This window comes from Globicephala melas, chromosome 3, assembly GCF_963455315.2.
Source record: "Globicephala melas chromosome 3, mGloMel1.2, whole genome shotgun sequence".
Classification (NCBI taxonomy): domain Eukaryota; kingdom Metazoa; phylum Chordata; class Mammalia; order Artiodactyla; family Delphinidae; genus Globicephala; species Globicephala melas.
Genome location: NC_083316.1, coordinates 100,187,543 through 100,259,206, shown reverse-complemented (window position 1 = coordinate 100,259,206; position 71,664 = coordinate 100,187,543). Strand labels below are relative to the sequence as shown.

At 39.4% G+C, this 71,664-nt stretch overlaps 1 protein-coding gene across 1 annotated transcript; it reads right to left on the bottom strand.

Annotated features, from left to right (window-relative positions):
* Positions 1-11,041: 11,041 nt before the first annotated feature.
* On the bottom strand, positions 11,042-46,027 carry LOC115860209 (zinc finger protein 474-like). The gene is made up of 3 exons (XM_030869796.2): positions 45,008-46,027; positions 14,392-14,572; positions 11,042-11,193 (listed from the first exon to the last, which is right to left on the bottom strand). Exons 1-3 carry the CDS (start codon positions 46,025-46,027, stop codon positions 11,042-11,044), a joined length of 1,353 nt encoding a protein of 450 aa, XP_030725656.1.
* Positions 46,028-71,664: the final 25,637 nt, after the last annotated feature.

The window sequence follows — 71,664 nt, the reverse complement described above, 5'->3', positions numbered from 1 at the left end:
TGAAACTTAAAAGCTTTTGCACAGCGAAGGAAACCATAAAGGCGAAGGTGAAAAGATAACCTTCAGGAAGGGAAGAAATATTTCCAAATGAAGCAAGTGACAAAGGATTAATCTCCATAATTTACAAGCAGCTCATGCAGCTCAATATCAAAAAAACACAATCCAAAAATGTGCAGAAGACCTAAGTAGATATTTCTCCAGAGAAGATATACAGATTGCCAACAAACACGTGAAAGGATGCTCAACATCACTAATAATTAGAGAAATGTAAATCAAAACTATAATGAGGTATCACCTCACACCAGTCAGAATGGCCATCATCAAAAATTCTACAAATAAACACTGGAGAGGGTGTAGAGAAAAGGGAACCCTCTTGCACAGATAGTGGAAATGAAAATTGATACAGCCACTATGGAGAACAGTATGGAGGTTCATTAAAAAACTAAAACTAGAACTACTGTATGACCCAGCAATCCCACTACTGTGCACATACACTGAGAAAACTATAATTCAAAAAGCGTCATGTACCACAATGTTCTTTGCAGCTCTATTTACAATAGCCAGGACACAGAAGCAACTACGTGTCCAGCAACAGACAAATGGATAAAGAAGATGTGGCACATATATACAATGGAATATTACTCAGCCATAAAAGGAAACGAAATTGAGTTATTTGTAGTGAGGTGGATGGGCCTAGAGTCTGTCATACAGAGTGAAATAAGTCAGAAAGAGGAAAACAAATACCGTATGCTCACACATATGTATGGAATCTGAAAAAAAAAATGGTTCTGAAGAACCTAGGGGCAGGGCAGGAATAAAGAGGCAGATGTAGAGAATGGACTTGAGGACACAGGGAGGGGGAAGGGTAAGCTGGGATGAAGTGAGAGAGTGGCATGCACATATATACACTACCAAATGTAAAATCGGTAGCTAGTGGGAAGCAGCCAAATAGTAGAGGGAGATCAGCTCAGTGCTTTGTAACCACCTAGAGGGATGGAATAGGGAGGTGGGAGGGAGACACAAGAGGGAGGAGATATGGGGGTATATGTATTTGTATGGCTGATTCACTTTGTTATAAAGCAGAAACTAACACACCATTGTAGAGCAATTATACTCCAATAAATATGTTAAAAATTAATAAATAAAAGACCATCAGTATTTATATCATTGGGAATTACACCCTTGTGTGCTTCCAACACCAACAGAAATTCCAGCTTCCCAGAGCATCAGGGAAACTCTTATCCACAGACAGATCTGGAAATTCCCTAGTCTTGTTTTATCCAAACTTCCACATAACCCCCACCTTCAGGTACACAAATTACAGAGCCTAATGTAAAATGTAAATGGGGATCTCCTGTTCAAAAATTAGTAAGAATTTCCTGCTTGTAAAATCAAGACATTAAATCAAGCATGGGGACTTCTAAGTGTGGTGCTCCATGTGATACCCCGATTATACACTTATGAGGCCGCCTATGTTTCCTACCTCAAACCCTTTCTTTATTCCTTAATACTGTTATCAGCAGTTTATCTGTAATTTACCTCTAGCCCCAATTTCTTAATATTCAAAAAAATTCTTCTTACTCTAACTAAGTCTATTCTGTCCCCCATGGACACTGTCAGATCCCCATATCCCATATAACATAATGCCTGGGGATGGGGCAGGTGTCATCTGTACTCACCATTGCTTTCCCTTTTTAGAACTTTCTTTTCCTTCTTCAAAAATCCAGTTTCTTTCAATCCCACATCATCCATCTATACCACCTGGTTGTTTACATACCTCCCCCTTGTCCAGGCAACCCATGACACCTCACAGGTGCTCAAGAAATATGTGTTGAGAAAGTTAATAAGTGACTTGTGCAATCATTAAAAAAACAACAACAACAAAAAACGGTAGAATACAAATTCAACCTGCCAACTGCATAATAAGAGCCAGCATACTTTAAACAAAGTGCCTCTTTGGCCTGAATTACTCACAATATCTAGATATTTGCATTCAATATTCTATGTAAGTTTTGTCAGAAAACTGGCTGAAACATCGCCTGTTATGAAGCCAAGTTGGTATCTATACCCTGAGTATTTATGATTATTCCTTTAAGAAGCTGGGAGCGGGGGAGATGAAGGAGTCACTTGATACGACTTCAAGGATAAATTCATGTTTATTTCAGAGTTTGCTGCTAGAATAAACAGAAAACCAGACCCTGTCTCTGCCTGGCGGGACTTGTGCCTGCACAGTGAGGATGCCTCTGCTCATTGCTTCCCAATGCTGTCCTCTTCTGGCAGAGCGTGCTCATTGCTAGAGCTGTGCGAAATGAGCCTGCTTGGAAAGAGAAAGGGAACTGGGGGCCAGAGACAGTGATACTATGAGAGGATGAAAATGAGGAAAAGGCAAATGTGGGAACAAAATGGGAAAAGCAGATTTATACCCCTCCTACCCTTTGTGTTCACTCACCCTCATTTTTCCTTTAGATGTCATCTTGTCCAGTGCCCTCCTGAACAAAAACAGAAAATTGTACACCTCTTCAGATTTTCTTTGCACCTACCTCAAGTTGCAGGGTTGGAAGAATAAATCCATGACCACCCTGGCCTCTGCCTTGTCATTGCCCCTTATCTTCCTTGCACACAAATCCTGCACATGCCCTTTGTCCTTGCTCAGCTGTTCCTCTCACTTGCTGTCCACTGTTGCTCTCCTAGATAATTTCCACACACAACAGGGCTGCTCTTGAGCCCCTCCCAAGCCTGCCTGTTTGCCCAGCTATATATGGGGACTGCTTCTAACCCTCTGTGCTAATGCTTTACCGCCTTCTGGATCTGGGTTCTTCATTTCTGGAAAATACCACATTGGTGACAGAAGTTGGGCAGGAAGCATGTTTAAAAAGAGAAAGAGAAATACCTTTATCCAGAACAAGTAACTCAGCTGTTAACTTTGAAAACTTCTTGTATGAATTGATCTCATAGTCTAAAGGCTCTGTACTTGTCTTTCCTGTGGTCAAGTCACCCATCAACATAAAGAATATAACATTGTAAATCAGCTATACTCTAATATAAAATAAAAATTAAATTTAGAAACACCCATAAAGGATATAGAGCTTCCCGCTGTGCTTCACCTGGAAAATGCTGATACTGGTATTATACAGAGTGTTCATCCCTGAGGCTGCTTACAGGGATATGGAGTAGATCACAGTTTCTGTAAGCTTCTTCCCTCGTGTGTCCTTTAGTATCCCTGCTGCCTCTACCTGTTCATCGTTTCAGGGCCAGCTCCGAACTCCCTCTGCCTTGAGGTCTTCATAAAGATGTCATTTCCCCCATCTGCTTTGGCTGCAGGAGTCAGAACCTGTGTACCACCACTTGTCAGTTACATGCAGTGCTGTGTTGTTCACTGATGCTTTACTGAAGCACATTTAACCATATACCTACGGTCTCTGGCATTCCAGGGTTTGCTAGCTGAAAAACCAGGATCTAAGTTGCTCATAGATGATGTCAGGAATCCCAGTCCTCTCCTCAGGTGCTTCTGAGGATTCCTGGAGACTCTGCACCTGCCTTGGCTGTTGCTTGCCATCTGTTGCTCCTGACTGCTGCTTGGGGGCTCCTTGTAGTCTGGTTGTCCATGTGTAGACATTGGCTCCTCTCTTATTTCACAGCTCCACCCCACACCCCAGCACAGCTAACAATAAGGCAAAGTGAAGGCTCGAAGATAACGTACAACATTAGAGTGCAGGAAAGGGACATTTAAAATTCGGCAGCAGTGACTGCTGCTCCTAAGTCCACCAGACTTGTCCCAATGTAGGGCGCCCCCTACCTGCTGTCTTGCTGAGGTGCTGCTGTGGTTTCAGTCCCTCGTCACATAGGTGGGAGTTCCCCTTGACCTAGTTCTGAGCCCCAAACTCCAATTTCTTTTTTGTCAGTCTCTAACAAGAGGATGAAAAACCAGTGTACTCAATAATACTTCCTCAAAGTTGGAGCTTTGTCCACTGTAAAGGTGGCCATTCACATTCTTTTGCAAAACTGTTCTTCTTTGCCCCAGCTACCTTGTGAGACTAAACTCAGGACTAAACTTTGCATATCAAAAATGCCTTTTAAAGTGTTTCCTCAAATAATAAAAAGAAAAAGCACAATTTTTCCTTCAAATATTGAATGCTGCTATTTCTGATATGTGAAAATGGCTATAATTTTTTAAAGTTTTATCTTTTGGGGGGCCTAATTTACCAAACTTGCCTGCCTTGATGGCAAGAATAATTTCTCGTCCTCTGAGGTTTATGCCCAAATATTGTCAATTTCCCACAAAAGGGAAAGTGGTCCCCTAACAAGAAGCCAGGAAGAGATTTGAGCTCATGCCAGAAAATCCTAATTATTCCCCCAAATCCCTGGTCACCTCTTCCTCCTGCTGTGGCAGTGAGAACACAATGTCCAGACCTCCTTGCACTCAGGTACAGTCATGTGGCTGAGATTTAGCCCATGAATGTGAGTGGAATGATGAGCATTTCTTCTAGGCCGAATAGGTAACTCCATGCTCTTTTCTCCTCGTGGATGAGCTGAAAGGAGAGGACCTACCAGGGCAACTTGTGTGTCACATGTTGAAAGTGGCAGAGATTTCATGAGCCTGGGGCCCTGAATGATGTCACAAAGGAGGGACGCCTCACTATACTGCTCACTTGCCCAGGGCAAGAAATAAAATTCTGTCTTATTCAAGCCCTTAGAATATTTTGGTCTATTTGTTACAGCACTTAGCCTACCTTAATACAAGCTGTCCGTAGAAACCCTGTCAGAGGTGTCTCTACTCAGGTGTGGAGTTAACAGAGGTCTATGTGGTGTGATGAGGGTCACTAACGGTCAAGGAGAGACCTGCTTCCCATGCCCATTGACTTCCATCCCAACATTTTGTCTAAAATTCCACCACATGGACTTCATTACTTTGGATATAGACATAATACTTCTAAGAAACTTTTTTAAAAATAACCATACCATCTGAGAGAGACAGAGCATCAAACCATCAACTTCCATGAACCCCTTAGCATGGATGACTTTCTCAAATTTCTTTCTAATGAAATGGCTAGTGAAAAGTCCAGAAAGGGACACAGGAAGAGAAATGTGGATGGGCAGACTAGGAGAGATGGAGGGATATCTAGAAGGTGGAGCACCTGAGTTTCTTCTCCAACAGAAACAGACGTCTGGACAGTCGTAGATAGAAGACAGGGCAGCAGGATCCTGGAGAAACCTTCATGGGGGTTGGGAGGAAAGAGTACAGAAGGTTCAAAGATGGGAGATGAAGGCATTGAAGGGAAACTTCTTGCTTGATAATTCAGCTGAATGACGGTCCTCAAATCAGGTGCTTTTTCTACCCTTCCCCTACACTTTGAGCACGTTTCTTTGATGGTCCAGCCTACTTTTTAGATCCACACATGGCCCCTCAGAAAAGTCCTGCTAAAGATCATAAGAGAACGATGAGATTTGTTTAAGCCATATCTGCATTTTCAGTGCTCGGATATTTTCACTGTTTTTCAGCTAGTACCTTATTTAGAGATTCCCATAACAATAACCTTCTACCATTTCAGATTATACAGTTATTTTCTTTCTGCAGCTCGTGGAAAAGACAGACAGGTGGGTAGGACAAGGTCATGGGGTCATTGGCATGCAAAGTCAACTGCCAAGTAATTCAACTGCATTTGTCCACTCATTAGTTTTTAAACAAGTGTGTACATGTAACAGAATCCATTTTATGATTAAAAATATTAACAAAACATTAAAAATTTGCATCCATATTTTGTGCATATTGTAAAATAGCTGGGTATTTTGTGGGTAGCAAATCTTGGAGCCAGTTTTTGTTGGGCTATCTGGCCCTACTGAATTTGATTATGGTGCCTTTTCACTAATGCAAGCAGTGGAGGTGGCCGGTGTCCCACATGGAGTTGAGGACTCTATCTCTCTGATCAGTAGAAGGTTTGGGGGTCCTACCCTATGCCACATACAGGTAACACCTTATTTTATTGTGCTTTGCTTTACTGTACTTTGCAGATGAGTTTTTGTTTTGTTTTGTTTGACAAAAGTTTGTGGCAACACTGCATCAAGTAAATCTATCAGCACCATTTTTCCAACAACACTTGCTCATTTCATGTCTCTCTGTCACATTTTGATAATTCTTTCAATATTTCAAATTTTTAAAATTATTATTATATTTGTTATAGTGATCTGCATTCAATGATCTTTGATGTTGCCATTGCAATTGTTTTGGCATTTTTTAGCAATAAAGCATTTTTTAAATTAAGGTATGTGTATTGCTTTTTTAGATATAATGCTACTGTCCACTTATAGACTACAGTGTAAACATAACTTTTCTATGCATGAGGAAACCAAAAAATTTCTGTGATTTGCTTTATTGTGATATTCACTTTATTGAGGTCATCTGGAAATGAACTCACAGTACCTCTGAGGTCTGCCTGTGGATGCTTCTTCTATTTGTTGTCTGTTGCTGCCACAACAAATTATTATAAACAATGGGTTAAACAACACACATTTATTTTCTTACAGTTTTGTAGGTCAGAAGTTCAACCCTGGACTCACCAGATAAAAACAAGTTGTTGGCAGGCTGTGATTCTTTCTGGAGGTTCCAGGGGAGAATGTTTCCTTGCTCATTCAGGTTGTTGGCAGAATCCAGTTCCTGTGGTTATAGGACTGAGGTTCCAGTTTCTTTGCTGGCTGTCTGCTGGGGATGCCCTTAACTTGGAGAGGTTTTTCTCTGGTCATTGCACATAGTTTCCTACATCTCAGAGCAAGCAACAGACTGTTGAATCCTTCTTATGCTGCCATCTCTCTCAAGCACCCTTTTTTCTTCTTATTCCACTATTAAGGACTCATGATTATACTGGGCCCACCTAGATAATCCGAGATACTCTCCCCATTACAAGGCCCAAAACCTTAACCACAATCTGCAAAGGTAGCATAACATGCAAGGTAACATATTCATAAGTTTGGAGAACTAGGGTATCAACATCTTTGGGGACATTATTTTGCCAAACACACACTCAATTAAGTATTATCTGAAAACATTGGTCTATAGGTGATCAATATGAATCAATGATAGGACTTAGCCCCCATGATGCCTAGGCCAGGTTTCACTTTCTTACTTGCAGTTGGTTTATATCCATGCTGGCTTAATCTCAAGTTTCCAGAAGTAGAAATAAAAGGAATTATCAGACATACTCTGTAATCTTGTGCTCCCAGCACCTCTCCCCACATCCTTCATCCTCTTATACCCAAAAGAATAGTAGTTGAAATTTAGACCATTCAGATTCAACCTTAGTGGGGTTTCAACTAAGTTTGTCTGGGTGTGGAGGACATAAGACTTCATTATCCTTTACCCTACAGGTGTTATCTATTGAATATTTTTATAACAAAAATTTAAAAGAACTAAGCACAAAGTGTACCATCCTATGCTAAATTAACAGTGTTTTTCCTGGTGTAATTCTCTCTACACCATCCAATTTGGTCCCCACCGGAAACTCAACTGCCTCTCATGTGTGCTGTTTCTTCCAAGTGCAGGAAAACCTCATTTCCATCTCTGGCCACAGTGCTCACAGAGAGTGGGCAGGGCCAGCTGAAACAGGCACGGCCGTTTATGTGCACCAGACAGAGAGTCAGGAGGGAAGTAATAAATGATAAAGGAAGGTTGTCCATTGCCAGAGCAGGGAAAGGTTCCCACAGGGTTAGGGAAGGAAAGGGCTGAACTTCCTGACCTGACCTGGTATGGGATTAAAGCCATATGAGTTGGTTTAGATGAGGGTGTAAAGAAGAGATGCTGCTAATGTCAGAAGTACAGAGAGACCAAGGGCTGTTTTCAGGTTTTCAGGAGATGGAAGGCTTTGGATATCTGCCCTCTTTCTCTTCCCTGCTCGCAAATGGGTCTGCTTGTCAGTAGAAGCTTCTTTTTCTGTGAAGAGACTCAGGCCAATATCCCCCAAGCTGAAGCAGTGTCATCTGGGAGCCATCCTTGGAAATACTGGGACCCTACTTGGAAATACATCCAAGGCTGCCAGATGAGGAGAAGGTCCCACAACCTGAGGAGCTAGCTCCCACAACAGAGCTCGAACAGATCTCCATGCTTACTCACCAGAGGAGAGTCTCCCCATCCACATCCCTTAGTAGGACAGGCTTGTTCTGTCTCCAGTGTTCCCTTCTGATAAGACATGCCCCACAACTTTGATGTGAATTTAATGTGTAAATGAGCATCAAGAAATCCTGGAATTCTTCCCATAACCTCAACTAAAGGGGAATTCAATAAAAGATTGTGCAGCACCAGTTGCCAGAGCAGAGAGGGAATTGTATTGTTGCCGATGCCTCTAATAACATCGCATCCCAAGTCAATACCTACCTGAGCCAGTATAAGAGCTCCAAGTACCTTCATCTAGTATCTGCTCTTCATCACCTAGGAGACTATCTATGGGAACCATTACAAGATTCAGATTCAAAGCTCATGGATGTGCCAACCATTGTTAAAAAAATCATTTTCCTTTTTAGAGTAAAAAATCTGCACAGATGTGAACAAATTGGGGGGAGGGCAGTCGGCAGAGAGCAGGTGAGCTCTGTCCTATTAATGGTGAGACTTCAGTGACTTGCCTTGATGAAAGATAGGAGCCCTTGGATTGATGTCATTGTGACTGAACTTGCTTCAGATTTGATCCCCTGTAACGTTTCCAGGCCAGCTCGGATGGAGCTGGAGCTGGAGCCAGAAGTGGAAGTCCCACGGTCGGCACCTTGACATTCCTCAAGCTGTTCCCTGTGGAAGCACAGTTCTTACAAGAGCTCATCTTTTTCAACCGCTTCAAGAACTCAGATTTAATAATTCCTACAGATAAAACAGTTTTGTTTTGTTTTTCTCAGGCTTTGAAAGCAAAGGCCCACGAATCTCTCTTTATGACCCCAAATGGCCACTCATTTCAAAGTTGAGGCCAGAACTCTTGCTTTATTTCCCTGGCTGTCTGGCTTCTGAACATTAGCAGAATACAGAAGTGGCTTTTAAAACACAACACAGGGCCTCCCTGGTGGTGCAGTGGTTGAGAGTCCGCCTGCCGATGCAGGGGACACGGGTTCGTGACCCCGTCCGGGATGATCCCACATGCCGCGGAGCGGCTGGGCCCGTGAGCCATGGCCTCTGAGCCTGTGTCCGGAGCCTGTGCTCCGCAACAGGAGAGGCCACAACAGTGAGAAGCCCGCATACCGCAAAAAAATAAATAAATAAAAAACACACAATGCAGTTCAAACTTTTGTTATCACCTCGGTTTAAGATAAACCCAGACCAGCAGCCAAACTGCAAGCATGCTAAAATTCCCATTTGCCTTAGTTACTAAACATTGTACAAAATTGACATTTGTCAGATCATTTGTGTTGGAGTTAATCTTATTAATGGTGGTATCTAGCACACAAATGGCAATGGATAAGACTATGGGCTTGGAAGTCCAACAGTCCTGAGTTTGCTTCCTGACTCCAACCCTTAACTCAAGTCCAGTGTGACCTTGAATTTGCTACTTTAGTCTAAGTATTAGTTTCCTCACGTATAAAAGAAGGATACTATCTACTTGTAGGGTTGATGTGAGATTTATATAAACTGATATATAGGAAGCACTAGGCACAGTGCCTGACCCACAGTACACTCACTACACATTAGATGTTGTTGTCATTTTTTTAACAAAATAAAAGAACAAACCATCAGGTATGAGTCATTAAAGGCTATCCTTTACAAGATGCTAATCTTATTTGGGGATATCTAAAAGACTTTTTAAGAAGTTCATCTCTTGCTTCCTTTGGAACAGGCAGGAAAACCCAAATAATTAGCACCGTGATCCTAACCTAAACTTTTATAACCTGCAGATTATGACCAAATTATTAGGTCTAATAAATTTGCTTGTATAATTTGGAGTTAACTGTGCTGTGTAAGGTCATGAATGCAAGGTTTGCAGGAACCTACCTGGTGGATCCAAAATGGCGCTGAAAGTCAGCCATAAAATGAACAAAGATCTCAAGTAAAACCGCTGGGAGTCCAGGCAAAGCAGCGCTGCCCCGGGGTGGGGGGTGCAGAATTTCCTGGGCAGAGCACCTCCCTGGCCCTGGCCTCCTCCCAGGAGTCCCGACTCTCTGAATACACATTCAAGGACTCAAATCCAGAGCAGCTTCACAACCCATGTACTGTGCGTGGCCCTTGGGTAGGGAGGCACAGGACTTCCAGGCAGGCTTTTAGAGCTCCACAATAAAACACCTATAAGCCCCTAGGAGGGCAGAGAGAACTCTTGCTGGACCTCTTCTATAGGAGGAGGGAGCTAGCTTCCACCCATGTGATGAATCACATCACAGCAATCTCCCAACATATGAGGCTGGCACTGATGCTGAATTTTCCTTGTAGCATTTTTCACTATTAGTAAGGGAGCATGAGTTCTGTGTGCTTCTAGTACTTTAAGTCCTTAGCTCTTCTTTTGTATGTGTCTCCTGTTGAACAATTTTATAGAGAAAAGAAGATTCCCGGTCACTAACTCAATTAAAAACATTTCCCTGGATCAGAAATAGCAGGGAGTGGCACATTATTTCAGAAAGCACAGGGATGGGAGGGAATCCAGTTTTTCTCAGGAACTAAAGAGTTGCCTGAAGTCACCACCCAAAGTCTCTGTTCACTGAATAATAGTCCTAAGTGTGAGGTTCAGAATCTTGTTCAGGAAATCAGACCAGAAGAAAAACAGCAACAACTGGCTCTGAAATTTCCTGGAGATAAAAATGCCAGCTCTGATGAGGGGCGGCCACGTGTAATTCTGCCTGACAACCGTGTGACATGCGAGGCCCTGGCATGCCAAGGCACACACACGCAGCTGCACGCTAAAAGCAGTGACACAGTGGTCGCACCAGGCCCCCAAAGCACTGAGCTGGGCGTCTCGTGCTCGATGGCCTTTGGTCAATTCCACTATTCCTTGTTTCCTCTCCTCCCCTCCTTTTCCTCCTCCCCGTCATATCCCAGCTCTTTCCAAAGGATTTAATTCCTGCAACTATTTCGTAGGGAGAAAGAGCTTTACTTGGCGACTTTTGGTTTACAGGATCGTTGGTGAACAATCAGTCTGTCTGGCAGGAAGGTACGCCCACAAATATTACAGGGAACCAACTGGCTCTGGGCACTTTTCCAAGCAGCTTCGTTTAAGGCATCAAGATCATAGAAACCCTTGGCTGAAAAGTTAAAGAAAAACAGAGGAGAAAAAAAAAGAAGAACAAAAAATAAAAGAAAAAGAAAATGGGAAAATGGATCAGTTTTCATTCTGGAGAACCATGCTCTACTTTTTATGGAAAGTATTTTCAGGAAATACCTGTTGACTGAGGCTTTTAAACAAATCGTATTACTTTTGCCAAAAAAAAAAAAAGTGCTGCTCGGTCTTTTAAGGGTTGAGAACCGTTAGCTCGGAACTAGAGGTTTTTCAGTCCTCAGATTTTAAAAAGGGGAAGACATTGTTTTATGTGTTGTGATATGCATTCTTCACTAATTATTAACATCTTTGCTTACACATTATTATCTTGCAAATATAACTTTTGGCTTTCTTTCAGTTGACTCTAAATATAAGCTTACAAAAGGAAAAGAACATTTATTTGAATTTTCTTCTCCTGTAATCCTTCAGTGGAATGTTTTTAGAGGACATAACTGACAGTTGAGAGTGAATTTGAGATGAATTGTATCCTAAAACTTTATCATCTCTTTATGGCCGTAAACTCAGAGATTCTTTAAGTAATTAAAGTGAAGAATGCAAACAGAATAGTTCATCTGATGAAAAAAAGCGTCCTTAAGAAAACAACAAAAGCAGCTGAGAGATATATAATCTCCATTGGCAGAGCACAGGAAAAAAGGCATATGGGTTTATTTTAGAGAAACAGTGTGGGATTTAACTTTAATAAACCTTATTTAAATAGAATGGCTTTAGTACATTAAATTGACTATGTCTTAGAATTGCCCAAAATAGGCCCCCCAAAATGTAGCCAGGCATGCAAAAATATATCACATAGTTTTTAAAAAATTATTTTCACAGCATATATTTCTTCACTAAAGCCCAGGCAATACCCATATGACTTCTGTCTAGTGGTTCACACAAACATAGCAAACCTTAGATTCTTTAACAAGCTTACTCATGTTCTTTTTCTTTTATTTTTTTCTCCGTGGGAAATTAAACTCCAGCACAACAGGACAACCTAGTATTTCTCCGTTGGATAAAGGAAGTGTCACTTTCCATGCAGGATATGAATGTGTGTGTATATATATATATATATATATATATATATATATATATATATATAATTTTTTTTTTTTGGCGGTACACGGGCCTCTCACTGTCGTGGCCTCTCCCATTGTGGAGCACAGGCTCCGGACGCGCAGGCTCAACGGCCATGGCTCACGGGCCCAGCCGCTCCACGGCATGTGGGATCTTCCCAGACCGGGGCACGAACCCGTGTCCCCTGCATCGGCAGGCGGACTCTCAACCACTGTGCCACCAGGGAAGCCCTGAATGTATATTTTGAGTGCTTTAAAAGCAGTTTAAAAAGGAATGGCACTGACTTTCTCCTTACTCATATGAGTTTTAATATGGACTCAAAAATTCCAGAGTATTCACTGATTCTCAGTTGAAGATGATTCATCACATTTCTAAAAGTTTTAGGGCTTGTACTTTGGATCTGGAGGAAGGGCTATTTGAATCCTATGACTACAGTAAGTCCACGGGATGGAAATGTTCATGAGAATTCTCTTTGCCTAGAGAGGAAGGGCAACTTCGGAAATAACAAAAGCATAGAGCCAAGAGAAAAATTGCAGAAAGTGCAATTATAAGGATCTGCCTTTTCCATCTGTAGCCAATAACAGAATGGCGAACACTCCAGGGCTTCCAAACCAGTCGTTTCTCTCACCTCTTCTAGAATTGTGATAAGCATGCTCAAGCAGAGAAAGTGATAAAGATCAGAAGTGAAGGAAATAGATTTTTGACACCAAATGAGAAATGATGGGAAGCCAGTCTCAAAGAGGTGAACAATTTCTTTGTGAGCAAATATTCTAATTTCAGTAGATGGATATTTTCATCTTGAGCTCTTTTCCCACCTTTTTCATGCAGAGTCTTCCTTTAGGCAAGGACTGTGAATAGTTGGGTTCTAGCAGCCTTTAGAACTTTATCATGACAATCTAGATTCCACTCTGTGGGTTGTTAAAAAAAAGTCTCTTTGGGTCACATCTCTAGCAAGAGTACTTTGGGCTAACTGATACTAAATGACCTCCAAGGTACCTATGGTTACATAAAGAAAATCAATTAATTGAATGATTCTCTTAAAACCAAGAATAGTTTTCCTTTGAGGGGAATCAGGAGATCAACTGAGAAAATGACAATGGCAGATGATGAGCAAGTCTGAGCTTGTATGGCAAACACACTCTCTGAACTACTTCTTTCTCACCCTAAATGAGTCAGTATAAGGCTCTGTAATGCGACCACACATGGCAGTTTATGAAGTTCCAGTGTCAGCCTGTGCAGTGTTTTACAAAGTATTCATTGCAAAATTTTTAAAATCTGGACATTTCATATAGAAGTCTAGATTTCCAGTTTCTTTTGTATTATTGAAAGGTACATCACAGTAAATTTAAGGCTAAATTTCTTAAGTGTAACACCAGCTGGAACTGGATAGCAGCTGTCTCCTTTAGAAAGGCAGTGTTGGGCTTCCCTGGTGGCGCAATGGTTGAGAGTCCGCCTGCTGATGCAGGGGACACGGGTTCGTGCCCCAGTCTGGGAGGATGCCACATGCCGCGGAGCGGTTGGGCCCGTGAGCCATGGCCGCCGAGCCTGTGCGTCCGGAGCCTGTGCTCCGCAACGGGAGAGGCCACAACAGTGAGAGGTCCGCAAAAAAAAAAAAAAGAAAGGCAGTGCTCTCCCACTCATAGTCTCCACCTTCCCTTTTTCCACACACGGACAAATTTATTCAATTGTGTATCCTGACTAGCAGACCCTATAAGCATTTCACTTTGGTACCCCCACTCTTTGAACACTAAAACACATTCATATTTGAAAACATGTTTCCAGATGTCCCCAAAGGTTTTTTAAGCTACAAAGTTTTAAAGATTTGTGTTTGATAATATATGAAAGCAACTTTTGGGAAATATAGCAAATACCAGTGAGTCCCTCTCCTTGTACAGTTTGCCAGGATATAGTATCTTTATGTCTCAGCATCTGAAGACAACACTTTGGTCAGGTATTCTGGAACTGTTTTTTCTATTTGGCTGTAGCCAAGACAGTAAATGTTGCTGATTTCAGTTACCTGAACAAGTAATAAAAGAATACCTCTACTCTTTTAAGTTTACAGGGAAAAGTCTTCCCTTATACACTCAAGTCTTTTTTTCCAAAAACTTACCAGTAATGGTCCCGACTTCTGGCTTTTTCGGTTCTGGTCTCCTTAGCTCTTTAGGCAACAAGTTGTTTTCATTATGCCATTTTTTCAGACATTGTGGCTCATGGATGACAATTGATTTTGTTCCATATTCACGACCACAAATGTAGCAAACAACTGTTGGTGGATGCCTTATCATTGTTGGCTGCAAGTAATACAAAATATCTGTTAGATAAAGTTCAGGTTTGGAAATTATACTTTTAAATTATAATACATTTAAATTAGCTAGAAAAATCAGTAAATTTTTAAAAGAGTCTAACCATTCTGGTGAGTTTAACCTTTCTGGCAGTTAAGAGAATAAACTATACTACCTGGGTGATTGAGGTGGGGGGTAAGGATGTTGGTTTGGGAGGAGGACAGGAAATGAAGAAGAGCTAACCAGAATTTTACATATTGGTACTTTATAAAAGTTATTTTCTCATTGAATAAATAGTGATTGATTGTCTTCTGACTTTTCTCCATGCTGGGAGAATACAAAGATAAATCAGGTATGAATCATCCTCTCAGTACATCAATATGACTGAGGAATAAAGTAATTAATGTCCTAACTGGCACAGAGAGAGTTTTTAACAGACACTGTTGTGCTCTCTCGCATTCCTTCATGTATAAAATTTCTGCTGCACCTGCGAGTCTCTGCCTTTTTTGATCTGCAGTAGACTCCGCTTATAGGCAGGACAACTAATCAATTACACTTGGGAGTTGGTGGATAAAGACCCAGCTTGCTCACTTAGGCTGTTTCCATACAGTGCTCCAGAAGTCCCCAGTGGGACTGTATCACAGTTACTCATTAACACACTATGTAGACTTCCTTCTTTTCCCTGTCTCTCCTCCCACTACTTTTATTGGGGTTCCTGAGATCACCTCCCCCCAGACTACTTGAACTCAAATCCTTTTCTTAACGTTTGTTTCTGGGAGAACCAAATCTAAGGAAGAGTTAAGGATATAACCCTTCTGTCTAGGATATAGAACATTACAAGAAACATTTTTCCCACCTAAACAATGAGAACAAATCAGATAGCCTGCAGAAACATAATTTTTGAGCCTATTAGATACTCAAAGTTGCAAGGTAAACTAATGAACTAAAAGGACTGCCTCAGTTTGAGGGTGGATCAGCAGAAACAAGAGAACAACTCCCACCCTCCAACTTTACATGAATTAGAAACAACATTTGTCTGCCACAGAGATAAGGGCAGGACAGCTGAGTGTGAACCATTCAGAGGTGCAGCATACAGGTCCTGTCTATAGAAACTTTCCCACCCACTGGGTCTTGCACCTAGTAATAGAGGGTGACAGTCCAACACTGGAGAGAGTCAGGAGCATTGAGATCAACGCTTACCAATTCAGGAACATAGGGCTTGTCTAAATGTGACGGTAAAGCTGGAGAATTAGGCCATGTGCTAGTCCCAGATAAGAGCAGTATACTGCTGGGGAGGCTTGGGAGCACTAAGAGGGAACCCCCCTCTGTTGCAGGCATGTAGAGTCCACAGGAGTCTAAAGGTGTAGTAGAAGAACCAGGAGGAGAGCTTTGGCTCCAGGCCTTACACTAAGTACAAAGCACGGGCAGTTTACCATGGAGGAATTTAAAGCCTATAATGCATTGAACATAACTAAAAATGACATATCTGAGAAGCTCAGAGAAATCCGAGCAAGATGAACAAAAAAACAGAACTAGATATGTACTAGTAAAACTGCTAAGAACCAAAGATAAGCTTGAAAGCTCTCAAACAGAAACAACACATACAAGGGAATAAGGAAACGATAAGAATTTCAGGTGACTTCTCATCAGAAAAAAAAAAAAATGAAGAACAGGAAACAAGAGAATGACATTTTAAAAATGCTTAAAGGGAAAAATTATCCAGTCATTTCAAAATTCCATAGTCAGTAAGAATACCTTTCAAAAATGAAGGTGAAATAAAGACTTTTTTTTTTTTTTGGCTGCACCGTGTGGCATGCATGCAGAACTTCCCTGACCAGGGATCCAACCCATGCCCCTTGCAGTGGAAGCACAGAGTCTTAACCACTGGACCACCAGGGAAGTCCTAAAGATGTCTTTATCTAGACAAAAGGTGAAAGAATTTCCTCAGCAGAGTTGATTTACAAGAAATGTTAAAAGACATTATAAATGCTGTAGGAAAATATCAGCTGGAAATCTGGTTCTGCAAGAAGGAATGGAAAAACACTATAAAATGCAAATAGGTCAATAAATTAAAACACTCTTTTAAAAAATGTTTCTAATTTTTGTACATATATATGACAAAATCACTTTAGACCATGGGCTCTTTAAAGAAAAATAATAACAAAAGAAAATGGAGTTTATATTCTCTAATGTGTAAAGTTATAGTAAACAAGAGCATAAATTGTAGGGACGAAAAACTGGAAATAGATTGTCATAGAATTCTTATATTTTTCTTGAAGTAATTTTTAAACATAGAATGTGATATGCTATGTTTTAGCCTCTATAATAACCACTAAAGTACAAAGTCATGCCAAGAGGAATAACTAAAAAGTCAATGAGAAGAGAGAATAATTTTTAAAAATTGATGAGTTAACCGTCCCCCAAAGAAATATAGGAAAAGAAGAACAGAGGATTAAAAGAAAAGGCAAGGAGAGGACCTTCAAGATGGTGGAGGAGTATGACGTGGAGAACACCTTCCTCCCCACAAATACATCAAAAATACATCTACATGTGGAACAACTCCTACAGAACACCTACTGAATGCTGGCAGAAGAAATCAGACTTCCCAAAAGGCAAGAAGCTCCCTACGTATATGGCTGTGTGGCTGACAGGGTCTTGGTACTCTGGCCAGGTGTCAGGCCTGAGCCTCTGAGGTGGGGAAGCCAAGTTCAGGACATTGTTCCACCAGAGACCTCCCAACCCCAAGTAATATCAAAGGGCAAAAACTCTTCCAGAGATCTCCATCTCAACACTAAGACCCAGCTCCACTCAACGACCAGCAAGCTACAGTGCTAGACAGTCTATGCCAGACAACTAGCAAGACAGGAACACAAACCCACCCATTAGCAGAGAGGCTGCCTAAAATCATAATAAGTTCACAGACAGCCTAAAACACACCACCGGACGTGGTCTTGCCCACTAGAAAGACAAGATCCAGCCTCATCCACCAGAACACATGCACCAGTTCCCACCACCAGGAAGCCTACAAAACCCACTGAACCAACCTTATCCCCTGAGAGCAGACACCAAAAACAACAGGAACTACGAACCTGTAGCATGTGAAAATGAGACCCCGAACACAGTAAGCTAAGCAAAAAGAGAAGACAGAGAAACACAGAGCAGATGAAGGAGCAAGATAAAAACCCACCAGACCTAACAAATGAAGAGGAAATAGGCAGTTTACCTGAAAAAGAATTCAGAGTAATGATAGTAAGGATGAGCCAAAATCTTGGAAATAGAATAGAGAAAATGAACGTTTAACAAGGACCTAGAGGAACTAAAGAGCAAACAAACAATGATGAACAACACAATAAATGGAATTTAAAATTCTCTAGAAGGAATCAATAGCAGAATAACTGAGGCAGAAGAACGGATAAGTGACCTGGAAGATAAAATAGTGGAAATAACTACAACAGAGCAGAATAAAGAAAAAAGAATGAAAAGAATTGAGGACAGTTTCAGTGACATCTGGGACAACATTAAACACACCAGCATTTGAATTATAGGGGTCCCAGAAGGAGAGAAAAAGAAAGGGATGAGAAAATATTTGAAGAGACTATAGTTGAAAACTTCCCTAATAGGGGAAAGGAAATAGTCAGTCAAGTCCAGGAAGCACAGAGTGTCCCATCCAGGATAAATCCAAGGAGAAACACACCAAGACACATATTAATCAAGGTATCAAAAATTAAATACAAAGAAAAAATATTAAAAACAGCAAGGGAAAAACAACAAATAACATACAAGGGAATCCCCATAAGGTTAACAGCTGATCTTTCAGCAGAAACTCTGTAAGCCAGAAGGGAGTGGCAGGATATATTTAAAGTGATGAAAGGGAAAAATTTACAACCAAGGTGACTCTACCAAGCAAGGAGCTCATTCAGATTCGACGGAGAAATTAAAACCTTTACAGAGAAGCAAAAGTTAAGAGAATTCAGCACCACCAAACCAGCTTTACAACAAGTGCTAAAGGATCTTCTCTAGGCAGGAAACACAAGAGAAGGAAAAGACCTACAAAAACAAACCCAAAACAATTAAGAAAACGGTAACAGGAACATACATTTGGATAATTACCTTAAGTGCAAATGAATTAAATGCTCCAACCAAAAGACACAGACTGGATGAATGGATACAAGAAGAAGACCAGTATATATGCTGTCTACAAGAGACCCACTTCAGACCTAGGGACACATACAGACTGAAAGTGAGGGGATAGAAAAAGATATTCCATGCAAATGGAAATCAAAGGAAAGCTGAAGTAGCAATTCTCTTATCAGACAAAATAGACTTTAAAATAAAGACTATTACAAGAGACAAAGAAGGACACTACATAATGATCAAGGGATCAATCCAAGAAGATATAACAATTGTAAATATTTATGCACCCAACATAGGAGCACCTCCATACGTAAGGCAAATGCTAATGGCCACAAAAGGGGAAATCAACAATAACACAATCATAGTAGGGGACTTTTAACACCCCACTTTCACCAATGGACAGATCATCCAAAATGAAAATAAATAAGGAAACACAAGCTTCAAATGATATATTAACAAGATGGGTTTAATTGATAGTTATAGGACATTCCATTAAAAAACAACAGAATACACTTTCTTCTCAAGTTGTCATGGAACATTCTCTAGGATAGATCATACCTTGGGTCACAAATCAAGCCTTAGTAAATTTTTTTTTTTTTGCAGTACACGGGCCTCTCACCGTTGTGGCCTCTCCCATTGCAGAGCACAGGCTCCGGACGCACAGGCTCAGTGGCCATGGATCACGGGCCTAGCCACTGCGGCATGTGGGATCTTCCTGGACTGGGGCACAAACCCGTGTCCCCTGCATCGGCAGGCGGACTCTCAACCACTGCGCCACCAGGGAAGCCCAAACCTTGGTAAATTTAAGAACACTGAAACTGTAACAAGTATCTTTTCTGACCACAGTGCTATGAGACTAGATATCAATTAAAGGAAAAAAAAAACTGTAAAAAATACAAACACATGGAGGCTAACCAATACACTAATAAATAACAAGAGATCACTGAAGAAATCAAAGAGGAAATAAAAAAATACCTACAAACAAATGACAATGAAAACACAATGGCTCAAAACTTAGGATGGGATGCAGCAAAAGCAGTTCTAAGAGGGAAGTTTATAGCAATACAATCCCACCTCAAGAAACAAGAAACATCTCAAATAAACAACCTAACCTTACACCTAAAGCAATTAGAGAAAGAAGAACAAAAGAACCCCAAAGTTAGCAGAAGGAAAGAAATCATAAAGATCAGATCAGAAATAAATGAAAAAGAAATGAAGGAATGATAGCAAAGATCAATAAAACTAAAAGCTGGTTTTTGAGGACATAAAAAAATACTGATAAACCATTAGCCAGGCTCACTGAGAAAAAAAGGGAAAAGACTTAAATCAATAGAATTAGAAATGAAAAAGGAGAAGCAACAACTGTCAGTGCAGAAATACAAAGGTTCATGAGAGATTACTACAAGCAACTGTATGCCAATAAAATGGAAAACCTGGAATAAATGGACAAATTCTTAGAAAAGCACAACCTTCCGAGCCTGATCCAGGAAGAAATAGAAAATACAAACAGACCAATCACAAGCATTGAAATTGAAACTGTGGTTAAAACTCTTCCAACAAACAAAAGCCCAGGACCAGATGGCTTCACAGGCAACTTCTATCAAACATTTAGAGAAGAGGTAACACCTATCTTTCTCAAATTCTTCCAAAAGTTTGGAGGAACATTCCCAAACTCATTCTACGAGGCCACCTTCACCCTGATACCAAACCAGACAAAGATGTCACAAAAAATGAAAACTACAGGCCAATATCACTGATGAACATAGATGGAAAAATCCTAAAAAAATACTAGCAAACAAAATCCAACAGACATTAAAAGGATCATACACCATGATCAAGTGGGGTTTATCCCAGGAATGCAAGGATTCTTCAATATATGCAAATCAATAAGTGTGATACACCATATTGACAAACAGAAGAATAAAAAGGATAAGATCATCTCAATAGATGCAGAAAAAGTGTTCAACAAAATTCAACACCCATTTATGATAAAAACTCTCCAGAAAGTAGGCGTAGAGGAAACTTACCTCAACATAATAAAGGCCATATATGACAAACCCACAGCCAACATTGTTCTCAATGGTGAAAAACTGAAACCATTTTCCCTGAGATCAGGAAAAAGACAAGGTTACCTACCCTCACCAGTATTATTCCACATAGATTTGGAACTTTTAGCGAGAGCAATCAGAGAAGAAAAAGAAATAAAAGGAATCCAAATCGGCAAAGAAGAAGTAAAGCTGTCACTGTTTGCAGATGACATGATACTATACACAGAGAATCCTGAAGATGCTACCTGAAAACTACTAGAGCTAATCAGTGAAGTTGGTAAAGTAACAGGACACAGAATTAATGCACAGAAATCTCTTGCATTCCTATACACTATTTGAAAGAGAAATTAAGGAAACACTCCCATTTACCATTGCAACAAAAGGAATAAAATACCTAGGAAAAAACCTACCTAAGGAGACAAAAGACCTGCATGCAGAAAACTATAAGACACTGATGAAAGAAATTAGAGATGATACAAACAGATAGAGAGATATACCATGTTCTTGGATTGGAAGAATCAACATTGTGAAAATGACTCTACTACCCAAAGCAATCTACAGATTCAACACAATCCCTATCAAATTACCAATGGCATTTTTCACAGAACTAGAACAAAAAATTTCACAATTTGTATGGCAACACAAAAGACCCCGAATAACCATGCAATCTTGAGAAAGAAAAACTGAGCTGGAGGAATCAGGCTCCCTGACTTCAGACTATAATTCAAAGCTACAATAATCACGACAGTATAGTACTGGCACAAAAACAGAAATATCAATCAGTGGAACAGGATATAAAGCCCAGAGATCAACCATGCACATATGGTCACCTTATCTTTGATAAAGGCAAGAATATACAATGGAGAAAAGAAAGTCTCTTCGATAAGTGGTGCTGGGAAAACTGGACAGCTACATGTAAGAGAATGAAATTAGAACACTCCCTAACACCATACACAAAAATAAACTTAAAATGGATTAAAGACCTAAGTGTAAGGCCAGATACTATAAAACTCTTAGAGGAAAACATAGGCAGAACACTCTATGGCATAAATCACAGCAAGATCCATTTTGACCCACGTCCTAGAGAAATGGGAATAAAAATAAAAATAAATAAATGGGACCTAATGAAACTTAAAAGCTTTGGAACAGCAAAGGAAACCATAAGCAAGACAAAAGACAACCCTTAGAATGGGAGAAAATATTTGCTAATGAAGCAACTGACAAAGGATTAATCTACAAAATATACAAGCAGCACATGCAGCTCAATACCAAAAACACAAACAATCCAATGCAAAAATGGGCAGAAGACCTAAACAGACATTTCTCCAAAGAAGATATACAGATTGACAACAAACACATGAAAGGATGCTCAACATCACTAATCATTAGAGAAACGCAAATCAAAACTACAACACGGTATCACCTCACACCGGTCATAATGGCCATCATCAAAAAATCTACAAACAATAAATGCTGGAGAGGGTGTGGAGAAAAGGGAACCCTCTTGCACTGTTGGTGGGAATGTAAATTGATATAGCCGCTATGGAGAACAGTATGGAGGTTCCTTAAAAACCTAAAAATACAACTACCATATGACCCAGCAATCCCACTAGCGGGCATATTCCCTGAGAAAACCATAATTCAAAAAGCATCATGTACCATAATGTTCATTACAGCTCTATTTACAATAGCCAGGACATGGAAGCAACCTAAGTGTCCACTGACAGATGCATGGATAAAGAAGATGTTTATATATCTTTTATAAACATATATACAATGGAATATTGTATATATATTCAATATTCCATATATACAATGGAATATTACTCAGCCATAAAAAGAAACAAAATTGAGTTATTTGTATTGAAGTAGATGGACCTAGAGTCTGTCATACAGAGTGAAGTAAGTCAGAAGGAGAAAAACAAATACCATATGCTAACACATATATATGGAATCTAAAAAAAAAAAAAAAAAAAGATAAAAAAAGGTTCTGAAGAACCTAGGGGACAGGACAGGAATAAAGACGCAGATGTAGAGAATGGACTTGAGGACACGGGGAGGGGGAAGGGTGATCTGGAATAAAGTGAGAGAGTGGCATATATACACTCCCAAATGTAAAATAGATAGCTAGTGGGAAGCAGCCACATAGCATAGGGAGGTCAGCTCAGTGCTTTCTGTTCACCTAGAGGGGTGGGATAGGGAGGGTGGGAGGGAGGGAGACGCAAGAGGGAGTGTATATGGGGATATATGTATATGTATAGCTGACTAACTTTGTTATACGGCAGAAACTAACACACCATTGTAAAGCAATTATACTCCAATAAAAATGTTAGAAAAATAAAACCCCACAATGAGGTACCACACCTTACACCATTAAAAATGGCCATCATTAAAAAGTCTACAAATAACAAATGCTGAAGAGGGTGTGGAGAATAGGAACCCTCCTACCCTGTTGGTGGGAATGTAAATTGGTGCAGCCACTATGGAGAACAGTATGGGGGTTCCTCAAAAAACTAAAAATATAGTTGCCATATAATCCAGTAATCCCACTCCTCATCGTATATCCAGAAGAAAACCTCCATAATTTGAAAAGATACATGCACCCCTATGTTCATAACAGCACTATTTTCAATAGCCAAGACACAGAAACTATCTTAATGTTCATCAACAGAAGAATGGATAAAGAAGATGTGGTATATATATATATATATATATATACATACACACACACACACGCACATGTGCGCGCATGCACACACACACACACAATGGAATATTACTCAGCCATAAAGAAGAATGAAATAATGCCATTTGCAGCAACATGGATGGACCTAGATATTATTGTAGTAAGCAAAGTAAGTCAGAAAGAGAAAGACAAATACCATATGATATCAATTATATGTGGAATCTAAAATACAACACAAATGACCTTATCTACGAAACAGAAACAGACTCACAGACACAGAGAACAGACTTGTGTTTGCCATGGGGGAGAGGGAGTAGAGGAGGGAAGGGTTGGGAGTTTGGGATTAGCAGATGTAAATTATTATATATAAGATGGATAAACAACAAGGTCCTGCTGTATAACACACTATATTCAGTATCCTTTGATAAACCATAGTGGAAAAGGATATGAAAAATAATATATATATGTATAACTAAATCACTTTGCTATACAGCAGACATTAACACGTTATAAATCAACTATACTTCAATACAATTTTAAAAAATAAAATAAAAATAAAACTGAAAAATATTTAAAAAATTAAAATAAGAAAAATAAAGGCAGGAGGCATAAGTATGATTAAAACACCAAGGTGGTAGACTTTATTCTATGTATATTTATAACTGGGGTAAATATAAATGGACCAAAGAACGCAATTAAAAGGCATGGATTGACAGACTAGATAAAAAAAAAAAAGCAAGACCCAATTATATGTTGCTTATAAGAAACACATTTTATGAACATAAAGATAGAAACTGATTACAAGTAAAAGGAAGGGAAAAAATTCATATAAACATGAAGCCAAAGAAAATAGTATGGCTATATTATTAAAATCTAATTAAATTCAGAGGTTGGAAATGTTTCTTCCAGTTGTGACGTTCAGGGAAAGCTTTAAGGAGGTAGCATTAGAAGAATGGGCAAAATTTAGACCACAAGGGCTGGGAAGGATGGAGAAAGATTTTGGAGGCTGAGCAAAGACAGCATGAGCATGACTTTGCATGAGCAAAGTCCCATGGACAGAAATCTGAAGGTTAGTACAGAGAATAGCAAATAATTCAGCTTGCCTGATGCTCAGTGTAGCACTGAGAACTAGAATCAAATAGGTAGGTGGTGGCCATGCTGTGAACAACCATGAATGCCAGGCTAAGATCTAGATTTTGTTTTGTAAGTGATAGGAAGCTGTTAGGCAGGGAAATAACCTATAAGTTCACTGCAGGAAAGTCTGTTTGGCTGTATATAAAAGGAGTAGCAGGGCAGCGTATCTTTGAGAGCTTGAGCATTCATGGCTCTGGGGGGTAAGTAAATCATGGGTCCAAGAGAACACCAATGTTTTATTCTAAATAAGAGGGAAGATGGTGATGCCACTTTCAGAAAGGGAGAAATCTGGAAAGACAGGTTGGGGAAGGAGAAAAAAGGGATTCTGTTCTGGACCTGTTGAGTTTGATGTATTAGTGGAGTTTAAACACAAATTAGTCCAGGCAAAATAAGAAACAGAGGCCTGTAATTCAGGATTAGTGGGATTCAGAACTGTTTGCACAGAAAAGAGGTTTAAAACCATAAAAATTCTAGAAGAGGCATATATAGAGAGTGTATGGAGAAAAATTCCCAGGAGAATATCTACAATAAGGAGATCGAGCAAGGGAAATTGCAGTCTAAAAAGATAAAGGTTCAAGTTTGAAGTTAAAGAAACTTGGGCATGGAGAAAAAGACTCCCTTCAGAATTCTGGAAACACTTCTGGTTCCAGAAAGTTGGTGTCATCAACTCTGTCAAATGCTACAGAGAGTAATGGGTGGCTGAGGAAGGCAGGTAGATCTGGTTACCAGTAGGTTATAAGCCAGTGACGTTGGATAGTTTAGTTCCAAAGGAGTGAAAAGAATAAAAACTAAATTGTTAGGAGTTAAAGATTAGGTCAATAAGAAGAGGAATACACTTTCCAAAAGTCTGCAGAAAGAAAATTTGAGAGATAAGTAGAGTTAAGAAAGATTTGTTTTTTTGCTGTTTTGGGGATAGGAGTGTTTGGGATGGAGATTAAGAAACTGTAGGCCTGGGAATTCCTGGGCAGTCCAGTGGTTAGGACTCTGAGCCTCCACTGCCTAGGGCCTGGGTTCAATCCCTGGCTGGGGAACTAAGATAAGAGAAAAGGGATAATCAATAGAAAAAGGTCTCTGAGGAGGCAAGAGAAGATTGGGTCAAGGGTGTAACTGGAAATGGGAAGGGGAAAAGGAAGAAAAATAAAACAGGTGGAGTTAGAGAAAGATTACTGTAGAGAAGCGAGGCGCTAGTGAAGCTAACATAAAATGAATTTAGTCTTCTAAGTATGAGGCAAAGTGATCTTTAGAGAATGAAGAGATTCTGATTCTGGGAAATAGAATAGTGAAAAATACTGGGATTAAGCACTGTGGGAAACAGTGATTCAATTAGGGAAGAATACTCACAGAATAATGGAAAAGGCCCAGTTAAGTTGAGCTGCAAGAAATTGCAGTGGAATTAAATGACCTTTTTCAATATTTCTGAAGTAGCACTGGGGTGGCATGAAAGCAGAACCAAATTAAGTTGGTCGTGTGGTCTCCACTGGGGAAATAAAACATGGTGAAATGTGTGCATGTTTTAGAATCAGCTTGCTTTTAACTAACTCTTAGGGGTTACATCTGCAGTGGAAAAAGCACAGGAAAAGATCAAAATCAGAAGGAAACAGTTTTATGATTTCTGCATGCCTGAGCAGAAATAACAGATTCTAGATGAGTAAATCCACAATTAATGCAGACCAAGCAAAATGGAAAGTGGAGTTACTTCCGGGATGAGCCAAGTCTTTAAAAAAGCACATTGTTTGAGGAAAAATATTTTTATTCTATTTTTCTATACTGACCTATGTCAATATACTACCTTAATCAAAATAATGAAATAGTTCTTTATCCTTCCTTCTTATTAGCCATGTAGCAATGTCTAACACTTGAAAAGTGACTTTATAAATATTTAGGGAATTCAAGACCTAAGAGAAAGAGTAAAGCAGAAGTAATAATCTTCAAAGTATCCAAAAGTTCCTTCTTATTTTTATATGTTTATTTACTTGAAAGATTAATTAGATGCAGGTTTTTGAAGTTTGAAAAAAGAAGTTATTCTTTTTACTTTGAGAATAATAAATTTCTTAAAACTCCATATGGAAAGTATGAGCCAAATGTAGTATTTAACCAAGCGTGTAAGCAAAATAATTGGTATGGGTCATAAATGAAGACATTTCATGTCACATTGTCATAAGGCTTCTTCTGGAAGGAAAAATTAGAAGAAAATAGGCAGACACAGAGGCTAGAAGACAGGCACAAAATAACTTACAGGGATGTGGGAGAAAATTAATACCATAAAAAGGCTAAGATATTCTATATTATATTTTCCAAAGCCTGCCCCATGCTCTATATTTGTGGGTGAACTGCAGTTGAACTTGCAATATACTCCATATTCTTAGGTTTTGAGCATCTCGCTCCTAAGCCACGCTCTAGGGAAGTGTAAGCAACCCAGACACACAGCTGAAGAGAAAAATGCATCCCCATGGGTCTGAACAGAGATAAGAGAACCTCTTTTATTGTTCATTAATTTCACAACTGTCAGTCTGAAACTTCCAGAGAAAGTTGAACAATCTCCAACTTGTGGTTATGGCCACTGCCAAGGTTTTACTCTTTAGCATTTTCAGTGTTTTCAGATGGAAGTGGATGAGTGGGGGATGGAGAGGAGGAACAGGAAGAAGAGACCATGTTCCAGGTGGAAAGGGTAGACGGCCGCTTCTTGGCTAGTGTGCTACTGGGACTCACATAACTGAGCAAGGCGGGTGGCGGAAGGTGTGCCCAGGGGGCTTGTCTACACGGGACCTGCCAGGGCAAGCCAACTCCAGGAAGTGTAATCAAAGGAGGGCAAAGAGGAAGCCAGTCAGTCTAAAGTTTCTGCAAAGCAAAGGATTAGATCAACAGTTTTGATCTACATAAGCACTACATAAGCACTATTTCTGATGTGAACTGTTTTAGGGGGGCAGCTAAATGCCCCTACACAGCAAGTTTATTAGGGCTCATCACATTTTGCCCTTGTTCTTTCAGTTTCCTGGGAAAGTCTGTTTAGGTTGGATGTAGCCAGAGGCACTTGAACACTTCAGGGGAAGTTTTCATATGTGTATATTTCTTTCAAGTTGAATCCACTAACTTTCATATGTTTTCAATCATTTTTCTGGCCACCATTGGAATTATTATTCTATTTTCCACACAGCATTTTTTTTTTTCTTTCTGTTAATGTCTCTTCTTTGTCAGGAATGCCTCATGTTCAATCTTTTAGGCCAGGACTGTGCAATGCAAAGGGAAGTGGACATTTAACAACTTTTCTCCTAATCAGTGTAGATGACCTGTCATCCATCCATTCTTTTTTACAATTTGTAATATCACCACTGAATCAAAGGGAAAAGAATAAGGACCAAGGAAAGAGGATTGTTTAGTGGAGAGCCTTAAGAGAGATGTTGATTGAAGAGGAATGGACATAGTTCCAGAAAACCTAGACTAGGATACCTATTTCAAATAGCTTCACATAGCTTTTGATGACCTCCCTGAGTGCTCAGGCGGAAAGAAAACCATAGTGAACCACACAACTCAATAGGTAACAGAGCTTATAGAAGGAAGTATAGTAATTGGTCAGAAGGAAAAGATATTCCTAACATTAAATACTATTGCATGAACCTTAATGAAAGAGACATTAAAAACTAAAGTGGAAGTTATGACTAGTACATTTGGTCATTTCTTATATTAATCCCACAATAAATACTAAGTAATAATAGTGTGAAATTATAGTTGTGTGATATTATTTTTAGGAGAACATGCATCAGTGATGTAGCTTTTGGGAGCTATGTTGTGAAATATCAATTAGTAATATATATGGAGCCATAAGCCCCTTTGAAAATCTAATGGTTGCAAAGGCCATCTCCTCAGAAAAATACACATGTACAGAGAACTGTGGATATGATTTGGAATGACTGGGGGACTCCCTAAAACCCATCCATTTACCCCAGGAAGTGAGATGTTGGGCCTTTAGTCAGAGCCAAACCTTTTCTTTCAAATAGATGCTCCTTTGTGTAAGGAGCCATTTGGCACCATTTAAATGCCTCTAAAAGTACTGAACTGAAGGCTGCAAGAACTTATGAAATATACCACCTCTGGCTTTAGGAAGATCTTAAGTTCTGCTTTGTGTAAAACAGTTCCTAATGTACCTGTTGTCTTGACTAAGTATTAATAGTCCCTTCTTTTACTCTCTAAAATGTCCCCGTTTCGTCGATAAATTACACACTTTTGAAAAACATCAATCCATAAAATATAAGCAATCAAGAGATGAAACAAAAACAGCAAACAAAAAAAAGCTCAGAAATATTGAAGCTGTAATCCACATGGAGAAATACAGATTTATAAGAATGGCAATGAATCCATTTAAACACAGAACTAAGGTAAAATGACTATAGAAATTATGGTTAGGGAAGAGAATAGAAAAGCAACACACCTTGAAAAATAAAAATACCTTACTTACAAAAATTGGCCACGGAAGGAGAGGTAGGTACAAAGATGTTAATGGTACTAAATTCTCCACCTTTCATGGCAAACAGTCAATTAAAGCAGTATAAAATTGAAACATGGAGTTAAATTTTTTTTCATATTCTTTAATAACGTATCTTTGTTTTTTAGCATTAGTGGGTCCTTTAGAAACTAACTAACATTCTTTTAGTGAAGAAATATTTTTCTGAAGTTCAGCAATATCATCAGTTTCACTTTGGTTTCTTTTTGTTGAATTCAAGTAAAATTAAATATATTACCTCTATCAATAATAACTTGAATGTGATGATCTCATTTCTATGAAAACCTGCATGTCTATTTATTTATATGTTATTTACATAGATGTCTGGAATGATACTCACTAAGGTCAAACTAAGCTGGGGTAACTGTTATGCTAATTTTATACTTTTATGACAGCTTGAACTTTTATAATGAACTTGTGTCATTTTTATAATAATAATAAAGTAATAAAAAAGAATGTCAACTCCCGAGTCAAAACTTAAGCAGAGATTAGGTAATAAACTCAGTCCTAAAAGAAAAAATCAAGTGGAGCCCCAATTACTTTCTGAAAATTCCTTAAATAACTGATAAAAGATGATATTCAAGGTATTGTATATATTACAGTTTAGTAATGCAACCAATTAGTAACTGGAATTAAAATAACATTAAGAATGAATACACCTCTGCATAGCATAAAAGTACAATGCAAAATGAAAATATTGACAATATCTTAAATTACATTATTCCAATACTATTTTCTTCTGTCAATGGTTTATAGTTGAAAATACATTAGTTAAATGCTTGCATGATGTAACTCAACTGAAGTCCTAGAATTCAGCTCTATTACTTTAAAAAGCAGTAACAAAGGCCTGGAAAAATAATCTGAGGACAGGATTTAGCACGAGTCTGTTTCCACCATAAGATGATCTAAGTATAGCTCTTCCTAATATTTTCATTTTATTCAGGCTTGTTTCCCTAGCTTGGCTGCATTCACCAAAAAGTGAATTCACAAATAACTAGATGGGATTGTAGGGTATGAGCCATCTTATGTTGAAAAGTGACAGCCAAAAAGATGATTTGGGAGATGGATGGACTGAACCATCCCCTTGGGTCCTGTGTCACCCACTGTGGCTGGACTGACAAATCATTGTATGATATTCAGCCTCCCGACTGCTTCCTCACCCTGTGCACTTGACTAAGTTTTGTACAAACTTGGCTGGTCTGATTTGATATCAGGAATTTCTGTGGTTCTCTATGACTACACAATAAAGTCCAAACACTTCAGACTGATTTCGTTCAGGCCCAGCCTAAGCCCCATGAAACAGGTCTGCTAGCCACACCAAACTCAACATTATTCCCCAAGGTAGAGGCCACAGTCCTCTATTTTATTGCCTCCATGGATTTATTCATCTGTTCCTTCCAACAACAAGCATTTAAATTGAGTATACACCTTCACCCTGCTGGAGGTTATGGGGAACCCCAATCCTTAGCTTTCCTTAGTAATGGAGACAAGCATGTAAACTAAATTAGAAGGCAAAATTTATGTGTCATGATACAGAGTCAGAGTGTTATAGGAGCCTGAAGTAGGAAGAAAGGGAAGAGTCTTGACCAGAAACCAGTGAAGAGGGTGATAATTGAAATGGGTTTGTTGAATGAGTAGAATTGTACTGATGTGGGCAGAACTCCCTCAAACAAATTGCCCAACAACATGACCTATTCAAAAACTGCTTAACAGTACTGTAGTATGTTAATATGAAAGCTTTAAAGTCCATAGTGGAATAACTGACCAGGGGAAGTGTGAAAGCAGGAATCGGGCTACTCAATACAGGACTAAAACATGAGTATCAGACCTCAAGAATGCAGTCAAAGATCAGCACCTTTTCTAAGGGTCTCCCTGGCTTCCCACCTTGGTCCTGACCCCAGACTCCATCCTCCTGTCATTAGAAGGTAGCCATGCTTCAGTAGCTGGGGAGGATTTGACAGACAGTACTAGAAGCAAGTACTTGCTACACCAAGAGGGCTGCCTTGGTCATGTGAAGGCATTGTATTATTTGGGAGTCAGGCAGAGACTGGGCAACGAAAAACAGTAATGGAAACTGTCTTGACTGTGTTGAGACCTGAGTTCAAAGATGAGGACCTTTGAGACAGAATCAGATCAAGGAATGGGCCAGATGAGGCAATTTATACTTTTCACATATTAAAACACCTTGATTCTTCCATATTGAAGAAATGTAAACTGGTTTTGTCTGCACTGAAGTAGACAGTACTCCTAAGTGATAATAAAAACTCTAATGCAACTGGAAACATCAATGAATAGATAAACAAAGTGTAATTCCACCCTTCAATGGACTATTACTTGGCAATAAAAATAATAAAATACAATAAAATAAAAATAAAATAAAAAATACTGCTACCCACACCAACATGGATGAAACTCAGAATCATTATGCTGAAAGAAGTCAGACATAAAAGACTACATTTCCGCCTGATTTCATTTATATAACATCCAAACTAAGCTGTGATGGCTAAAAATCAAATCAGGGGTTATGGTGGTGACAGGTATATAAAACTTTCAAAACTCATTGTATTGTATGTGTTTAATGGATGGAGTTTATCGTTTGTATATCATTCCTCAGTGAAGCTGATTAAACACCACTCATGCAGACCTAGTTTAGTGGAGTATTTTTGCACCTCCCTGCTCACGCAATGCAGTCAGTTCAAAGTCAGCAATACACATCGTCAGATGAAATTCCAAAATCAAATAATGTGTTTTAGGGTTACTTTTGCCAGAAACTGGAGAATATTTTTAAGTGATCTAAATTCTAAACCCTTTAATTTGTCACCCAAGAAATTCTCCAGTTGAAAAAAGAAAAAAAAAAAATACCATGGGAGAAAAAAAAAAAAAAAGAACTAGAGAAAATTATAAAGTGTTTTATTGAGTTTCTTTTCCAGGACATTAACATTTTTGCCAGAGTAAGTGCAGTGGGTAACAATTCCATCCACATACAATTTCATCCAGAAAATCCAGTTTTAGAATGTCAGGGCCTGAGCCCCTGCACCAGGGATGGATAGATTAAAAGCAGGGCTAGCCCTCTGTGCCCATGTGTATGGCATCTGGCATTTGAAACATAACTGACACCAGTTTCTCATCTTCTAGTAAGAGAAAGTTCAAGGTCCTTTAGTATATGAGTGTGTGTGTGTGTGTGTGCGCGCGCGCACGCGCGCGCACATGCACGAGCATGAGTATGTGTACACAAAAGACAAGTAAGTTAAGTTAGTCGTTTTCCTCAGTGAATCTCAGGGGTACTGTAAGGCTCCCTTTGTATCGCACTAGTCATTCCACTACATTTTCCCTGGCTTTGCCTTCGCCCTCCTTTCAGCCTCCAATGATCATTTCGACTCAATCCCCTCAGGAAGAAAGAAAGCTGAGAGCTTTGCCTCTAAAAGGTCACACGTACAATTACCTCCCTGCTACCAGGGAACAAAGGAAGCCTCGCACATTTGCACATTGTAAGGCCATAGTTACCTGGATTTATTTGCTGTCATTGAAGCAGTTGGCCTGTTCTTTTCGAAGAGGCTATTTTAGTGGGGCTGGGCCAAAGCAGCTGTATCAAGATGTAAAAGATGTCTTTTTTATTACCTAATTATGTATGCAAATAAAATGCCTCGCTCTTTCCCCCAGGTAACATGCTTCACACGTTACTTAGAAAAAAAAAAACACTGCTGAAAGTTTAATGGTCCTTTTTCTTCCTTTTAGGTTGCACCATAACATCCCTGTAACAAAACAGCCACATGCCCTGTGTTCATTTGGGGACATTCATTAACCTAAGAGTCAAAGAGAAATCAAAGAACCCAGAGATGTGAAAATGTCTTGAAAGGGAAACTGTCCCCGTTGCCTGCACCACCACTTTGAGTAAATTAGAAAAAGATGCCCCACCTTAACACATTTTCAAACCATCTGGTTGTGATCTATCATCTGTAATGACACAAGTCACAAGATAACAAAATTTAAATATGGTGGCCGTGGAAAAGAATACACAGGACAACCCTTGCCCTGTCTCAGGACATGGCCTAGAATTGGCCCTATAGGTTGATGTGTACTTTGTTTCTCAGATGGAGCATGACTGGTAAGGAGCCAGTCTGTAAATATCTGAGTTGAATCAGAGATTTTTCAACTTCGTGAAAGCCAATAAAGCACTTGGATTCTAAATATTGACACTGAAGTTGCACTGTGAGTGGAAAGAAACCAGAGACATCTGCTGAAAACACAGCTGAGACTGATTCGGCAGATGAGAATGGCACTAAATGGAAATGCGTTTGGAGGAAACGGCTGTCTCTCAGGAGGTGGTTCAAGTGTAGCCCAGATGCTGTTGCTCAGAAGAATGTTCTGATTACAGGCAATGTGCAAGGCACTATGCTAGGGACAGAACTGGGAATTGGCCCTAACTGTGGGAATGATCGTATTTAAATTCACCACCTTTATTTGGGAACATTTTTTATTTTTTCCTAAGCTCTCTGTCTGAGGCAATAAGTCTAGTTGACAGATCCCTATTTGGTGTGCACAGAGCCCATTCCCCATGAAATTAGTCAAGAAACAGGGGCCGGGGGAGAAAGGGGCTTGCTGAGTGGAGTAAGCATTCTTGACTCCTTTGCCCATTGATATGTTTGAACTCAATCAGACTGATTAGTTCTGAAGACTACTCTCCAATGGGAAACCTCTCTAGGGTCCTGGACTTTTTGTGGCCTTGTAAAATTCTTAGAAGCTTTGGCTCCCAGATATCTGACCCACAAGAATCGCCTCATTGTTCTGGAGTCTCCCACACGTGATCCAAATGGTGTTTGGCAGCTAGGGTGAGCTACCCTTTGCCCCGGCGTGTGTGCCAGTAGACCCTGTACTCAACTACTATACAACTATGTGGGTCCCCTCATGGGTCCTTCATGACCCAGGCTGTCCTCTTTACAGCATCTCACCCAGGCTACCCCGTGGAACTATGTCCCCTCTGTTTTACACTCTGGATCTCAGATTGTAAACTGATGGACTCGCCACCATTTCAGCCAATGGACTTCCATGTTTTATTTGACTGGCACAAAGTTCTTAAAAGTTTCCAGTGTGAATATCCTTAGGTGGGACTTACTCTCCAGCATACCACAGGCTCCACCATTCCCTATGGCCCTACATGCAGCTGCCCAAACCCTGAAAGCATATGAGCTTGTGACTTAGAGCAGCTGTTCTTTCACTCCCTCTCCCCACTTATCTCCCCAATAAAAGGTATTTGCCTTACAACTCATTTTTAAGAAATGAGCTAAACTTACGGTTAATCTGTATTAATATGCCAATAGCTAGACATGGTTTGCTACCTAGCTAGGGGATCTTTGCATTTTAGCTGGGATTTCCTATGGAGTCAGTGCTTTGAGTCAAAGGACTGAATCTCTGGCTCTGGAATTTAAAAAGTAGGGGAGGTATTTTAGAAAACAAATGTGCAGTGGTACATTAGCAGTTGTCACACTGAAAATTACCTACTCCCTTTGAGTATAAGCACTTAGGCACTTTGAACTTGACAGGAGGCTGGAAACCTATCCTTAGGCAAAAGAAAACACTCCATGAAGGGAGGAGGGTCCAACAGTATTTCCACACAGTAACTGTGTATAATCCTTAAGTCATTTACTTGCTAGAGGATTTTTTGCTTCCCTCACTTCTAGCTGGATCCCAGGTTGTCAAAAACAGGGCCAATCCTGCCAGGGTCTGAGGGAATTGTTATGTGACTGTGCAGCTTTTGAATGGGTATCATTCCATCAATAGTGTTCCTCTTTCTGCATGACAAAATCAAACATAAAGAATTTGGGCCATAGCTGCTGTTTTAGATTTTCCACACTCTTGATCTCTTCTATTAGGCCAAATAATTGAAATGTCTGTGGTAAGTGCACAAGGCATGTCATAGAATGCAGTAAGGTTAGATGGGGAAATATGAGGGCAAGTTTTTCTTCCCTGCACTTGCGGAAAAAAGAGTAAAACCTCTTTTAGAAATCCATGTGGGGATTCCAACATTGAAAATGTCTGATCAAGTAGCACCTAACAATTACGAGGCACTTTCTATGTGCCAGGCCCTGTACTAAGCACTTAACATGCTTCATCTCAATACTTCTCATAATAATCCCCTGGATAAAATGTAATACCCCCATTTTACAAACCAGGAAACTGAGGTACAGAGCTGTTAGTAAATGGTGAAGTCGCTTTTCACCCAGACAGTGGATCTTCAGACTGCCTGTCACTGCACCGCCACTCTGAAGGGAGCACGGAGGAGATGACAGGTGGCAGTCTGTCAGACACGATCCCAGGTCTTTTGCGGGTATTCTCACATTTAAGCTCTTGCCTGCCAAACTGAGGCTGAGGGAAGTAATTTGTTCAGAGATATGTGATTTTGTTGTGCATCTGTCAACTGATTCCAGGTCTGTTTGATTTCAGCGGCTTCTAGAAACATGGGGCGTAATGTCGTCCGTCGTCGGCAGAGTATCATGCTCTACCTTATGTGTCCACAGTCAGCCGTTGCATGGGATTTGAGAGAAACCTGTAAAATTCCTACTTCTGCTCTCTCGACTACCTCAAAAGTTCATTCCTTTGGATTAAAATCCTTTCTCCCCAGATCCTCTTTCAAAATGCAAATAGTCGTATGAGAGATTTTTCCATGAAGAATTTTATCAGATTTTCCCGACCCCCTTCCAACAGTATCAAAAGATGGGAGTTGGTAGGAGCAGGGAAGATGCAGAAGGTGTTGAAAGGGAAAGGAGATCCAGGTCACCCAAAGCCATTCCCAAAGTCAGAGTTTTGCCTGTGGCCATTTAAAACACCATTTCAACAAACTTGACTGAAACTGAAAGTGTATAATTAAGTTTCCATTCCCCCAGGCATGTCCTACACACGCAGACAAAGTACTAATAGCATTCTAATATATAGGAGTAACTGTGTAGTTCAGTCTCAAACCTCAACAATCGCAGAGTTTGATTGTCTCAAAACCACTGGTATTTCACATTTCTGATGTTTTCAAACAATCCTACCCAAATGTCACATCTGGAAGGATCGTTGTTTGAAATTAAATTGTTTTTGGAAATCACTGGATGCCACGTAAAGGAATTTTCCAATCCAGCCTGTCTATTGGCCAACTATTAGAGAGTCTGCTATTTGTGATTTGGAGTTTTGTTTTGCTCCTTTTAAACAATAAGAAAGACTTGGTCATTCATTTGGAAATGCTGTTAACATTAAAGTATTTTCATGTTCCTGATTTTTTAAAACAAACTATTGGTATTTTGAATATATGTTTGGCATTTTAGCTATTTACTTCCTTGTCCTGACATACAAAGGCTGAAAAATCTAAGTCAAAGAACGAATTCCAAATTAGTTTCTGTTTATGAAAGGAATACAGTTTCTTAGCTGAAGGTTTTTCTTTTTTCTTTTCACATTTGAGATAGAAGCGTTCTTTTCTAATCCCTTGGAAGGATATTGGTTAGAAAGTGAGGTGTTTGAGATATTGATTCAACCTCTTGGCAAATTCTTGTAAGAATGACTTTCCTTGAAGAAAATGGATGTGTCCCTGGTGTCTGTTTCCTGTGATCCTCAGTTTGGCACCAGGCCTGACCTTCATGGTCAGATGGCTCCGGGTCACAGGGTAAAATGAAGCAATGGGGACAAGAAAGGAAAAACCTAAAAATTGTGGCAGACACAGTTTTTCCAGCTGCTATAGTTAGAGAGAAAAAGAGTAAACCATAGGCACTATCTGACCTGGAACTTGGAAGATGGGTTATTTCCCATGACTGGTTTGTCTACAACTTGTATGCTAAAGGGCCCCCAGCTCTGGGGGAAGGCCCAGGAAAGACGTTTTCCAATGAAAAGAAGAAAGATATCATCTTGGATATAGGACAGAAAGGATTCTAACCTTAGGAGATAGTTTTGTTCTTTGGTTGTTGTCTTTTCGTTTTCTTTTCTTATCAGAGTTTTTGGTCCCAATCTCTCCCTTTCCTCTCTGTCTCTTTACCCTCTGCCTCTGATTTCCTGAAGCTTTAGGTTGGGACCAGTGATATCTTTATGTTTTTACCTTTTCTGCTTAAACAAAGGTAGCCTGGATGTGAGAGCTGCTTGGGGACTTTTAATGACAGCATTATGGCATCAGAGTTGGTGCTTGGAGCAGGATTATTGGAAATTTATTGATTTCCTCCATTTATTAGACCCTTCTTCAATTTGTGGGACATCTCTCTTCCTATAAGACAGCCTCACAGAGGTAAATATGTGAAAGAGACAATGGATGTAAGAAGGAGATGAATTACATAATATAAAGGGAAAGCAAGAGGTGAGTCCTAAGTCAAATTCTCTCAATTTCCACCTATTCATAAAGCTGAACTTGTCCTCACATCTAGCAGTGAGAGTCTGTTCATAGGACAATCACCTCCATTTCAAGAGGAACTTTCTCAAGGTTGTGTTGCACTGCCTTTGGTGGAGGTCTAAGAATTTTGGGAGAGATTTTAATTGTTGACCTTGGAATTTAGGTTTCTAAGAACTATGTGTATCCATTCAGTCATTACATAAAGATTTCCTAAGCGTCTATCATTAGAAAATGTGGATGTCTGTGTGTTTGGGGCTGGAAGGAGCAAGATGGGGGTGACATGGAGAAGCAGGCTTAGGAAGACACATGAAATCATTTAAGCTAGAAAAATTATCTGAGGGTACAGCATGTTGTAGTTCTGTTCATCTTAGGCTTGAATAATACCTGAATTTATAATATGTGATCCTCTCTTATCACAGAGGTTACCATCAGTATTCTTTTCAGAGAAGCAGAAATCCACATATTGGAGTACCAATGCAAGGACCACCTATTTTTGCTTTCATCTTTGGGCTCTGAGAGAGGTAGCTATATTTATTATGGTCTCTCTCATTATGGATATGTAGGACATACGTATAATTATAATTTGAGGCTGATTTTTAAAAATGAATATGTTAGAGTGTAATTTGTACAGATGAGTATTATTCAAATTTTTATATTAGGAAGTAATATATATCAATTTCATCGGTGATGCTGTTGCTCTCACATCAGATGTGTAACTCTCTCTCACCCTCAACACCTATTTCACACACGCTATATACACACAGATTCCTTTGGGTTGGTTACTGGAGCCAACACGGCAGAAGGAAATGCTCTTGTTACCTTGAAGTTACGCTTGGTACACCTGAGAGCCGTGGGATCCTAGAATGCTGCCCTGATATTCAGGCATGGTTGGCACCAAGGAAAGATGCAGAAATGGCACATGGAGCTGGATATTAGTGGCCCAGCTGGCAGCATCATCAGGGGCTGGTTTGTGAGGTCGAGCCTGGTTTTTATGACATCAGCACTGATGAGTGCTAGTTCAGAGGTGAACTAGGGCCACTGAAGATGGCTAAAAGGATAAGAATCTGCAGAAGGATCACACTGAACTTTTTATCTACCACCTCCAAAGAGTTTCAAGTCATGCTTGTATTTGGGAATTAGAGGCAAACGGTTCTAGGAGCCTGTCTTTATTTCAGAAACTCAGTTTAACTGAAGGCATGAGAGACAAAGGACTAAGTAGACCCTTAAGATTCACTTTCCCCTCTCTCTTTATATGTCTCTCTTTCTCATCTGATAGGCCTGATAAGCTTACCTGGTATTTTTCACTGAGAAAATATCAAATCTAAGCTAACAGACTGTAGCTCCTTCATCTTCCCACTAACAACCTACAATCTTACCTCCACCTGCATTCAACCTCCTCCTGAAATGGAGAACTGTCCCCTCTTGTTAATCCTCTCCCTTTGCACAGGCTGGGATCCCACCTTGGTGCCCATTTCTCCTCCAGGTTTTACATTTGCTCTTATCACCTCTCCTGCTCTCTACTGGATCAATATCCAGAATATTCAAATGTAGTCTACAAGCTCCCATCTTCTAAGGGAACCTCTCCTAAGCTAAGATCTCTATTTCTAGCCTACCCATTATTTCTCTTCTAGTCTCTAGGCCAAACTTCTCAAAACACATCCTATCTTTACCATCCATACAGTCTGCAGCCCCCGTCACGACTCTGAATGTCTTCTCTCCAAGTGTGTCAAAACTAAATCCACATTGCCAAATCAAATAGATTTTTTGGCCTTCATCCTACTCCATCCTTCATCCTACCTCTGTGCGTTGCGTACTGTTTTCCACACCCTTATTCTTCACATTTTCTCCCGTCACAACTTTCAGGGCACCGTGCTCTCAAGTTGTTCCTCCAGTGTTTCCAGTCCCTTATTTTCCAGCTCCTTCTCCTCTAACCCCTAAATACTGCAATGCTTCAGGGCTCAGCCCTGGGTTGATTTTTCTAGCCCTATACTCATTCTGATGACTTTAAATATATTTTAACAATGCACAAATGTATACCCCAGCCCAATTCCACTTTGGAGATCCAGACTTATATTTTCAGCCTGACTGACCTACTTAGATATCTCACAAGCATTTTGAATTTGCTATGTCCAGAAGGAAACAATTGGTCTTTATCCCCAAGAGCCTACCCATTTCTCAAGTTTTTCCCATTTTAGAAAGTGACACAAGCAGTGCAGTTGCTCAAGCTAGAAATCTTAGTCATCCTTGACCCCCTTCCTTACTCCTCCACATCCCACCTATTACCAGGTTCTGCTCATTATTCCTCATCTCCATCTCTGCTACCAACACCCTAGGCCAAGCTCTCATCTGCTTTCACCTGGATTCCTGCAGTAGCCAAATAACTGAGGTCCCTATGTCCACTGGGCAGCTGGCGGAAACCGTGCTGTTTCCACAGGTTTATCTTGTGTGCCTGTCCCCTCCCTTCATCACACTCTGGCCACATGTGGACTTTTTAGTTCCATTTTAAGATCTCTCTTACCTCAAGGCCTTCATACGCGCTACCTTTAGCCAGCATATCTCCTCCTCCTGTCGTTCCCATCCCCTCACATCCTGACGATTGGCTAATGCTTTCGTACCTTTCATGTCTCAGCTGAAATGTCACAAGGTTGTCTCTAACCAAGAACCTAAATGTCCACCTCCCACCATTAGACACTGTCACATTACAATTTGAATGTTTATATTTATTTTTATTTATTTCCTATCATTTCCTCCATAAGACTAAAAACTCCAGGAGATCAAGGACTGTGTCTACCTTTTTTATGACTCTATATTTAGTACTTAGTCCAATGCCTAACAATAAATATTTATTGAATGAACAAACTTCTGTCCTCTTTGTCCTGCTTAATTAACACTTATAAGCCTGGTAGCATAGCCATACCCTTGTTGTACCACACATATGCCTCTCTCTTTAGTGACATAAAAAGGTATTGTTCTTTGGAATTAGACAGATCTGGCTCTGACACCATTAACGAGCCCACTGTGTGACTTTGGGCTACTTGCTTAATCTCAGTTTCCCCACCTGGAAAGTAGGGAAGTAATATCTAACATATAGTAATATTACGACGATTAAAATGAGAACATGTATATGAAGTACTGATCATAAAGATATTTAATAAAATTTACTTCCCTTTATTCCATTCCTCCTAATAAAATCCAAATACTTTTTACCTGACACACACACACACACACACACACGCGCAAACACACACACACACACACACACACACATACAACATCTGACTGTGAGAACATCCATCCTACCCTTCTGAGTCTTTCTGATTGTGACCTTCCCACTGAGGGGTTTGCCTTTAGAGAATGAGATATTTAGCTACAGAACAGCACTGATGATATTAAACCAAATATAAAACTGTAGTCCTAAATAATTTGAGTTTGTATTATAAGGGCACGTTCTCAAATATGAAGGTAACACAAAGAGAAAGGCAATAATATTTTTGAGTGTAGAAGACATTACATTAAAAGAAAACACCAGATGGCAGCACCTGATGCTAGAGATGTGTCTGATGGGATTTTAGTTCAAACCTGAGCATCAAGGATGCCAAAAGTAGCTTAAAACTACATTCAGAGAGACAATCTTTTATTAAAAAAAAAAAAAAAAGACATTCCCTAAAGAAAAATAATGCCTATTTTGTAATATAGTATAGGGTTTTTAGAAACAGTGTTTCACATGTTACCAGAAAAATACTAAGAAACTAACCCTAAGCATTATGGAACTAATAAAAGGTAATTAAACAAATGCTTCATTTTAGGTTGTAGTTATATTTAATTAACTCTGTCAATCTGTGTTCCAATTAGACAGAAAGGCCTTAAGTCAAAGAATGAAATACTATCAGCTTATAGAAAAGGGAAATTTTTCCCAAATATTAAATGCAAATATTAAAATGTATTCACTCATATTAAAATAAGAGGCAATAGTGACCTCTATCCTTGTATACTTTTAGCATTACTTAGACCATTGCTTGCTAAAACAGACATCAAAGGGTTGCATTAAATAAATGCAATATTAAAATTTAAAATGATAATCTATAGTTTTCCATATTATGCATCAAATTTCATCTGGAATTAACACTACTTTTAAAACCTTGCTAAATTGGATATTGCTTGTTCAGGCTTTCCTTCTTTTAGAGGCAAAAAGGGGAGTTTGATGTTGCTCTGACACCATATAATGGGAGAGCAACACCCCAGGCAGTCACACCTTTTATTTATTTTTTAATTTTTTTATTTTTAAACATCTTTATTTGAGTATAATTGCTTTACAATGGTGTGTTAGTTTCTGCTGTATAACAGTGAATCAGTTATATGTACACATATATCCCCATATCTCCTCCCTCTTGGGTCTCCCTCCCACCTTCCCTATCCCACCCCTCTAGGTGGTCACAAAGCACTGAGCTGATCTCCCTGTGCTATGCGGCTGCTTCCCACTAGCTATCTGTTTTACATTTGGGAGTGTATATATGTCCATGCCACTCTCTCACTTCGTCCCAGCTTCCCCTTCCCCCTCCCCGTGTCCTCAAGTCCATTCTCTACATCTGCGTCTTTATTCCTGTCCTGCCCCTAGGTTCTTCAGAACCATTTATTTATTTATTTATTTATTTTAGATTCCATATATATGTGTTAGCATACGGTATTTGTTTTTCTCTTTCTGACTTACTTCACTCTGTATGACAGACTCTAGGTCCTTTTAAATAAAAATCCACATCAACGGTTTTATTCCTCTTACAGTGCTGCTTGGGATCCTTCACAACTTCACTGTGAGATCAGAGAGAGTGAATTCAGCCCTACGTTTTGGATGAGAAGCAACGGAACAATTCAAGCCCATTCAGTGGTGAGAGGGCAAAGCAGAGCTGGCACAGAATGCCCATCGACGACTTGGAGGAGGACCGTCTTAGAGGCGTTTGTTTGTTTAGATTTGATTGACGGGTAACAGGAGCATCTGTGTCATCAGAGAACTGAGCCAATCTATGTAGGAGGAACATTCCGAGCGGAGGGTAATCCACTCTGCCAGCGAAACAGTCACTGTTGCCCAACTGCAATGAGTTGTTTCCAAGTTCTGTGATCATGATTCTGAAAATATTTTCTCACCTGAGTTCACTACAAGATTGAGCCCCCTGAGAACATTGGGCAAGATCGCTGATTCTAATCTGAAGTCAGAACAAGGATTCTAAAGGGAAATTGTTCTGATTGACATGAGAAGAGAGGAAGCAAACATCTGAATTGAAAAAAAACAGTGCATGTGTCTCACAGTCAGCCAAAAGCTGGCCGCCACAGGCAGATGAAATTCTGAAATCTAATAATGCACAAGGCAGTGATCTTTATGGAAATGAATGATTCACTGCACTATCTAAATCTTAAATGATACAAAGATAGAAAAACAGCAATAGACGGGGTCAAAATGCAACCAAAGGAGCAAAAATACACTACCCAGGAAAGGCTTTCTGCTCAAAGCACAATGCAGTGGCAAATGTCTTTTCAAGGGAAGGGATAAAGTCTGTTGGTTCAAGAGATCTTATGCCTCTCAGAAGACTAAGAGTTTTCTCCATTTTAAAGAACCCAAGCTTGCTCCAAATCTGGCAGCTAAAGGGACCCTATGTTGGATGACATTTCTATGCCCTCCACTAAAGCCTGTGTGGTCCCCAAAAGGGCCAGCACATATCTGACGGCAGTGGGTGCCAGTTTCTCACTGACACGCACCTTTTCAGGTCGGGAGCAGAGTTGGTCACACTCTGACAGAGCCGTGTCCTCTAGATGTCCCTGTTCCAAAGGACTCCCTCTACTCTGATCTCAAAGCGCAAGTCACCGACAGCCCTCACTGGCCTCTCCTCCTGACATTCTCCCCTCCAGATGACTGAGTGAGTCAGGAGTGTCCTCTTGTGAAGCCAGGGGCCCAGGCCAGCCTCTCTCAGCAGTCGTGACTGAGTGAGAACACGCTATGCTCAGCCTGCTGGCTCCACTCTTGGGAGCACAAAGTATGTGTTACAGCAACAAGCACGAGAATTCTGACCACACTCTTTCCTATCTTGAGATCTGTAATGAGAACACTTAAAGCAAATGCATACAATCAGGAAACAGGGCTGAAAGTCAGAACACTAACGGAGTTTCAGATTTGTGGCTCTAAGACATGGATTCTTTCGCTCACTGGATCCAGACCCCACACGTTTTGGAAGAAAAGCAACAGCCAGAAGATGAGAAAAACAGTTCATGTTTATGAGACCAGCCTGAAGCCCATGCCACACTTAAGAGTTTGGGTTTTCGTTCGGCAAAGAAACTAGCTGTTCTTTTTCAATTTCATCGGAAAATATGCCCATTAGTCTGACTCTTCAGCTTTAAGATCACTGTCTTGGAACCTTCTAAACCAGTAAGTGAAAGATCTCACTTAAAGATTTCATTTTAGACATAGAAGTTAGGAAAAAGTACCCAACATTTGCCAAAGTAATGCAATAAAAGAAGTAATGAAGAAAAACTGGGTAAAAAATGGAGTATGGCTACCCATCCCCCAATCCCTCTGGTTTAATTTTTGCAATAGCTTGGGTAACCTTAGTTTCCTGAGAACAGTTCGTTTAAAAAACTCCTGCAGGTGGGACATTTCAAGTAGCAAGTCACGGAGAAAAGCCTTTGACCACCTCCTATTTCTCACGACTTGACGTTCTGTAAGGTGTGACACATGGCAGCACAACCACTTCCCTGGCTTCATGGAAGGACAAAACACATGGACCACACTCTATCTTGCATCCTTCCCCAGTCCTGGTTGATGACGAAATTTCAGGTGAAGGCCCAACAACATTTCACCATACAGGTTGGGGATCCCTGGGGTCATGCTTACTTACAACTGCCCAAGTCATGGCCTGGTGTCTGACCCAAACACAGGGTACAGAGCAGCAGCAGAAACTGAGCACTTCCTAGATCCATGAACACACCTAGTTGGCTTTGGGTCTGCACTGGGGTTAATCCCCCAGATACTACAACCATATAAGTGTTAAAAGAAAACATGCTGCATTTTAAAGCATGTTTATTTCTGCAAGTGCTCCAGTGTTTAATTATGCTAAAGTCATTTGGGGTTTTTGACACAGATTTTATTTTAGTACGATAAACTCAGTATAACCAGCATGGCCAAAAATGAATTCCTAAGGTAGATGACTAAAATAAACCAGTAATAAATATTGGCTGTTGGAATGGGAATTATTTCTCTGTAATGTAGACACAGCATTACTGACTCATTTTCAAATACCAGTCTCTCCCAAGGATTATTGGTATGAGGGATCAAGGAAGAAAGAAGTCCATCTCTCTTTTAGGCAGCAGAATGGAAGGAGACTATGAATCCACCAGGCAAGGGTGTTTTTAAATCTACTTTGCCAACAGAGATATAACCCTGGAGTCTGACAGGGGGTCAATTTAGGCTGCACTGAGGCAGAAATAAGGCATTGAAAGAAACCATCCTAAGAGTTGAGGGAGCTGATTCTGGGGACATTTTTCTCTCATTCCCCTGGAGACAGAATGTACCCCCAGACCCACCCAGAGCATATCATGTGGCACGAATTACCTTATCAGTCACAGTGGGTACTGCCATGCTCCTTTGCTGCTTGGAATTAGTGGACTCTTTGAGGCCACCTTTACTCCATGTCAAATCTTGAACTTTTGGCCTGCTAGGTTGAGCTGTACAACTTCTCTGGTGCACCAGAAAGCTGTCAGGGGCAAAGGTCCGGCTACAATTTGGGCAGGGTACGAGCTGAGCTTGACTCGGTCCCTCTTGGTTGGACTGTCCAGTTGGAAGGGGCTGAGGCTTCCGCGGTAGTGGCTGGCAGAACTCGCTAGGGAGCCGGTCATTTTCTATTTTCCACTTTTCCAGGCATTTGGGCTGATGTATAGGAAGGGACAGAGTGCCAAATTCCCTACCACAGACGTAGCAGATGAGAGCCCTTGGTCGGGTTGGGATGCCACCAGAAGCTTTCTTGAGAGCAGCAAGATTATCAGAACTGTTGGGGTTTGGTGCCCTGGGCCCCTCACCCTTCGGCTTGCAGCTTCTCTGATGAACAAGAAGCCGATCTGGCAAGAACTTGCGACCACAGGATTCACAGGGCAGAAGCTGAGCCTGGGAACCCTGGAATGCTGCCTGAAGATTGTAGGATCCACTTCCACTGAGAGGCAGTGGTTTGGAAGGTTCTGGCCTCCTCAGGTGCTTGGGCAACTTGCTGTTTTCAGTACGCCACTTCTCCAAGCACTGGGGCTCGTGAATGCCAAGCGATTGGGACCCAAATTCTCGGCCACAGATATGGCACACCTGGAACCCGGGCCTGCGGGATGGGATCACAGGGGGCCTGGGCTGACTTTCCGACATAATCCTCCTACTGGACCGTTTTAGGAGTATTACAGTTCCAGGTCTATTTTTCTGAGGGTCCGTCTTTATTTTTTCACCAGGATTGACAAGCTCAATTTCTGGCAAAAAGCTAGAAAGGGATGCACTAGATAGAACAGCTTGGTTTATAAGGAAGGTAGGCTCTTTAGAATGGTGGAAAGACTGTTGCAACGTGTTGGAAACCGTTTTCTCCTTTCCTCTTTCCATTAACAAAGAAGTCTTTCTCTAGTGCTTGCTCTGATTTCAGGCCAGACATATTTTAGGCTTCTGCTTAGAGAGAAGGTTAGTCAGGTTGGCTGTTCTGGGGTTCCACATTGTAGCCAGTACCTTAGACCCAAAGACAGTGACTCAGAGCTTCATTGCAAGGCAGCAGTCTGGAATGCTGGAAAGTCCCCATGAAACCTCAGATGCCTCCAAGATCTGCAGGGGAAACATAAATCAAGAAGTTATTACATACACACACACACAGACACACACTTAGATTTTAAGTTGATAAAGAAACGTGTTTTTTTTTGACCTAGTATCCTCTTTGGCTAGCATAGTAACTAGCACTTAGGATTTGTTCAGTAAATGTTGAAATAAGTACGAAAAAAAATTCCATTATGAATTGCACTGTTACTGTGTTGAAAGTAGTGTTCTGCCCAAAGGAAGATGGACATTAATAGCACATCACAGACATATATGGCACAAACCAAGAGGCATGGTGGTGAGATCATGGAGGAGAGAACCAAGGCCTCTGAAAATGATTAATGAAACTGCAGATCATGTAAAAAGACCTCCTTCCACTACCTTAGGGATTCTTTTTAGTGCCATGGATTCCTTTGTCAGTTCTTTGAAGCCTAGGGACCTCTTCCCAGAATAATAATTTTAAAAGCAAAAAATAAAATTCTTACTAGTACAAGTGAAACTAATTTTATTGAAATAATTTATCAAATATTTTTAGTTGTGATTTATCTTTTACTTGAGCTATAAGTAATATGCTAGAATTTTTGAGTGTCCATGGGCCTAGGGTTAAGAACCGGCAGAAGAAGTAATTCAATAGTGAATAGGAGGATTATCAGGGAAACCATCAGAGAGAGGTAAACTTCTTGTAACCTACCAGGTATCCACTCTTCTTCATCATGGGACGGGAGTATTATGAAATTGTGGCCGTAACTGTCAAGCCAAGATGCAACCCAGGGCTATACTCTTCCTGGCAGTATATCTGTACATCTTTCCTGGGATGAAGATGCTCAGACTTCACTTGATGCTCTTTTTATAGCTATTGTGTTCACGTTCTTGTTTTATATAGATATATCTCTATATAGATATTATCTATCTATGTATCTTCAAAATACCTTTTGTAAAAAACATGGCCAACAATTTTATTAAACCAGAAGAAAGGGCTGATAAGATCTCATTATGGTCAGAAGCCAAAGGAGTTTTTACCTTGGGTAAAGGCATGAGTCAGTTTTATCCCAGGTCTACAATCTAGCTCAAGAAAGGTAATTTTCAAAAGTCTTAGGACCTTCTTCATTTCCTGAAGCATGACCTCACTCTGGATTAGAGGCTCCTATTCACAGAGGGAGAAGCACCTGATCTGAGGCTGGACCCTGCAGACCACAGCAGACACGGCTTCAGGCACAGCAAGGACAGCCGTGCTGGTAATATCAAAACACTGTTTGGGCATTGCGGTCGATAAGGGACAAAAAGAGCTGTGAGATATGCACCCAGTTCCTGTATTTTGGTGCCAAGAAAGGTCTACATCTTTGCAATTAAGGCTATAAAATCAGGTCTGGCACAGAAAAGGAAGTTATTCTTCATTTTGACAGATCCTAGGACAGTGATATTAACACATGTGACAAAAGAATGTGTTGGCCCCAAACAGAATGACCAACACAGAAGATGAAGCTTGAAGGAACAAAATTTATCACTTGGTCATCACCATCCAAAGAGAAAATGGCTCTAGAGAACACAAAGAATTCAGTAAAATTATTTCATCAGGTTTTAAACAGCACATGACTGAAATAATCCTCCAAACCACTCTGCTTTTTTGGTTCTGATTTCTTGTTCACCAAGGATCTCCTGGTTCAGTTTCCCATTTTCCTTGATACCAGGAAGTTGCAGACAGCAAAAGTACTTAAGGAGACAGATTGGAAAAATCAATGCGATCAAATGAGCTTATTCCCCTAGACTTGCTTGCAGTCTCCCCCCCTCCCCACACTGCTCCCTGGAGGTGAGAATTCTGAGAAAGCCCCATGACTTGCTCCAACACCTCCTGCATCTTTCCCTAATCATAAAGTAAGAGAACTAATATTTACTGAGTGCCAACTATGCATCAGATATTGTACTAATTTTTATTTACATAATTTCATTTAATTCTCAAATGATTATGAGGCAGGTATTATTATTTTCCTTTTACAAATGAAGAAACTGTGACTCAGAAAAGACAAGTAACTTGCCCAAGACAGTCAGTTTCTAAATGACAGAACTGGGAATCAATTCCAGCTCTCTTTGGCTCCAATGCTCGACTCTTTCCATTATTCATTCTGCCTAAAATTCCACCGGCAGAGCTTCTTCTCTTAAGTTTTTTATCCCTGTTTTAATGTACGATTCATATGCCCCATGGGAAGGTAACTAAGCTCTCACCTGCTTTTATGCTCCCTTTTAGAAGAAGGAAGAGGTGAAAGGGAGGAGGGGAATAGGGCACAGAAGAGGAGAAATCTCCAAGATGGAAAAAGCAGGTGAGAAACTGAGGTTACTGAAGACAGCGTTTTTCCTTAAGCAATAGGGATCACTTTATTTTGCTGTGAATGGTTTTCTAGATGAAGTTTTTCCCTGTGTGGTGTGCAATACATAATCCTTTCCTGATCTCACCAGTATCCTTAATAAAAATCTACACTACTAGCTGCAGGCGGTGGGTGAGAGGAATTGGCTGCAGGGTGAAAGTGAAGGCTTCCCAAAGAGGTCAGATGGCATTCAGTTTGCAGCCCTGTCACTATTTTGATTAGGGATGGATCTTTATGCGTGCAGGTACTTGTGCACTACAAATATTTTCTCTGCAGCAAAAATGACAAAGCATCATAAAATTCCCATTGAATCTTCATCTTTTCTTTTTTAATCATCCTCTTTCTTCCTCCAGTGTCCTCCTGAAAATTGTCTTATTGTGATTAAATGTATCAATGTATGGAAGATGAGGTAGCTAGAAGTAAGTGAAGTTTTGGGGAACTGGAGAAATTTATGATGTTTCTGCCAGTGATTCTGCTAAGGCAATGTGACAAGGCACAGCATAGTCAGCTGCTCTATCCTATAAGTTAGTTCTAAAAGTGAGAGTGCTGGAAAATACTAAATACATATACTTAAATCACTTAAGAATTTGGCCTGTCACCCAGATACATCGTAAAGCAATGTTGCTAGTTTATAAAGAGAACCACTTTGCAAAGCCAGCCAGTTTCACCCCAAGCATCCATGGAGAAATGTTCACTCCAATTGGCCTGAATTATTCATTTTGACCATATTTGCAAATAGACTGTTTAAAGAATGTCTTGGAAGGCATCACGTTTTATCAATATGATGCCATTTTTCCATGCCCTTTGGTGTTCATGGGAAGGGAGAGACAAACTCACAAAGATGAATATAATAACCATGAAAATCCAAAACTCATCTTAGCATTAGGAGGTGTTTCTCTATAAAAGAGGGGAAAGAACATAAGCAGAAGTGTGATGAAGTCTTTTGAAAAATAATTTAGCTCTTTGAAACAAAATAAACATGGATACATGACATTTTCTCTGTTAGTATAGAATCCGAATTCTTTAAATGGACAAATGAATAAATAAGAAAGGTGGAGTTGGGACTTATGCTGGCTCTGAGTAAAATTATAAAATAGAGGAGGTTTGTCTTCAATATCTTCCATTCACCTCATTCAGTAGCCTCCCCTGCCTGGTACCCTCATATACACTCCAATGAAATCTTGCTTTCAGAAAAGAGCTGATAGACTCTTTTACACCAAGAATTATGATTGATGAGGTAATATCCCTCCCAGAGTCTGGCAGAGACAGCTAGTTCCCTACCAATAGTTACTCTGTGCAAATTCTCTCAAGTTAACAGAGCCCCACTTTCTAGCTGGGCATTTGATTTCCCAGCCAAAACTCTACAGGTTTCTTTGTAGCTAGTGGAAATATTATGTGGCACTTGTAAAAACTCCTATTGAAAAGTAGGGGACACAACCTGCTCCTCTGCCCTTCCTTCATACTGATAACTGATGGCTGGAGCTCTAGCAGCCATCTTGGGCCAGATTACATTCGTGTAACCCTTGACATGACAGAGTAGAGATGTTGATGAACTTCAGTCCCTGATAATATTAGAGCCATCACAGAAGCTCTGGAGTGTCTTCCTTGGGCCTTATTTACGTAAGAGAAATAAATGTTTATTTGTATCTTAGCCAATTTTTAAGAGTCTTTTACTCATGTGAAAACCTAACACTGAGTTATAGTTTAATAGTTGTCATTATCTAGGCACAAAATTAATTCTAATAGTGACATTTCAAATTTCAGGACCTTTTTTTGATGAGGAAAAAAATTGAGAGGTTTTATGAGGCAAAACTGACTTATTAAATATACAGTTTTTCCTAAAAATCAGAAATAAAAAAGCTTGAAACTTTAAATACTGAGCCAATGGTTCTTAAGAAACTGATTCACAATACCTCCTTTCCTGGCATTTTTTTTTTTTTAAGAAAAAAATTAATTGACATTTTGCTTCAGAAGGATAGAATCCTATTTTTTTCCATGAGATTTTGAAAGAGCTAGCAGGCATCATTGTTGTGCCAGTTATTAATGCACTGTCTCTGTATTCCATACTCTCTTTCCTATAGCCATCTTTGTGATGCTGGCACTGAGACTCTGCACACCCCATTTCTGCTTTGCCAGCCAGCCTTGCATTATGATTTACCAATACTGGTAATGGGGGAAGAATGTGAGGTTAGAGGAGAGAGAAGACTTATGTCTTTTTAAAGGGTTTCCTGCCTGCTTTTGGTTCTTGTGAGTATCACCCCAGCAATACTTCTTTATCTCAGCAAAAGCAGTTCTTTCCTGTAGCAGTAGCTGAAACCAGTTTACAGTTTTTGCAACATTTGCAAATCAGATTGATTTCCCCTCCCCCAGCAGAAAGCACCATCAGCCAGTCTGCTCTTCCTCTTTGGAAATCGGATTTTCAGCTCCATAGGGTGCTTCTTCTAAGTTGCTAAGTCGTAATAATTCAAACCTTTTCCCTCTGATCCTTCAGCCCTAGGAATGGTAGCTGCCACCTCCCTTATACAATAGTTCTCTCTTTTTACTTTGCTAGTTACCTAGGTAACAACTTCATTCCTGGTTAACAACTCTTTATATTCTCTCTGTTTGAATAACTGGTATGGTTTCTGTCTCTTGACTGATACAGCCACTCTCAGAATATAAGCAATAAAAATCTGTGATATTCAAGCTGCATATTACCTTACTATTGCAATAAACTCAAATGAATTATTTCATAGCAACTTAGAAAATAATATGATGCTTAATATTCAACCCCCAACTCATTCAGACCACTGAAAACATATCTTTATAATGTTTACACCATCACTAGCCTTCAAGAGCTAGAAAATGTTGCTCTTCCATTGTGATCAACTGAATTATACCATAAGGGGAAACCTGCCATTTTAGGCATATTCATATTCTTCTTAATTTTATATGATACTCTTCCTGTACTGACTACCCAGCCATATGGTCACCGCAGCCACAGAGGGAGTCAGAGTAAGGTAATCCCATTCATAGATCAGAGATGACCAGCAAGTGTTGAGGGGAGCTGGTCCAGTCACCCTGGTTGGTTCTCTCACTCCCTTCTGGGTAGCTCCTGGGCCAGTAGCATTTGCAGTCCTCAGTAATTCTGATATGCATGGACAAAAGAGCAACTGGGAACTAGAGGTGGTTGGGCTTGGGAAAGACAGGAGCAGTGTTTGAAAGGTAAAAAATGGAAACACTTTCAGAAAAGCCATTTAGCCTGAGGCATGACTTCTAGGGAATCTGGGTGTCCATACTGACATTCCCAGGCTGATTTTGAATAGCTAATGCAAAATTTCCCCTTCCTTGTCTCTCCTTCACTGTGAAGAATTTTAAACCAAGATATAAGTTCTTTCACTTTTATTCCATCTAACTGTCAGGTGTAGACATAATAGTCTATGGTGTTAGGAAAGCTATGAAAACCAAAAATGGGAGAAATGCACCTTTATGCTTCTAAGTAGAGCCTTCTGCAAGGGCATTTTATGTTAAGGTTCATAATATCACCCTATGAAAGCTATTATTAGACCGAGCCTGTAATTTTCACTCTATATTGAGTATCCAAATCACAGAGTACTCAAGAGTCATAAATGCCACACAGGTATGACTGTGTAATTGTAATATTGACATTTGGAGTGATGGAGAACTGGTTATGGAAACCACCAGGATAGTCGCGTTAGAGGCCTATAATGTATAGAAATTCAAAGGATAGACAAAAAACTGGGAGAGTCAGCCATTGAATAACAAACAAATCTACATGCCATATTTTCTGACATCTGGGATAGTTCGATTCCAATAAAATAACTCTATTCCAATAGCTCTTTTTTAAGACTTTAAAGAAATGTTTCATAAGCCAGACCTGGCTCAGAGATATGTCCCTTTTGGCCTGCATAGAGTTAAAAATGTTTGAATTAGTTGCCATTATTTTAAAATTGAGAGATGTGACACAAAATTGGGATTTTTGGTTTCTTTTGAAAAATTGGAAGATCAGGCCTAGAGCCCATCTTCCAACGTGGCAACATCGAACATAAGCTGGGATATCGAGTAAGGGCTGAACCTATAGATCGGACAGCCAGTCTGCACTCTTACAAAGTTTCTCATCAGCCCCTTGTTCAATTCAAAATTCATGCTTGGGGCTTCCGTGGTGGCGCAGTGGTCGAGAGTCCGCCTGCCGATGCAGGGGACACGGGTTCGTAACCCGGTCTGGGAAGATCCCACATGCCGCGAAGCGGCTGGGCCCGTGAGCCATGGCCGCTGAGCCTGAGCGTCCGGAGCCTGTGCTCCGCAACGGGTGAGGCCACAACAGTGAGAGGCCCGCGTACCGAAAGAAAAAAAAAAAAAATTCATGCTTGATTCTCAAACTCAATTGAGTTTGTGACCTTTTGTGATTCTAGCTTTAAAATGCCCTTTTCCTCCATTTTTCTCCTCAGTTAAATATTTGAAAATCACTATAAGGAGCACTTGCCCTCGGAAGACTGAGAACCCAGTTGAAGTCTTTTCTCTGGGAGACAACTACTAAAAACATGACGTACTCATTGGTAAAAACTCAGAAGGGAAACTTCCTAATGAAAGTTGAGTCAGGATGAAGTACTTGGTTCAAGGAAGGAGAGAAATATCCAAGGCAAAAAAGAAAAGAACCAGTGACCTGAGAAAGAATTTTCATACATTATTAAAGGGTCATAGGAAATGATGAACCTAATTTCAGAAAGAAAAAAAAAATTGAGCAGCCTGTGTTTAGATCAGCCACAGGAGAGATGATAGAAGGAAAAAAAAAAAAAGGAAGAAAGAAAGAAAGGAAAAAGAAAAACACAAACAGGCAAGAAATGTGTTTTGGAAACCATCTGAACTTTTTGGAAGCATTCCCATTATTATTTAGTTATCCATTGATATAATAAGAGCTACTCTTCTGTTTTAGTCAGGGCCCTTGATTAACCATTAAATGATTTCCCAAACGAAAAATGTTGGATATCTTAAGTTATTAGATTAAGAAAGAACCAGTCAATAAAAAGAACCATAAATAAGCTATTAATAATATAGACTATTGTTACATTTCCAAGATTTGGGCTGGAAATACTTCCTAAGAGACTTATGCTTCCTTGCAGGGATTATAGAATTTGGTGAACTTTTTCTTTCTGCCAAGCTGACCATTTTCTCAAGTACCATCTATGTTAGTTTATACTATGTTAGTATAAGAACAGCACAGTACAGTAATTCCTTCTCATAAAGAATGAGATATCCAATATCCATTAAGTGTCTAGATTTGATGCATTATGATAAAAAATAATGGGGGAAAAAACTACAGATACCCTTGTTTCAGTATTAAATTTTAAAAAGAATTACAAATAGATTCATTGTTTACCAGTTTCCATTATGTGATATGCTTGCACAGAGTTCCCACCGTCTTTACACTCTTGATTTACTGTCTCAGAGAGCTAACTCAGTATAATATCTTTGGCAAAGACTTCCAAGCCACAGAGTATTAGTGTCAGAAGTGCAGTTACTAGACTAGTGCCTCCAGGTTAAAACAAACACAATGAAGAATATAGCTGCCTTTGATGGGATCTTCTTGGCCAAGATAGATTGGCATAAGAGAGATGGGCCTCACTGTATTCTGAAGGAACCTTTTTTAACCACATCACCCACTTCTCCTACAAGAGCCTCAAAGTTGTGCCTTAGCTCTACCCACCTCCAGGAGGTCGGTGCCTCCCAAAGCCTGGTTAACACTTAAACTGACCATCATTACCATTCGTTACAGACATCAACACCCTTTGTTAATAATGCACTTTCCACGCAAAGCTGTTTCTGAGGAAAGTCCCTGGGAAGAAAGTCAAAACCAGGATGGAGCCCAAAAGGCAAGGCTGGGTTTCTGCTGTGTGTAAATGAATGTGCTTCTTATTTCCTGGTACATTTAGCATGTCTTCTCTGGTGGTGACCCTGGAGTCTCGGTCGTTTGGGTACACCCACCAGCTGAAGGCTGTTTCTGAACAGGGGCTTTCTGTTGCTCTTCTCCCCACATCTCTCATCCTCCTATGTAAATAAGTCATTAAAAAGCTATTGTCATTCATTCATCTCTGAATTTTGTGAACAAGGAACTCTTTCACAGGCCAGATGGTTTGAACTTGTCGATGGTTAGAATCCTCCACTACAACCTCTCATTGCTCAGGAAATCTTACAAAGGCTATCCCCTGCTGGAGAAAACCACTGAAAGGAGTCTCTTGGTGTCTAGGAGAAACTTGTTCATTCTCCAGGTCCCCAGAGCCCAGACCAAACATAAAATGTGGTGACAGCTCTTTATTTGCAAACGTTCTTAGTTTGTACTTTAAATTTTTTGTAGTTTAAACTTTACTGAAAGCCTCCTTCCACCCCATGCCCAATAAGTGTCAAATAGCAAGGAAGTCAGTGAGAGTATCAATTGCTTTGTTCTCTTTTCCTTTAACAAACAAAAGGAAGATCTGTGTGTATTTTAAGTCACACCTAGGATCGGAAAGATTGGAGTATTTGATTGGAAGAATTCAATTTAAAATCAATTCTGTGAATGCTGTTTTTTACTGTTTCTTGTGTTTTCAGCAGGCTTTTTTTCTCCCACTGCCTGTGCTCTCTTTCTCTTTGTTTCATTGTTCCCATTGTCTGTCTGTCTCCACTTTAAGTCTAGAAGGACAACCCAACACATGAAGGACAAGGTACCATCTGCAAGGGAGTGAAGAATGCGGCATCCTGTGGTTGACCTCACTGCTAATTTGCTCTGAAGACACAGACCAGCTCACCACTAGAAAAGTGTGTCTTATATTTCAACTCCGTTATATTCTGGAGAAAACAGGATGAGAAGTGACGGGCCCAATCTAATCACATGAGTTCTCAAAAGTAGAGAAACTTTCCCCCATCTAGTGAAAGAGATGGGACAACTGAAGGAAAAAGGGATTCAAGTAGCCATTGCTGACTTTAAAAGAAGTGGAGGGAAGAGGCTGTGTGCAAGCAATGGGGGTGGCTCTAGAAGCTGGGAAGGACAAGGAAACAAACACAGGGTCTTCAAAAAGGGACACAGTCTGCTGACACCTTGATTTTACCCCAGGATACCCATGTTGGACTTCTGACATAGAATGATAAGATAATGGATTGGGGTTCTTTTAAGCTGCTTATTTTATGGTATTTTGCTAAGGCAGTAATAGAAGACTAAAACACCCCAAAAGAAAGAGATCAGCATTGTGAATGGAGCCTTCTGCAAAAATGTTGCTCAACTACTTTTGGCCCCCCTGTGACCCAGAATCTTAATAGTCAGCTCAGGGTCACCCAGCTCTAGTCTCCACTGGAAACCCCGCCAGGGTGACTCCATCCCAGAGGCCTTGCTGAGAAGCCCCAGTCAGCCCTCTACAATGAGAATTATAATTCAATTTACTCTATAGTAACGAAAACATAAATATTCACATAACATTATAGAATGGGTTCCAGTATCTCTCTTCAGCTCTTGTGAGAATCCTCAACCAGTGTGACTGAAGAAACAATCCTTCAGATTTTGCATTCTCCTCTGTGTGGTCTATGTGTCTTTCCCGTACACACTTCAAGCTTGCTCTCCCCTGTCCTCTTTGACTGTATTCTTTGTTTCTGTATCTGCATATTTGCAACTGGTAAAGCCTTTATTAACTGTTATCTTCAGAAACTTGACTTTAATACACTCTGCTCTTGGTTAACTGACTATATTTCTTGTCAAAGTGCTGCATGCATAATATTTTCCTTCTCTCCTTTTGACTCTGCCCTCAGGACCTCAGTCAGCCTTCTCTAACAACTGGAGGTGGATGTTTAAACCCTTCCTGGGTGGAAAAGGTTACTTCCAGTTTCGAGTCTGAGCTGAAAACACATTTCCATTTTGTAGAGTCATTTCCTATTTAAAATTGTAGGAATCAGAATATGCCACTTTGACATAATTTGAGCAAATGGGAAGGCAGATGGGTGAGATTATAGGTATATATATGAATGTATGTGCACGAGTGTGAGCGTATGTATATGTGAGTGTGTAGATGGTGAGTGGTTAGGTGTGGGTATGTACATGACTGTGAGTGGATGGGTGTGATATGAGTGTATGGATAGAGGTGTGAATTGTTAGATGTGGTATGTGTATGGATGGAAGTGAATGTGTATATGTACATGGGTGTCAGTGATTGGGGGGTGTGAATAGGTGTGAGTGGAAGAGTGTGAGTGTGTATGTATATGGATGTGTATATATGAGTTTGTAGATGGATGTGAGTGGTTTTGTGTGTGTGTGTGTAGATGGGCAGTAAGGTGGGTAGTGGGTAAAGTGAGAAAGGGAAAAGAATGGTGAATAATTTATATAAGTAATTGAGAAGGTATACTGGGAACAAATTATGAAAAGCCTTATAACGAATCGCAAGAATTTTGATTTCCCTATAGGAAATGGGGAACTTTTATAGAGTTTCTTATATATAACATACAACTGAAAAAAGATCATGAGTGAGGAAATCTGGAGAACATCAACATTTAACATCTAAAGACCAGGCAAAGGAAGTTCTTTGGTTTCCTAAAAGGATCCATTGCAGACTTTACTCTGCAAGTAAACTTTTAGTAGGAAAATAGATCCCTCTGGTTTATTAAATGCAATTTGTACCTAACTTCTTGAGACTATGTATACTACACAGAGCCAGACTTGTATGCTCCTTCCAATTCTGAAATTCTGTTTAATGTTGCTTCAGGCAGTTAGCTCCATGTTCCATCTTATGTTACTAGTAGTAGCTGACATATGTCTAAACATTTTTGCTAAAAATCTTGACAAATACTTCTGGACTAGAAAGTGAACTTCTGCTGTAGAATTTTGCTGCATTTAGACAGCACTTCAAGAATGAAAGAGTTTATTTACAACAGCATCTTCCCTTTGGATGCTAAATCAATTCCCATGCCTCTTTCTGTGTGTCATGGGCTCAGGTCATTAAAATCTTAATCAAGATTTCACTAACACGTCTGGGAAATAGAGTCCAAGTTCAAGCAAGCTCTCAAATACATTGGTACAGTCTAATTTGCTAAGTAAAAGCAGAAAAAGTAGCTTACACCCAGAACCCAGTAATACTCTGTTAATCTCCACTTTAAAGTACTTTTGCAATAAACTCAGGTCTATTTTAAACACTTGCTCCAAAATGTCTATCAGCTACAGAATCTTGGGATATGTAACCTCTCTGTGCCTCAATTTCACCTTATGTTTGGTAGGATGATAATACCTTGCAGAGTTATTATGAGGATTAAAAGATAAAATGCTTAGCACACTGTCTGGTAGGTGGTATGATATCATAATTGTTATTATATGGTTCTAATAGGTCTTCTGCCCCATATTTTCATAAATAATCCTGCAGGCTGAAAAATGTAATTAGAAGACTAACTATAGATTTTTAAAATTATTCTTCCTTTTAAAAAATATTCTGATGAATTCCAAAATTTTCATTCTGCAGCTAATTCAAATAACATTTTATTCATATTTCATTAAAAGACAATCCGACCTGTAGTCCTGAAAAGGAAAAAAAAATACTGAAAAGTTATGGGAAATATGAGTACATTTTTTTAAATTATCAGATCAAAGCAGTATGAAATATTATAATTATGGTGCTTGTCATACTCAGCCCCTGCTAAGGAAATCTGCCCCACCCCCTCAGCGGATAGGTGGCCCTGGGTGGTCATGTTCTGTAGCATATTATTCAACTCCTGATCCCCAACCCAAGCTGATTGTGTCAGAACTTGGGCATTGGACAAGGGCTATCCATCATACGCTCACCAGTAGTCTATGACATGAACAGATGAACTGGTTCAATCACAATTCCTCTCTTGGAAAAGATAACAGCAATGGTTGCTAAAGCAGAAAGGACACTGAGAAAGAGTTGTGAAGCTGAAGAACAGCAGCATGAAACATCACAACAAATAAATTATGCCTAAGAAGAAGACAGACTATGTAGAAGAGCTAAATATTTCTCCAAAGAAGACATACACAGATGGCCAAAAGGCACATGAAAAGATGCTCAGCATCACAAATTATTAGAGGAATGCAAATCAAAACTACAATGAGGTATCACCTCACACAAATAAGAATGGCCATCATCCAAAAGAGCACAAATAATAAATGCTAAAGAGGGTGTGGAGAAAAGGGAACCCTCCTACACCATTGGTGGGAATGTATATTGGTGCAGACACTGTGGAGAACAGTATGGAGGTTCTCTAAAAAAATAAAAATAGAGTTACCATAGGATCCTGCAATACCACTCCTGAGCATATACCCGGAGAAAACTCTAATTTGAAAAGATATGTGTACCCCAGTGATCATAGCAGCATTATTTACAATAGCCAGACATGGAAGCAACCTAAATGTCCACAGATGAATGGATAAAGAAGATGTGGTACATATATACAATGGAATATTACTCAGCCATAAAAAGAAAAAAATTGGGTCATTTGTAGAGACGTGGATGGACCTAGAGAGTGTCATACAGAGTGAAGTACGTCAGAAAGAGAAAAGCTAATGTATAATAATGCATATACGTAGAATCTAGAAAAATGGTACAGATGATTTTATTTGCAAAGCAGAAACAGAGACAAAGACATAGAGAACAACTGTATGGATACCAAGGGGGAAAGAGGTGGGGTGGGAGGAATTGGGAGACTGGGATTGACACATATATATTATTGATACTATGTATAAAACAGGCAACTGATGGGAACATACTGTATAGCACAGGGAACTCCACCTAATGCACTGTGGTAACCTAAACAGGAAGGAAGTCCAAAAGGGAGGGGATATCTGTATGTGTATGGCTGATTCATTTTGTTGTGTAGTGGAGGCTAACACAACATTGTAAAGCAACCATACTCCAATAAAAATTAATAAAAAATAAAATAAAATAAAAAGGGAGATGTGGAATATATATACAATGGAATATTACTCAGCCATAAAAAGAATGAAATAATGCCATTTGCAGCAACATGGATGGACCTAGAGATTATCATACTAAGTGAAGTAAGTCAGACAAAGACAAATATCATATGATATAACTTGCATGTGGATTCTACAAAAAAATGATACAAATGAACTTATTTACAAAACAGAAATAGACCCACAGACATAGAAAACAAACTTATGGTTACCAAAGGGGAAAGCTGGGGAGGGAGATGGTAGATAAATTAGGAGTTTGGGATTAACAGATATAAACTACTGTATATAAAATAGATAAACAATAAGGACCTACTGCATAGCACAGAGAACTATATTCAATATCTTATAATAACCTAATGGAAAAGTATCTGAAAAAGAATATATATACTTGTGTGTATATATATATATATATATGTGTGTGTGTGTGTATATACACACACACACACACACACACATCACCTTGCTGTACACCTGAAACTAACACAACATTGTAAATCAACTACACTTCAATTTTTAAAAATTAGAAAAAAAAGTAGAATAGAAGGAGATGGAGTGACTGTGGGTGAAACAGGGTAGAGCATGGGAACAGGCCAATGTTGGAACACTCAGGTGAGCAACCATGAGGGGCTGTCACTACTGCCTGGGTGCAGAAGACATACAATGTTCTTTAGTCTTTATATCTTGCACTATTTCTAGAGAATATCTGCACTCCTGGAGATTTGTGATAATTCTATTAGAAAATGGAAGAAGCTTGTCACAATGTTCCAAATAAGAAATGAGAAATTATATTCAGATGTTACTAATGTCTGTAATGTCAAATATAAAAGAGGAAGTGGGCCACCTCACAGGTGGAAAAGCAGTGACCAGGTCAGGCTTGCAGAGCTAGATTGTGGATAGGGCTCTTTCTTCACCTCTCCTAAAAAGGAAAGCAGGGTCGGGTCTCTAGTTCTATGCAGGCTTTTGAAACAATTCAAGAAAGAGACCTAATGAGTATAGAGCTGAAAAGCCAATGGGGATAATACCTGATTATTAACACTGAATAATCAGCAGAAATAAAAAAAACTTGGTTGAAAATTCCTTTGATTTCCCTCTAGAATTCTGAAGCTTTTATACAAATTACCTATTCATTATTTTGGTGTTTGGTCTGGAGAACAGAGTCCACTCAACTCTTTGGCTAGGAATTCCCCTGGAACAGGTAGTTCTTGAGCTTCCTGAGGCCTGGCTGTTTGATTCCCCTGTGTTTCCATGCACAAGTATCCTTATAATAAATGCCCTAAGTACACTTGAGTCCACTAAGAAGGCCTGGCTGGAGCTGGATTTATTTAATAATTCATTCAGCCCAGAATGCTGCCTCTGGCAGTGGGGCCTGGAACAGATATTTTGGACATAATTTTTGAGTTCCCATTACCACGACCACCATTAGAGATATTTCCAAATAATGCAACCCTTCCATCTATGAGTTAATAGGCTATTACAGTACGTTTACTTCACGTATGTATCTGTTAGGATTGTGTGTCACTACAAATAAAAAGAATCCTACTCTAGTCACTTAAAGAAAGAGAGGCATATCTTTTTTTTTTTTTTTTTTTGGTACGCGGGCCTCTCACTGCCGTGGCCTCTCCCGTTGCGGAGCACAGGCTCCGGACGCGCAGGCCCAGCGGCCATGGCTCACAGGCCCAGCCGCTCCGCAGCATGTGGGATCCTCCTGGACCGGGGCACGAACCCGCGTCCCCTGCATCAGCAGGCGGACTCTCAACCACTGCGCCACCAGGGAAGCCCCAAGAGGCATATCTTTTTATCAAAGTAAGAAGTGTTTTTTGAAAAGAAGCAATCAGATTCTCAATAATACCAATGCTTCAGTGATGGTCTTGGCCTTTCCTTCATGGATGCAACTACTGTACTATTACTATGGCATTATTTGAATTATGTGATTCTACTATCTTCATATAGGACAGATGGACCAATCCTAGGGTCTAGCAGAGCTCTTTTCCTTTGTAGTTTTTCTGTAAAGGTTTGTGGTTATCCTAGCCTCCAGGTGAACTTTTCAGAGAATGCCATCAGCCAAGGTCCATGGGACACCAACAAGAGTCATTGTGAGCATCCTCTTCCTTTCATTCTCCTCCTTTACCTTTCCTGTCCTTTTAGGCCCAGAAGTCCCATTTGCAAAGGCTACTCCACTAAAAGACATATATGGCAATTAACTCCTAGGTGACTAAAAAGGCTTTTCCTTTCTCTCTGTCTTGAGAATTATTTCATTATTCTGGATCCCAGGGTGGGAAGGCGTAGATGAGATGCATTTAGTAAGTCCGCATTTACTTTCAGTGGGCTTTATAAATTTCTTGTTTTCACTTTTTCTGTTCACTGTTCTTTTCTCACAGTTGTCTTCTGAAGCTTCCATTTAAGTGTTGTAACTATTTGTTCATAGTTTTTCTAGTTTTCTGATATTTTGAATACCAGAATCTTATAATACCACAATTATATGGGAGAAATCGAATAAGCTGAACTATCTTAAGACATTATGAAATCACTATTTGAAAATGTATAGATTTTAAATCTGTCTTGTAAATATCATATGGAAGGATGACACAATTTTAGGCTACAAATTTTTGTCTCTCTTGATTAATTATAAAATTCCAGTTACAAAATTAAGATTGAAATAGATTCAGTTACACTATATGTTATTAAATTGTTGGTGAATCACAACCTAACCTATTTTATTTAGTCACACGATGGATAGTGTCCATTTCAGTAATTACAGCTAGAACAGTGTTCCTGTGCTACTTATCAGTAAGCATTTCCTGAGAGTCTCTGTTGAAAAGTTTATTTGGAAACTTCTTGTTACCCATAACCACCCCAATAGTTAAAATAATTAAACTCCACTTGACATGGTATTTGACATAGGAAATAGGCTAACTGAAGAGGAAAATGTGATTTTAATTTTTGTTGATTGAAATGTTATGTGTTTCATATATAATATGGTTCACTTGGAACTGAACAGATAAAGCAATCCAAGATTTATCTTATTTTAATATTGCACAATCATTTGGTATTTTTGAGAGAAAATGCCTTGAAGTGATTCAAATAATATGAAAACTAATTACTTACTACACATTTCTGATTTTAAAAAGAGCCACAATATAAATAATTTTTCACAAACTATATGTATTTCCATCCTTTCAATGAATATATACACTTGGCGAGAGGCTGGAATCTTATTAGTTATATTTATTATCACTTTGGTGAGCACTCTGCTTCTAGTTGCGCGCACACACACACACATCCCTCTATACATTTCTCTCCAAATTCCTTCTAGGACAAGAGAACAGACTGATAATCATTGTCAAAATCTTCATTTGGCAGTGAATCCATGCCAAGATTCCAGTCCATCTAGCATGTATTTGGTAATGATATGCTGGATTGTAACTAGGTCAGATGGTACTAATAAGGACAATTGTTGGCTAAACATTGAATTCTGAGTCTTTCTCCAACCGTGTATTTCTTCTATCTCCAATCCTCAATATTTTTCACTTTGTTCTTTGTTCATTTCACGGTAATTTTACTAAAATAAACTTTGACCACATCTTTCGACTTGGGAGAAGTCATACTGATAGTGAAGGCAGGTGAGATGATCATGAGGATGCCTTCCTTTGCCCCAGCTCTCCAACTAAGTTCTTGACCTTCTTGTGGGCTTGCATGGGAGATGTGGGGTTGGGAGAGGAGAGCAAGAGAAAAGGTAAAAGGGACTAGTAGACAGTCTAAAAAAAGGATTTAGTATTTTTTATCCCTGTATAAGTGTATTTGAATGATTTCACAGAAAAGTAAACATTTTATTTTACCCTAGTCATCTTCTTGTATTTTCTTTCTGCTCACTTTCTCCTCTCCTGTCTTTTTTGCTTTTTGCATCTTAATGCCTCTCCTTTCCCATATTCTTTCACACCTGTCTCCATTCTTCCAGTGATGTTGGAAAACTTCTTGTGATGTTTTGCCTGCCCTCCTAAGTGTACTGCCACGCAGGTGAATGGGGGTGCCTCACCATCCACGTGCTGTTTCAGGCATAATGGCTGAATAACCACTCCCACTGCCTAATCTTTCTTTTTTTCAGAGCAGTCATATTCACCTACTTAAGTTATAAAACAAATCCTATACCTCCCCTGACTAAATGTTCCGTGGTTGTTGCACTATTCTCAAAATAAAATCCAAACTCTTGAACTTCTGTAACCTGGTGTGTCCCTAAGCCTCTGCTTTGGTCTCCATTTACTCTCTCCCACCTGTACTGTGCTTCATCCATGTTCACCTTTTGGTTCCTCAAATAAACCGAACTCGTTCTCACTCTGGGGTAGGTTAGGGGAGAGAGTGAAAAGGAGCTTTGCACATGCTCTTGCCACTGCCTAGAATCTTCCCCGTCTTTGCATAGCTTTCTCATTTCATTTTCCAGATCTCTGTTAAAATATCATTGACTCAAACAGACAGACCCTTCCTGACTACTCTTTCTCAAGTAATTTCTTTGTTTCTTCCTAAAACACAGAAACACACACATACACATGCAACATACAGAAACGTGTGTGAACACATGCACACATGTACCACTGCCACCACCACTATCACAGTTATGTGCACAGTTATGACAATGCTGTTTATTTCCTTCACAGCTCTTACAGCATGTTTTTACCTTGTTTGTTTACTTGTGTAGTATTCTTTTCCTTCACTTGGATGTAACCTCCATGAACATTAGGGGCTCATTTGCTCTCTACATAGTTAGATGCCCAGCACCTAGTCCAGTGCCAGGCACTTTGTAGGCACTGACAAAATATGTTGAATGTTGAATGAGCTGAGTAAGATTAGTTTAATTTTAACCTAAATTTCTAAACAAGAATCAAGCTCATTAATTAAATAGATGAATAAAAACAGAAAAGGACTTTTGGAAAAAGGATTCAAAGCTAGTTTTGTGGTATTTTCTCAAGTCTTAGGAATATCTGACCATCTGACCCTTGTTTAATATTCCTAACAATGTTAACTCAAGGGATTAGTAATCTGCAGCAATATCTTTTTGGATCCACCTTCTAGAGTAATGAAAATTAAAACAAAAATAAACAAATGGGACCTAATGAAATTAAAAGCTTTTGCACAGCAAAGGAAATAATAAACAAAATGAAAAGACAACCAACAGAATGGGAGAAAATATTTGCAAACGAAGTGAGTGAAAGGGTTTAATCACCAAAATATACAAACAGCTCATGCAGCTCAATATCAAAAAAACAAACAACCCAATCAAAAAATGGGCAGAAGATCTAAATAGACATTTCTCCAAAGAAGACATACGATGGTCAAAAAACACATGAAAAGATGCTCAACATCACTAATTATCAGAGAAATGCAAATCAAAACTACATTGAGGTACCACCTCACCCTGGTCAGAATGGCCATCATCAAATAGTCTACAAACAATAAATGCTGGAGAGGGTGTGGAGAAAAGGGACCCCACCTACACCATTGGTGGGAATGTAAACTGGTACAACCACTATAGAGAACAGTATGCAGGTTCCTTAAAAAACTAAAAATAGAGTTACCATATGATACAGCAATCCCAACCCTGGGCACACATCTGGAGAAAACCATGCTTTGAAAAGATACATGTACCCCAATGTTCATAGCAGCACTATTTACAATAGTCAAGACATGCAAGCAACCTAAATGACTATTGAAAGATGAATGGATAAAGCGAATGTGGTACATATATACAACGGAATATTACTCAGACATATAAAAGAATGAAACAATGCCATTTGCAGCAACATGGATGGACCTAGTGACTATCATACTAAGTGAAGTATGTCAGACAGAGAAAGACAAATATATCACTCATATGTGGAATCTAATTTTTAAAAATGATACAAATGCACTCATTTATAAAACAGAAACAGATTAACAGATTTCGAAAACAAAGTCACGGTTACCAAAGGGGAAACGCTGGGGTGGGGTGAGGAATAAACTAGGAGCTTGGGATTAACATATACACCTACTATATATAAAATAGATAACCAACAAGGACCTACTGTATAGCACAGGGAACTCTACCCAATATTTTGTAATAACCTATATGGGTAAAGAATTTGAAAAAGAATGAATATATGTATAACTGAATCACTTTGCTGTACACTTGAAACTAACACAACATTGTAAATAAACTATATTACAATAATTTTTCAAAAAGGGATTATCATTCTAGATTTAGGAGCATAACTACAGTCAGTCACTCATATCTGTGGGTTTTGCATCTGCAGAATCAACCAACATCAGATCAAAAATATTTTTTAAATGTCCAGAAAGTTAAAAAAAAAAAAAACTTGAATTTGCCATACACTGGGAACTATTTATATATTATTTACATTGTATTTACAACTATTTACATAGCATTTACTTTGTATTAGGTATTACAAGTAATCTAGAGAGGATTTAAAAGTATACTGGAGGATATGCATAGGCCATATGCAAATATTACACCATTTTGTATAAGGGACTTGAGCATCCATGAATTTTGGTTCCCACAGGAGGTCCTGGATCCAAACGCCCAAGGATACTGAAGGAAGACTGTCTATTTACCAAATTTAAGAGAAAAGAGAATCCAGTCATTGGCTTGGACCAAGCCCTGGACCTTATGGTAAAGGCTGCTCATCAAGTAATGAGCAACGGGCATCTATGGCATAGAGCTCCCCCCAAGAACAGAGCTAGACAAGCACACCAGAGGTAGCCTTATGATTAGGTAGACACATGTATCGGGTGCTGTATGACTAGGTAGAAAACTGAAGGAAAAACACAGAGTTAGGCTTTCCTGAGCTGAGCTTATTCATATATTGTCTTTCTTGACCACATGCATTTTGAATACATATTACTTTCAAAGTTTAATTCTCCTTTGAAGTCATATTTCTTCTGAAGAGAGCCCCCCAAAGTACTGGGCACTCTGAGGAAGAACAGTTTCAAGGCCACAGTTCTTTAAATGTCAATGTATAATTTTGGAAGATATTTTATCAGAATTCCTTGAAGATTAGAACAAGTGTCAACAAACTAGGGCTCACTGGTCAAACCTGGCCAGCCGCCCACCTCTTTTTGTAAATCAGGTTTTACTGGAACAGAGCCATGCTTGTTCATTTATGTATTTGTCTTGACTGCTTTTGCCTATGGGGGCTAAATTATTTACTACGTGGCCATTTACAGGAAAAGTTTCCTAACCCCTGAATTAGAGCATACAAATGAGACTCCATTTTATTTTAACAGTGAAACATCCAATTATTAATCAATGTGAATCTACAAAATAGCACTCAGCGCAACCAGAATCCTACTAAATTTTGTTTGCAGAGAACTCCATTAGCCTCCTCTTAGAGGCTTCTCTGAAATAAATGTTTGGTTGCACTGCACTGTGGAAATTCTATTTGCAGTTTGTCATCACTTTTGAACTGTTAGCAACTTGCCTCCTTTACATTTTCCTTTCCTGTTGCCCCCAACACTGTGTGTGCCTCCTGCTGTACTTGTATACTGTACTATTTAGAAAAGCTTTCTCTATGTTTTTAAGACTCCATGGGAATCTCCACTGCTGCCTCAGGAAGGGTGCTCTGGAATCATTCACATTCTTCACCACTCACAACTTATTTCTTGAATTGCATATATGCCTGAAAATGTTTCATTCACCAGAGAGTTTGGGGAAATTACTTAAAATAATAATACTGATCAGAAAATCTACATAAGCCTCTTAGATAGCCTCATCCACCAGAGGGCAGACAGCAGAAGCAAGAAGAACTACAATCCTGCCGCCTGTGGATGAAAAACTACATTCACAGAAAGATAGGCAAGATGAAATGGCAGAGGGCTATATACCAGATGAAGGAACAAGATAAAGCCCCAGAAAAACAACTAAATGAAGTGGAGATAGGCAACCTTCCAGAAAAAGAATTCAGAATAATGATAGTGAAGATGATCCAGGACCTCGGAAAAAGAGTGGAGCCAAAGATCGAGAAGATGCAAGAAATGTTTAACAAAGACCTAGAAGAATTAAAGAACAAACAGAGATGAAAAATACAATAACTGAAATGAAAACTACACTAGAAGGAATCAATAGCAGAATAACTGAGGCAGAAGAACAGATAAGTGACCTGGAAGACAGAATGGTGGAATTCACTGCTGTGGAACAGAATAAAGAAAAAAGAATGAAGACAGCCCAAGAGACCTCTGGGACAACATTAAACACAACAACATTCGTATTATAGGGGTCCCAGTAGGAGAAGAGAGAGAGAAAGGACCCGAGAAAATATTTGGAGAGATTATAGTTGAAAACTTCCCTAACATGGGAAAGGAAATAACCACCCAAGTCCAGGAAGCACAGAGAGTCCCATACAGGGTAAACCCAAGGAGAAACATGTAAAGACACATAGGAATCAAATTGGCAAAAATTAAAGACAAAGAAAAATTATTGAAAGCAGCAAGGGAAAAATGACAAATAACATACAAAGGAACTCCTGTAAGGTTAACAGCTGATTTCTCAGCAGAAACTCTACAAGCCAGAAGGGAGTTCCATGATATACTTAAAGTGATGAAAGGGAAGAACCTACAACCAGGATTACTCTACCCGGCAAGGATCTCATTCAGATTCGATGGAGAAATCAAAAGCTTTACAGACAAGCAAAAGCTAAGAGAATTTAGCACCACCAAACCAGCTCTGCATCAAATGCTAAAGGAGCTTCCTTAACTGGGAAACACAAGAGAAGAAAAGGACCTACAAAAACAAAAACAAAACAATTAAGAAAATGGTCATAGGAATATACCTTAAACGTGAATGGATTAAATGCTCCAACCAAAAGACACAGTCTTGTTGAATGGATACAAAAACAAGACCCATATATATGCTGTCTACAAGAGACCCACTTCAGACCTAGGGACACATACAGACTGAAAGTGAGGGGATGGAAAAAGATATTCCATGTGAATGGAAATCAAAAGAAAGCTGGAGTAGCAATACTCATATCCAATAAACTGACTTTAAAATAAAAAATGTTACAAGAGACAAGGAAGGACACTATATAATGATCAAGGGATCAATCCAAGAAGAAGATATAACAATTATAAATATATATGCACCCAACATAGGAACACCTCGATACATAAGGCAACTACTAACAGCTATAAAAGAGCAAATTGACAGTAACACAATAATAGTGGGGGACTTTAACACCTCACTTACACCAATGGACAGATCATCCAAAATGAAAATAAATAAGGAAACAGAAGCTTTAAATGACACAATAGACCAGATAGATTTAATTGATATTTAGAGGACATTCCATCCAAAAACAGCAGATTACACTTTCTTCTCAAATGCACATGGAACATTCTCCAGGATAGATCACATCTTGGGTCACAAATCAAGCCTCAGTAAATTTAAGAAAATTGAAATCATATCAAGCATCTTTTCTGACCACAACGCTATGAGATTAGAAATAAATTACAGGGAAAAAAAAATTAAAAACACAAACACATGAAGGCTAAACAATACGTTACTAAATAACCAAGAGACCACTGAAGAAATCAAAGAGGAAATGAAAAAATACCTAGAGACAGATGACAATGAAAACACGATGATCCAAAACCTATGGGATGCAGTGTAAGCATTCTAAGAGGGAAGTTTATAGCTATATAAGCCTACCTCAAGAAACAATAAAAATCTCAAATACACAATCTAACCTTACACCTAAAATAACTAGAGAAAGAAGAAAAAACAAAACCCAAAGTTAGCAGAAGGAAATAAATCATAAAGATCAGAGCAGAAATAAATGAAATAGAAACAAAGAAAACAATAGCAAAGTTCAGTAAAACTAAAAGCTGGTCTTTGAAAATATAAACAAAATTGATAAACCATTAGCCAGACTCAACAAGAAAAAAAGGGAGAGGACTCAAATCAATAAAATTAGAAATGAAAAAGGAGAAGTTACAACAGACACCACAGAAATACAAAGCATCCTAAGAGACTACCACAAGCAACTCTATGCCAACAAAATGGATAACGTGGAAGAAATGGACAAATTCTTAGAAAGGTATAACCTTCCAAGACTGAACCAGGAAGAAATAGAAAAATATGAACAGACCAATCACAAGTAATGAAATTGAAACTGTGATTAAAAATCTTCCAACAAACAAAAATCCAGGACCAGATGGCTTCACAGGTGAATTCTATCAAACATTTAGAGAAGAGCTAACACCCATCCTTCTCAAACTCTTCCAAAAAATTGCAGAGGAAGGAATACTCCCAAACTCATTCTATGAGGCCACCATCACCCTGATACAAAACCAGACAAAGATACTACAAAAAGAGAAAATTACAGACCAATATCACTGATGAACATAGATGCAAAAATCCTCAACAAAATACTAGCAAACAGAATCCAACAGCACATTAAAAGGATCATACAGCATGATCAAGTGGGATTTATCCCAGGGATGCAACGATTCTTCAATATACGCAAATCAATCAATGTGATACACTATATTAACAAATTGAAGAATGAAAACCACATGATCATCTCAATAGATGCAGAAAAAGCTTTCAACAAAATTCAACACCCACTTATGATAAAAACTCTCTAGAAAGTGTGCATAGAGGGAAACTACCTCAACATAATAAAGGCCATATATGACAAACCCACAGCAAACATCATTCTCAATGGTGAAAAACTGAAAGCATTTCCTCTAAGATCAGGAACAAGACAAGGATGTCCAATTTTACCACTGTTATTCAACATAGTTTTGGAAGTCCGAGCCACAGCAATCAGAGACAAAAAAGAAATAAAAGAAATACAAATTGGAAAAGAAGAAGTAAAACTGTCACTGTTTGCAGATGACATGATACTATACATAGAGAATCCTAAAAATGCCACCAGAAAACTACTAGAGCTAATCAATGAAGTTGGTAAAGTTGCAGGATACAAAATTAATGCACAGAAACCTCTTGCATTCCTATACACTGATGATGAAAAATCTGAAAGAGAAATTACGAAAACACTTCCATTTACCATTACAACAAAATGAATAAAAAATGTAGGAATAAACCTACCTAGGGAGACAAAAGACTTGTATGCAGAAAACTATAAGACACTGATGAAAGAAATTAAAGATGATAAAAACAGATGGAGAGATATACCATTTTCTTGGATTGGAAGAATCAATATTGTGAAAATGACTATACTACCCAAAGCAATCTACAGATTCAATGCAATCCCTATCAAATTACCAATGGCATGTTTTACGGAACTAGAACAAAAAATCTTAAAATTTGTATGAAGACACAAAAGACTCCGAATAGCCAAAGCAGTCTTGAGGGAAAAAAATGGAGCAGGAGGAATCAGACTCCCTGACTACAGAGTATACTACAAGGCCACAGTAATCAAGACAATATAGTACTGGCACAAAAACAGAAACATAGATCAATGGATCAAGATAGAAAGCCCAGAGATAAACCCACACACCTATGGTCAACTAATCTACGACAAAGGAGGCAAGGATATACAAGGGAGAAAAGACAGTCTCTTCAATAAGTGGTCCTGGGAAAACTGGACAGCTACATGTAAAAGAATAAAATTAGAACACTCCCTAATACCATACACAACAATAAACTCAAAATGGATTCGAGACCTAAATATAAGACTGGACACTATAAAACTCTTAGAGGAAAATATAGGAAGAACACTCTATGACATAAATCACAGCAAGATCCTTTTTGACCCACCTCCTAGAGTAATGGAAATAAAAACAAAAATAAACAAATGGGACCTAATGAAACTTCAAAGCTTTTGCACAGCAAAGGAAACCATAAACAAGACAAATAGACAACCCTCAGAATGGGAGAAAATATTTACAAACGAATCATCAGACAAAGGATTAATCTCCAAAATATGTAAACAGCTCATGCAGCTCAATACTAAAGAAACAAACAATCCAATCCAAAAATGGGCAGCAGACCTAAATAGACATTTCTCCAAAGAAGACATACAGATGGCCAAGAAGCACATGAAAAGCTGCCCAACATCAGTAATTATTAGAGAAATGAAAATTAAAACTAAATGAGGTATCACCTCACACCAGCTAGAATGGGCATCATC

Bases quoted from the DNA above. Each gene is read 5' to 3' on its own strand.
- LOC115860209 (XM_030869796.2), bottom strand. From the start codon at position 46,027: ATGGAAAGAGGAAAGGAGAAAACGGTTTCCAACACGTTGCAACAGTCT. The intron at 14,573-45,007 runs GTAATTCGTGCC...TATTACTTGCAG, and splicing joins TACCCACTGTGACTGATAAG to CCAACAATGATAAGGCATCC. The intron at 11,194-14,391 runs GTAAGTTTTTGG...TTAACTTTTCAG, and splicing joins AGAAGTCGGGACCATTACTG to CCAAGGGTTTCTATGATCTT.